This window comes from Panthera uncia (genome assembly GCF_023721935.1).
Source record: "Panthera uncia isolate 11264 chromosome B2 unlocalized genomic scaffold, Puncia_PCG_1.0 HiC_scaffold_24, whole genome shotgun sequence".
Lineage (NCBI taxonomy): Eukaryota > Metazoa > Chordata > Mammalia > Carnivora > Felidae > Panthera > Panthera uncia.
Window position 1 is genome coordinate 72038339 of NW_026057580.1, and position 72089 is coordinate 72110427.

Sequence of the window (72089 nt, forward strand, 5' to 3'; positions counted from 1 at the left end):
ACGTAGATAAAATATTCATTACTAGTAGTAATTACAAACTGGAATTAGGAAATAAAAGTTCCATGTGAGCAGAAGTGATTTTGTAGCCTCACTCATCTGTATGCCCCTCTAGGTATATCCCACATTTTCACTGCATAATTTGAAAGCAAGAGCCTTTCGTAGTCTTGGACCTTCAATTAAATGAACAACAACAAAATGCATTAAAAAAAAAAATCTGTGATCACAATTCATGTCGTAAGGGATTTTAGCTTATTTTAGCCTCTTAGCAGCTGCTTCTATCGCTGAGAAAATGATGGACAAGAAAAACTATTAGCACTTCTCCAGCTTAAGCAGTGGCAACGCGAACACCAACTACGATGACCAGAAGTGGCTTAGGGGCTGCGTTCAATGGCTTAGTGGAGAAAAACTGATGTTTCCTTACATTTCCAGAAGGCAAATGGACCCTCTGGTGTATTCCTAAGAAGATGAACCATGCTCCTTTAAGGCTTGAGCCATTTCTCAGATCTAGGTGTAGGAGGTACAAAAAACTGTGGCCCTTCAGAGAGACCAGGAGCCAAGATCACACAGGCCAGGCACATTTAGGAAGAGCTCCCTCGGCACTGGTGGCACGTCGATGGGCTTTGCCAGATCAGGGACAACTTGCCGCCTGTGGGCATCTCGGCCGTAATGACTCTACAATTTGCACATAAATTGAGACGCGGTTTACATACTTGTGTCGGCTACTCTTTTCCCCTTGTTCTGTCGTGTGCTTCTCCTCCGTGCTCCCCATGGCGGCCTGCCAATATTGAAGACGGTTTTCAGTCCTCTGCTATATTTCACTCTATCTTATTTTCTCCCAGTCAAACATTCTCATCCCTGCAGGGTGCTCCTTATTAGCCTTTTACAGTTGTAGGTGCCCTACTCCAAACACATATTGTCTCTGGTCCGGTTAGACTACACCTCTCACAGGATCCTGCGATATCTCAGCATGGCTGTGGGGATGCTCAACCTACAGCAGGAGAAACCGTCATCCTCTCTGCTCTGGAAATGTTCTTCCTACAAATTGAATCTAAGGTCCTCTCAGATCCTTGGGGCAGTGACGTCATCTCACTAACTCATACTGTTAATAATTGAATGAATGCTAGAATCTTTTTTTTTTTTTAATTTTTTTAATGTTTATTCGTTTTTTAGAGACAGGAAGAGACAGAGTGCAAGTGGGGGAGGGTCAGGAGAGAGGGAGACACAGAATCTGAAGCAGGCTCCAGGCTCTGATCTGTCAGCACAGAGCCCGACGCGGGGCTTGAACTCACGGACCGTGAGATCATGACCTGAGCCGAAGTCGGACGCTTAACCGACTGAGCCACCCAGGCGCCCCTAATGCTAGAATCTTTAATGTGTGGTTCTTCCAGGTTCTTCCCAATGCACTTTTTTTTTTCTTTTGACTGGAGGATGCAACTTTTCATTTATTCTCATTTCATTTTATTGCCCCAGATTTGGCTCAGCGTTGTAGCCAATGCAGATCTAAGTCTTGATGCTAGCTTCCACGGTATGTGGTATTCCTCAGATTTTCATAGCATCTGCAGATTTGATTTCCAGGATGTCACTGGTTTCTAAGACCAGTTGTAGAAGCAACTTTCACTATAATAAAATTACAGATAACATTTTACGAACATTTTATATGATGCCCATCTAAGTGAGCTTCCTTTCTATTAACTTTAGGAATTTTTTATGAGTCTCATGAATATATTTCTTAATATTATGCCACATTCCATGAAAATAGAGACTTCATTTTCCAAGACAAGTGTTTAACTTTATATATGTCAGGAGGAAACGTGTTAAAAACTAGCTTCATTTCTGGATTACACAGAAGGACCAAAAAGCTATTTCCATTTATGACACTGTAGTGGCACAGAAAATACTTGGCACAACAGGCCAAGCTAGAAGAATCAAATAGAATCCAAAATAGACTCGGAGTGCTCAGAGGCTTTGGGATTGTTGAAAGATCATGTAAGGTGATTGCTAATGTCTAAAACATAATGAATGGGAGGAAAAAGCACCCTCACGTGACACGTGCATAGGTTATATCCCCTGCACTGTTTTGCATCCTTAAGGGAAATACGTTAGAGAGATATACTGTCATGCTCGGGAGTGACTTGATGTGAGAACAGGCACCCGGAATTCTGTATTTCAGGCATGGCTGTGGGTATGGTCTGTAACTGCCTCTCACTGATCCCAGATCACACAGGTCTGTGTTGATGGAGCTTCAGCTTGCTAACAGGTGAGCTGTTTGCTTACCTGGGGCTCTGTACGAGTTAGACAGTAGGACTCTTGCCTCCAGGAACCACAGAGGTGATTTCAATGAGAGCAGGCCCGGCCTTCTGCAAAGTTGTGGTCACGGTCAGGGTGGATATTCCAAACCCCTACTGGCTCTTCCCTGTGGGGAGTCCTGGCATTGGGTTAGGATGTGCGGGGCTACGTGGTGATGTTGATGTTTTAAGGCTCTTTTCCCATTTATTGTACCAGAGCAATGAGCACTCCTCTCATCTACCACTCCTCCTCTTGAACCCTACAATCACAACACCAATATCTAAACGCTGTAAGTCCTGGTGGGAAAAACAAAAGCTGTGGTGGCACGTTAGGGTTTCCTATTAACAAGTATATTAACTGGATCAAAAATGCTTCCAAACATAGTTTCCAATATTATTCAACATTTCAGTAGACTTCTGATTAATTTAGACATGTTTACTTTTGCAATTCCATCAAAGAACTCTCAATTTTCTCTCTATCTGAGCATTTAAGCAACAGTCGTTAACTCTAAATATATTGCCTTGTGTTTTTAACTCCCTTCACTTGCCCACCGCAGTGGGTCGTAGAGCCTTCACGTTAGTTGTTATGCCCTCTTTGCTCTTCTCCCAGGCATTTGTCTTCTGGCCTGCAGGTTCAGGCTCTCTGGGCAGCTTCCTCCCTTTCCTTTGCAACATTCCAACCTAGAATATTTCCTCTATACACTTGTCCCCAGATATCCCAATATAAGACACAGTTCCAGTTGTAAAGTACTTACAGTCTCTGGGGAACAAGCTGACACATGCCCAGGGCTACTTTGTGGCATGGGAGAGGCAGGTCAATACCAATGCTTGGCATTCAAAATCTTTCCCAATTTTACCTTGACAACCTCCCAATCCCTCTCTGCCCCCCACTTCACATGTGATGAACTCAAGCAAATCAAGTTCCTTGCTAATCTTCCATGTTCCATTCACCTTCTTGCCTCTTTCTTTGCCTGTAACTATATCCCAAGCCTTCCACGTGGGCTATAATGCTTTCATTGTATATTGTTTTTTGTTTTTTTTTTTTTTTTTTCTTTCTCAGAAGAGCCCTCTCTTTTCCTGTTTTCATGCCTTGACCCATCCTGTTCTCTCCCTGGAAATGTCCTTTTCCTATCCTTGGATGTCCAGGTGCCCCTTCATGATCTTTTTATCTCATGTATGCATTTGCACCTTCCCTATAGGATGTATCAATTTTTAAACTTTTAATTTGAAATGAATCTAGGCTTATAGAAAAGTTGCAGCGAGTTGCCATTATATCCTTCAATCAGATTCCCCTAACATTACCACACTGGCAAAAGGAAGGAATTAGTCCTGGTACGATACTTAAAATTAAACTCTAGAGTTTATTTGGATGCCACCAGTTTTTCCAGGAATGTACTTTTTCTAGTCCAGAATCCAATTCGGGATCCCACACTGCATTGAGTTGTCATATGCCCTTAGCTTCCTCCAAACTGTGACTGTTCCTCAGCTTTCTCCTTCATGACCTTGACAACTTTTTACCATATAATAACATTACATTTGTACATGGGTATTTCCTCACTCGGACATAAGTTTTGTCAGTGGGACATGTTTTTATTCCCAGTAGCACGTGATAAGAACTCCATGATCATGACTTACCTGTATGTCAGAAACAATTAGAATAGTAACAACGTCTATATATCTACTTAGTGAACGGTCTGCCATGTCAACTTTAAGTTATTAGAAGGGCAAGACTGCAAAATTATAAGACACAAAGCTCTCTTTGCGGACACTGTATCCGAGCCCATTTTCTCCATGCCCCAAAGAACAGAAATCACTGGCGCTAATCAGGGCACGCGGATACTTGGTGGCCGGCAGGAAGGGCAGACACAGCCTCAGTCTCAGCATCTAGCATGACTGTTGTCGGATCTCACTAAAAATAGACTTCATCTGTCCTGTGCCCTGTGCACAGATCGCTGAGTGAAAGTAATTACTCCCTAGCTCTCTTCACACCAGGGTTTCTGTCTTGTAGTTTTCTGTTAAGAAACTCAGGACAGAGAAATCCAATCTTCTTGCCTGGAACCCTGAATCCCAGTTGGCTCCTTTTCTGGTTCTCCCTACAAGTGACTGATGGTATGTTCTGACGTTTCATAGTATGATACCAGAACTCACCTACTCTTTGGTATCTCCAGTTGCCTGGATTTCCCCAATGCTATAACCTATCTGGCTCTGTTGAAACAGCTGCTCCATGAAACCAGGACAAGGCTCAGCTGATAGACCCATGTTTTTGTTTTTTGTCTTTTGGCTTTTTTTGCTGTCATACCCTTCGGTTGTTCTCCTTGGCCCTAGCAGTAGGAGCTTTTTCTCCTTTCCCACCAGCAACTCCCGCAAAGTCCTAGCATAGTTTTAGAATTGTGCCCATTCCCCTTCTGGCTCAGACGTGCTTTGTTATTTCACTTTGTTACTAATCTCAAATTATTATGGTATCTGCCTAAATCCGTAGTTCCTCACTACTATTGTGGAGACTGAATCTGTGCTTCCCCCTCCTGCTGAACTTGTTAGCTTTGGCCTGCTAAAGAGTCCACTCGTTTCCTGGGGCCACAGAAGCTTTGCTTTGATTTGAAGGGATTCTAATGACTGACATTCTCTAATTTCAGTTCTCCTCTGCATTCGCTTCAGATCTTTCCCAAAGATTCAGAAATAGCATCTGACAGGTTCAAGAGAAATTGAACTGATATCTGTTGGGTTTTAACTGGCGCATTGCTGCATAATTTTTCATTTTCTTTGGAAGGTCTTTTCCACAAAGGGAAAACATGCCTGCTAGGGTCCCACGGAGGTGTTTTGACATTAGGCTTAATAAAGCATGAAGAACTCATTAATAAATAATGTTCTGCCAGGTTAACAAATAAAGCTGAATGCGCTGGCTAGACCCTGGAGTAAATGAAATCATGCATGCAGCCATGCAAGCGACTTGTTAACTTGCAGTGGTCTCTTCACAACGTCTGGCAAAGCTCGATGCAATGATGCACAAATAAAACCAGCATATCATAAACGCATGCACCTTCAGTTAGGATGCAGACTGTCAATTTTGTTTCACACTCTGCGGGTCCAAAACAGTAAACAAACCTTCAGTGATGCAGATCAGGAGACATTCCACCGATATGTTTAATCTTTGCTAAAAGGAAGATTCCACTCATCAGCATGTCTACCTAACAGTAGCCACAGGTATATCCTGTTGTCTCACATCCTTTGTCTCATTATCTACAAATAGATAGGGAACTAGAGAGCGAGCTAATGGGTGCAGGCGAGCCAGTCTGTTCAGCCACAATGGTTATTGATGGACTCTTTAGTCTGACCCAGAAAATCTTCACGAGCGCCCAGAAACAGAAAAGAATCATCATCCTCCCTTGAAAAACGAAAGAGAAAGTGCAGTGCTCCTAAAGAACTCTTTCCTGGATTCAGAGAAGGTCATGTTTTTAGCTGAGAGAGATTCCAGAGTCACTGGAAGGTCTGGGAGCCGGGGCGAGTGCCAGGGAAGCTTTGCTACTTCGGGCAGTTGCGTTTTCTCTTTGGGGGTCTCTGGTTGCCGAAGGCAGCTGCTGCGTCACGAAGCTCTTCTCATGATTAAAAGCTGATGGACAGCTGTCAAATGTCAGTTAAGCATGACTCCCTCCAGCTGCTCCCCAATCTGGAGGGACAGAGTGTCCTGCCCCACGCTATTCTGACTGCACACACTCACCACTCACTGACGGGTTTAGCTGGAAAGCCAACCACCGCGCCACAAAATGCAAACATTTCCAGGCACTGTTTTGATGAAACAACTTGTTGGGTGGGTTCGATTTCAACTCAGAGGGCTTGCCAACTGTGCCCATATGCACAGATTTACACATCTTGCCAGACCTTTTATGTGGTTATGATGACAAAGCCATTAAGGTGTCATTTAAATTCTGTTCCAAAGCTGCAGATTTAAAGCAACCACTATCCTGAGGACAAAAATATTCTATTAGACAATCTTACTTGAATCTTTTCACAATTCCTATATGGTTATATATATACGTACATAGTGTATACATGGTTGTAATTATACAATTACATAAAGTTATGTATTTATGGTTTCTTCATTTCCACGTTAATGGAAACAATGGAAATGAAGGAACAGTCAGGGTTCAAAGCGTTGCATGACAAGATTGCATTTTTGAGAAGAGAGAAGCCATGTGGAATAGTAGAAATGTGAGTGGTTTATATCTATTGAGCCCACAAAGTACTTTACGTGACTCATCTCCTTTAATCTCAACAGTCCTCTGATGTCGGCAACATTATCGTCTGCATTTTACGTATGAGGAAATTGAGACTTAGCAAGTTGAAGGTGTCCAAGGTCACACAGATAGTAAGTAGCAGAACTGGGGATTTGAATTTAGGTAATCTGACTCCAGAGGTCACGTTCTTAATTGCTATTCTCTAACACCTTGTTTAGTATCAGCAAATCCATTCACGGATGGCCCTCCCACTAACCAGGACAAAATGGGACTCCCCCCACATTTCCCATTAAAATGAGATGGTTTTCTATGCCAAGGTTAAACAAAACAAAAAAGCATATTTTCATTTTGTTATCTGAATAACTAAGCAGTTCAAGTTTCAGTGACAAATGTCCTTGACATTTACTCAAATATATATTGGTTTGAATAATTGTCTTTAGAAAATAAATAAGACTCAAAACCTCAGTGTTGAAAATTTTGATTCCTTTGGAAAGGAGGAAACTTGGTTGAAAGATACGGAGCCTTTCAATAGGTATGAAGGTTTGAAAGAGTAATGCCATTTCCTGATGAGCTGGGAGTGAGCTGGAATCCACACAGACCACGCCGACGAAGCAGGGAATGGGATGCCTTGATCTGGCTTAGGGTGAGATGGTATTATCTGATTCCTGTTAAGAATCAACTACTGAACTTTCTTAAAAAATTTTTTTTTAATGTTTATTTATTTTTGAGAGAGAAAGAGAGAGAGTGTGTGAGTGGGGAGGGGCAGAGAGAGAGGGAGACACTGAGTCTGAAGTAGGCTCCAGGCTCTGAGCTGTCTGTACAGAGCCCGACGCGGGGCTCAAACCCACAAACCGTGAGATCATGACCTGAGCTGAAGTTGGACGCTGAACCGACTGAGCCACCCAGGCGCCTCATGACTTTCTTATGTTGAGTCCAAATTATTAGGAAATGCACCTGAGTGCCACTTTTGGATTAAGCTTTTCTATGTATTGCATTTATTTACATATAAAATACAGAAAGAGAATTTATAATGTCCATGGCAATCCATATAGAATTGCTATTATTATTAACTCTGTGTATTTACAACCTGACTTCCGTCTTATGTCTCTGTGCGTTACTTCCCCAAATAGACTGAAAGCACTTTGCGGGAAGAAATGGCATTTGCTATTTCTTTGTTACCCTTTTGAAACCGGTTCTACTTTCTACAGTAAGTGATTTATTGTGCAAGTCTGAGCTCTAGACAAAAATGTATAAGTGCAAATGCTCATTCACAATAAATGTGGTGCCTCAAGGCACTATTTCTAGCTTATAAGTATTTGGATATTATATTACATGATATTGTCTGTCAAACCATACTTTCAATCACATTACTTTATTCTTACCAATTTACATAATGTGTGAAAAGACAATGAAAGGCAAAGGTATATTCAATTTTATTCAGCTCAAGTGGCAAACTAAGACACTCTGATCACCTAGATTTACATAAAAGGGAAGTCTGGCCCACTAATTCCCTTGGTTATCAGAGAGCAATTCACCTATGAAGTGATTAAAAATGGGGGAAAAATGTTCCTTTGGGAAAAGAATATGCAAAAAATGTGATGCCTTCTAAATCACATAAATATTCATGGAAGGGGGGAGAGGAAAAAAAGGGACAGAAATTTCCAAAGACATCACTAAGGGCTTCAGACAAAATGAATTCAATCAATCAAAAATAAGCATAAATCAGTTATTTTCAGTTTTCCTCCTCATTGGTAATCTGAAATATATTAGCCTTGTATTTTCTTAAACATCTTTTTTGTTATTGTTGAAAATAATAAACAATTAGCCTAAAATGCCTAATGTTAGAATGTTAATAATTAGTCATCACATAATAAGAACCAGATGTAGTTTTAAATTATAATTTTCAATTAACTTTACTTACTACAGAAGACTTTAATTGAACTGTGTTTCGAATATTGGAATAGATAGAACATCCAGTTTTTAGTGTCTTAGTCTTAGAGGATTTACAAGTGCACAATAGCAAGTAAAAATTGGTCAGACTGTACAGTGAACTTCATTCACTATCAGACAAAACCATCAAAACCTTGGTAAGTTCACAAGTACTCATTAAGTCGGCTGGACCCCAGGTATTTACAGCTGTTTTCCATAATCATCATCATCAATCACTTAGAGCCACATACCTAATGTTACACATACTTCTTAATTCACTTAAGATTTAAATTATATTAGTTCAATAAATAATATGCCTGGAAATACATATTAAAATTCTCTTCTGTCAATGAGAAAGCCCAATTTTGTCATTATAAAGCCATGGTTATATCGTTCATTGCAAGCGAATTTAGAATCCATTTCTAAGCACAGAATGTACAACATTTTAAGCTGTATTGTAATGCTTAAACTAGAAGCTGTCTTAGGAAATTAATTGATACTGATTTAATTGTTTTTTTCTTTGTTTTTTTTTTCTGGCATATAAAACTCCCTGGTCTTAGCAGTTTTTTACACTTTTCTTTTTGTGTTTTGAATATACTGCCTCTCTGCTCTATTACATCTACTAAAATTATTTTCCAATGAGTTACATAATTTTCCCTTCTGAGGATTCAGAGAGCTCTCACAGGAGCCTGTATCATTTCCTAAGGACGCCAAGGGACCCAGGGCCCAGATGTTACTTAAGCTGCTTTCTAAACTCAGCATTTTACTATTTATAACTTTCTCCTTCCACAATTCCTTGAAAACTAATACAGTTGCATTTCATTTGTGCTGTATCTACTGATGAATGGGTAAGTTAATTTCATGGCTTCATAAATAATTTCATTTATTTTTCAAAGAAAGAAATCTCAAAAGATCATTCTAATTTTTTTTTTTTTAAAGGTAATTCTGGTAGTGCTGAAGAGGTTATCAAATAAGCAAGACCATTCTGGGAGCGCAGACACACTATTAAGATTACTTTGTGGAATTCAAAGGTATCAGCAAAACTCCTTGTTTTAAAAGAAACATTATTTTAATAATAAGCAGTGGAAAATCTCAGATAGAGGGATGTACCTGGAAACATACTCTACTGGGATTTTAAAGGATGTATTCCTGTCCCAGTGTTACCACTAACTGGCCTCCTAGAACTGCACATACTATTTAACCTGCACAAATTAAGTACCCTCTGTGGGACTCAGTTTTCACACCTGCAAAATATGAGCAGTTGGAAGACAATTTCTGGGATCACTTCCAGTTCCAGGAGGCTGTGATGCTATAGCATTGGTAGCACATGATGATCAACATGAAAATAATTCTTTTTTTTAATGTTTATTTATTTTGAGAGAGAGAAAGACACGGTGTGAGCTGGGGAGGGGCAGAGAAGGAGGGAGATACAGAATTTGAAGCAGGCCCCAGGCTCTGAGCTGTCAGCACAGAGCCTGACACTGGGCTTGAACTCACGAACCGAACCTTGAGATCATGAGCCGAACTGAAGTCGAATGCTTTACCGACTGAGCCACCCAGGTGCCCCATAAAAATAGTTCTTAAAGTGGCATCACAATATGAATAAATTCAAAATGACTCTAGGTTGTTTAAAAAAAATTAAACAGGGGCGCCTGGGTGGCGCAGTCGGTTAAGCGTCCGACTTCAGCCAGGTCACAATCTCGTGGTCCGTGAGTTCGAGCCCTGCGTCAGGCTCTGGGCTGATGGCTCGGAGCCTGGAGCCTGTTTCTGATTCTGTGTCTCCCTCTCCCTCTGCCCCTCCCCCGTTCATGCTCTGTCTCTCTCTGTCCCAAAAATAAATAAAAAACGTTGAAAAAAAAATTAAAAAAAAAAATTAAACATTTATTTGTTTTTGAGAGACAGAGCATGAGTGGGGGAGGGGCAGAGAAGGGGGGGAGCACAGAATCCAAAGCAGGCTCCAGGCTCTGAGCTGTGAGCACAGAGCCTGACGCGGGGCTCGAATTCACCGACCGCAAGATCATGACCTGAGCCGAAGTTGAAGGCTTAACTGACTGAGCCACGCAGGCGCCCCAGGTTGTTGTTTTTTTTTCAATGCGTACTCAAATGTAGAGTTCAGTCTTCATTTTTCTGATAATCAAGAATCTTATCTCAAGGGTCCTAACTACTTTCAAAATCCAGATTAATTCTAAAAGTTAATATATTCTTATGGGATGTTTAGACCTTTTTGAACTAATTTGGCATCGCTTAACATCACTGACAAGGATTATGGCTATAGTCATGCCGTAATTTAAAACTACTCCATAAATTATAAAGTCTCAGGACAAAGGAAAACATTTAAATTTAAGATCATTTTTTATTCTTCACTGTTTGACCCCCCTGGAAATTCCACAGTACTACTTGGAGAGCACTTGTTAATTAGATCACCTGTAATAAAACCAAGCAAAGAACTCTAAAGCTAAAACTTAGAAAACACATGAAGTTGATTGCTTTAATTTGGGTAAACTCTAAGGTAATTATCTCAAGCATGAATGTCAATGTATGGGAGCTTGTCATTAAAATAAGAACATTTGGAAATGTCATGTAATAATGATTCCACCCTCCAAGTCCAATCCACATATTCTGATTTTAAGACAGCCAGACTGGGGGCTCCTGGGTGGCTCAGTGGGTTAAGCATCTGACTTTGGCTCAGATCATGATCTCATGGTTTGTGAGTTCAAGCCCTACATGGGGTGAGCTCGAGCCCCCCTTTGGTAAAACATGAGCCCCACCCCACCTGGGGTGAGCCCTGCTTCTCTCTCCTTCTCTCCATCTCTGCCCCCCACTCACTTGCACCCCACCCGCCCCCTCCCTCTCAAAATGAGCCAGACTGAACGTAGAAAAACATCTGCCAGAGGAGCGGGTCCTGGTACAACAGTATCAGATCGGCTCCTACTGCCCTGCATCCTATCACTCTCTCCCTGCCTGTCTTACTTCGTTCTCTTTCTTTCATGCCTTTTTGTTGTCTATAGCATTATGTAATTCACTTACTTGTTATGATTAATTTTTATTGTCTGCATGTCCCCCGCCAAATGGCCACGTTTTGTTCGCGGACACATCTCAAGTCCTAGAACATCCTGGCACTTAGTAGTTACTACCCGTATACTTGTTGAATGAATGAAGAAATGAAGTTTACACTGGGTTATCACGTATCCAGGTATGGGTCTTGATTCTCGGCTGGAATCACACTACTATGCATAAAAAACAAATACATTTCAAGCCAGTACAGTTTATAAATTACCTATCGGGCTTAGATAGACCTTTACTTCCCTTGTTGTACAAATCAATCCTTACATTTGGCAATATTGAGCAGGCACAATGAAAATGGAGCTGTCGTGGCCTGGCATACATACCTTACTCATGAACGAAGATCAGTTAATGGAAGAGCAAACAGAATTACCTGAGCCAGAGCAGCTCGCGGTTGTAAAACATCGGCTCAGGCGCCATCTCACCTGACTTGATAAATGAAACTACCATCTAGAATGTTCTTACTCAAAGGATAAGACCAAAACCTTAGTAACCTACTTTATGGTAATGTGTGATTTCTGTAGTTTAACTTGCATTTGTTACAGACTTGGTTTTTCTACCATCAGCAGACAAAGGATGAGATTTGAGCCATGTTTACTTTTTCTTTCTTTTTTTTTTTTAAAGAAGGGATTATCTGATATGCAGGTTTTTAATGTTTATTTATTTCTGCGACAGAGACAGGGCATGAGTGGGGGAGGGGCAGAGAGAGAGAGGGAGACACAGAATCGGAAGCAGGCTCCAGGCTCTATGCTGTCAGCACAGAGCCTGACGTGGGGCTCGAACTCACAGACCGTGAGATCATGGCCTGAGCTGAAGTCGGTTGCTCAACCGACTGAGCCACCCAGGCGCCCCTACTTTTTCAAACAAAAGTGAGGGGATTCTGGCCCATGTGGTTGAGGCCTAGTAGGACCGAAAGAAATTAAACTAGAGAGAATTTATGTAAATTAGAAAAACTGTGCTACCTAGGAATAAAATGCTATTCTGAAATATAATAGCTTCATTTAAATTTCTTTTTGCTGAAGTAATAGATCATAAAGGCCAATGTATTAAATTTTTAGTTTTGAATATTTTTCTCTTTTTATTTTAATAGGAGTGTCACCCACTAGCATACATGACATTTCTTCACAATTTTAGGTCAGAAAAAAAAAATAAGCTTTTTTCCCTCATAATTTCTCATGCTCTACCAAGTCTGCCATCATAAACCAATTTGCATTTATTATAAATAGGTATTACATTAGAAAAGCAATTCAACTGTATTCCATTTCACTTGTGAGGCTAAGCGGCTTTGCATGATAACTAAGTTGAGTTGATGGGACTATGCTTGAAGGGTGTGGTAACTTAGAACTAAAGTTACCTAGTTGTTCCTTACTGAACGTAGGAATCTGCAAAATGAGGGCAGCAACGATTACAATCTGCATTCCTAAGCAGAATGAAAATTTTGGCTCAGCAGAAACCTCTTAACTGCAAAACCTCTGAAATTATATCCTGCTGCTAAAAATACCTGTCAGTGGGGAGCACCTCGGTGGCTCAATTGGTTAAGAGTCCCACTTCAGTTCAGGTCATGGACTTAGGGTTCGTGGGTTCAAGCCCTGCGTCAGGCTCTGTGCTGACAGTTTGGAACCTGGAAGCCGCTTGGGATTCTGTGTCTCCTTCTGTCTCTGCCCTTTCCCGGCTCGCACTGTCTCTCCCTCTCTCTCAAAAATAAATAAATGTTTAAAAAAAACAAAAAAAACAACAGGGGCGTCTGGATAGCTCAGTTGGTTAAGCGTCCAATTCTTGATTTTGGCTCAGGTCATGATCTCAAGGTTCGTGAGTTTGAGCCCTGCATCAGGCTCTGCACTGACAGTGTGGAGCCTGCATGGTATTCTCTGTCTCTGTCTCTCTCTCTCTTGCCCCTCCCCTGCCGGTGCTGTCTCTCTCTCTCAAAATAAAAATAAACTTAAAAGAAAATAAATAAATAAACTTAAAAAAAAAAAAAAAAAAAGAATGCCTGTCGGGGTTGGGGGGGGGTAGTCTGAACGGTCCATTTTCTTTCAAATCAAATAAGTTTAATGTATATGTTTAGTGGAATCTATGGTTTGTGTTTTCTTCCTATGAGAAGCAACTTGTAACTCCTTTGTGCTGATAATGAAAAAAAAATCATCCTCAGTCAAGTACTTAATTTTTGGTTAATAGGTAGTTTTGTTTTGATACAGAAATATTTTCCCTTGAAAATAAATTTCAATATAAGTGTTTTGCTTTATAACAGAGAATATTACTTTTTGGACTAAAATATGGACTATGGCTATTTCTTGGGATGTTTTCAGAAGTTAGGTTTATTTGCCGAACAAACTTCTATGATAGCCCTTAAAGCTATTATTTATTTATGACTGTATACCTTCATTATATGAGTATCCACTATAAAGTCCCTCTTTTGCCTTAATTAATGTTTTTTGGCCCCAAATTTTACCTTTTCTGCTTTTTCTTTAAAATTTTTAAAGATTTTATTTTTAAGCCATCACTACACCCAACATGGGGTTCAAACCCACAACCCCAAGATCAAGAGCTGTGTGCTCCACCGACTGAACCAGCCAGGTGCCTCTAAATTTTACCTTTTCTGATGGTAAAATTCGAACTCCTAAAATATTTAGGCTGTATTCACCTACCCTTTCGTTTTTAAAATTTTTAATAACTTTGTTTTGGTCTCATCCTTGTATACAAGCTTATAATTTGCTTCTGCACTGTGATCTAATCGAAAAGAATTTCTTTCGGGGTGCCTGGGCGGCTCAGTTGGTCGAGTGTCCGACATCAGCTCAGATCATGATCTCACACTTTGTGAGCTCGAGCCCCGCATCGGGCTTGCTGCTGTGAGCACAGAGCTTGCTTTAGATCTTCTCTTCCCCTCTCTCTCTATCCCTCCCCAGCTCCCACTCATGCTCTCTCTCTCAAAAATAAATAAAACATTAAAAAATGTCTAAAAAGAATTTCTGTTAAACAAATCAATGCGTTTCTTTACATTTATTAATATGAAAGATATGACAGGGACATTATTCCATAATATTTTAAGTTTTCTGCTAAAGGTTTTGAAAATCAGTCATTATATGGTCTGTTCACCTTGTTTGATATTTATATGTAGCTTCTTAAGCATATTTAATAGGGTGCACATTTACTTCTAATTTATGACTTTGTTAAGTTCATGTAATAACATATATATGTGAAGTCAGTAACTTCATATAATAACTTTGATCTTCTGTATCTTTAGAATATTGACCATTTCTCTATTATGAGCACAGAAAAAGCATTTTTTCTCCTCTTTCTTCCCCCATTCTTTGTGACCTAATGTTGGACATCACTTTCTTAGTGCCTTTTTTTCCTACTCTGTAATACTTCTAGAACTTGCTTTGTCAGGTGGAAATGGTACCCACCAATCCCTAGATATTAAGAGTAAAGCCAATATACCACTTACTCCTGTCACATCCTCCTAATTCTTGTTGGTTGCTTTAGATCTATAGGGAGTTTTGCTGGTATGATCTGTCTGCCACCCTCATCTACATACGTATTTCAGATTTAGTTTTAGGGTTAAACTGGTCAATGCTCACAATCAGTTCTTTTGCAGTTGTTGCCATGGTCACTTCTAGGTTTGATGGAATTTGTCCTCCAACAGTGACCTCCAGGAGGGCTCATTGATAACAGCACTTCCTGAGTTCCTCTCTGCTCAGTATATTTGTTTTTAGCTTTTATACCATGAAAGGCAGTTGGCAGGTCATATAACCCTTGGGATCCACTTTCTTTCCTATGATGACAGCGAATTCATGATCTCCCAAGGCATCTTATTCCATTGTTAGATATCTCAACTGTTATTAGATGAGTTTTGTTTCCTTTTTTAACTTTTGCCAAAATTGGTCTCCTTGAATACTTCCGATGGAGCAAGGCTATAGTCTCTTCCACATAACCCCCCAGCGTAGGCCAAAAGTACCACATCGTTCATTGAAGGTGAGTTCTTAAGGCCAAAATGTCTCCAAAGTACCTTTTAGTAGACTTACTGATTTATTTACTTATTATTTTTTTAATGTTTTTTTGAAAGAGAGAGAGAGAGACAGAGCATGAGCGGGGGAGGAGCAGAGAGAGAGGGAGACACAGAATTCGAAGCAGGCTCCAGGCTCTATGCTGTCAGCACAGTGCCCAACGCCGGGCTCGAACTCACGAACCGCGAGATCATGACCTGAGCCGAAGTCGGATGCTCAACCGACTGGGCCACCCAGGCACCCCAAGACTTAATGATTTGTTATTCGTTAAGCTCAAGTCATTGCATATTCCTTGCCGTCCTGTGCCTTCCCCATAGTGTTTTTTAAAGCACTGTGAGTTATCATTTCAGAGCTGGAAGGGGACACTAGTATCATCAACAACAAGGCCTTATTTTAGGATGAAGAAACTGAAGCCCAAGGAGAGGAAAAGAGAGTTCTCCAAGGTCATGCCACTACTAGGAAGCTGAGTCCGATCTTGAACCCCAGCGATCCCAGGCAAAGGTTCTTTTCATTTCACTGAGTCCTTAAAAAAATACAATGATCATTTTTTTGTGTGTGGTGAGAACATTTAAGATCTACTCTCTTAATCATGGGAGCTGATGGATATGTTAACTAACCTTATTGTGGTAATCATTTTGCAATATATATGTGTATCAAATCATCATACTGTACACCTTAAATTTATATAATGTTATATGTCAATTATATCTCAATAAAGCTGAAAAAAATACAATGACCAAAAGCGTTTCATTGCACTTAAAGGACTCAACATGTGCCCCATGACATAAGAGAATCTACCTAACGTCTGCTTGAAAATTATCATTTCTTTTCTTATTCTAACTATGTACGGAATGACTCATGCAGGATAGCTGTATTAGAGAATTTTCAGTGGGTCTGTTTTTCGTTTACATAAATTGTCACTTTCATTTTCTGTTTCTTGAAACTGAGAAACTTCAGATAAATGTAGATTCAGTTTTCCTACCCCAAACTCTCTAAACCATCATTTTGAAATCAAATTACACAGCTTATGCTTAAAACATAAGGGCCAGATTCTATCTTCAAATATACCACCCACTCTCTAACAGCAGAATTTGGCCCTAAAAACCCATTAACAAATATTGTCATTAAACTAAAGAGCTAATTACTTTGGATTCAGACAGAATGAACAAAAATCATAGGCCAACCACAGCTGGTAGTAATAATGGTGAGACTAACCGTATGTTACGCTGGAGATTTAAAGAACAAAGACATATTAACACTAATGTAACCAAACATATAAAATTATCCTCCAAATGGAGCAAGCTATTATAGTTAGAAAATTCCTGAACCGCACATTGGAATTATCTGATTCAAGAAATAAAGGATATTTCTAAGGAATTAACTGTCATAATCTGAAGTTATCAGTGTTTAATGAAGAGGGAAAATTGAAAATTTTAGTTTAGTACAATATCCACAAATGAACATTTATATCTAAAAATCATTTTGCTCTAATTGTAAGTAATATTCTCATATTTAAATCAGTTTAATACTATAAGATCGAGAGCCTTCCTTTAAGACTATTTTATTTTATTTTTTTTCTTCTTTTTAAAAAAAAATTTTTTTTTAACGTTTATTTTATTTTTGAGACAGAGAGAGACAGAGCATGAACGGGGGAGGGTCAGAGAGAGAGGGAGACACAGAATCTGAAGCAGGCTCCAGGCTCTGAGCTGTCAGCACAGAGCCCGACACGGGGCTTGAACTCACGGACTGCGAGATCATGACCTGAGCCGAAGTCGGACGCTTAACCGACTGAGCCACCCAGGTGCCCCCCTTTAAGACTATTTTAAACAAACATTTTCAGGACTACCTTACAATTCTACAAAAGTAAATTTCCAGATAACTGAACATTTTCCCAGCCCTTGAAAAATATTTTTAAATTACATTAATAATCCATACTTAGAAACAGTTTTACATACCCTGAGAAGCAATAAAAATCAACCATAGTTTATCAGTTGAGCATAACCATTAAAAATATTTTGATATATATCATTCCAATTTTCTTCCTACGCATCTGTTGTTGTTTTTTTTTTTTTTTTTTTTTTAATTTTTTTTTTCAACGTTTTTTATTTATTTTTGGGACAGAGAGAGACAGAGCATGAACGGGGGAGGGGCAGAGAGAGAGGGAGACACAGGATCGGAAACAGGCTCCAGGCTCCGAGCCATCAGCCCAGAGCCTGACGCGGGGCTCGAACTCACGGACCGCGAGATCGTGACCTGGCTGAAGTCGGACGCTTAACCGACTGCGCCACCCAGGCGCCCCTGTTGTTTTTTTAATAAAAATGGGACCACATCATAATATGGTTTGTAACTTGTTGTTTTCATTTATAGCACATTATGAGCATTTCCCACACATCAAAAATTATACTTTACTACATAAATGTTCATGACTTTCCAATTTCTTAAATTGAGAATAATAAATACATTTTAATCTTTTTGGATATTTCACAAATATCATTATTATACTATTTCATAATAACACTAACACTCCCAGAGATTCTTACATAGCTAAATCTCCTTTCTCCTATATTGTGAATGGTCCCAGATGGCTCTACTATCCTAAGCTGTATCTTACTCTGAGCTCTTTTTCTCCTTCAACATCAGATTTCCATATAAAGCTGACCAAACCTGAGGTAGACCTCAATTGGCTGTTTTCATTTTTAAATGAATGACATGAAAGATAATCTACTGACAACTAAAAGAATTGATGACTTTAAGTTCAATGACATAAGTACTCAGGTATTGTCTTTACCTCTTCAACCTTCATCTTGGATGAAAATTTCCTTCTAGCCTTCCTTACCCAAGAAATCATTACTGAAAAACACTTGCTTAGTTTCGCTCGTTAAAAAATCATAGCTCTCCAGATTGATGATTCCTGCTCTTTGTACTAACCTTCTATGCAGCAAGTTTGGAAGAGAAAAAATGTTATTATACATGAGGGGCCAGACTAGAAGATCTTAATGGTCCATTTCTGTTCTAAAACTTTATGCTTCTATGCTTCAATAAAGTTTCTAGGGGCGCCTGGGTGGCTCAGTCAGTTGAGCGTCTGACTTCAGCTCAGGTCATGATCTTGTGGTTGACGAGTTCGAGCCTCACGTCGGGCTCTGTGCTGACTGCTCGGAGCCTGGAGCCTGCTTCGGATTCTGTGTCTCCCTCTCTCTCTCTGCCCCTTCCCCGCTCATGCTCTGTCTCTCTCTGTCTCAGAAATAAATAAACATTAAAAAAAAATTTAAAAAAAGTTTCTATGATTTATCCTTTTGTTGTTATATTTTACTTCCTGTGTCTGGAGGTTGTCTCACTCAGGTTCCCTGAAACTACATTGTAAGTTTTCTTTAGGGAGCCACAACTTAAGACAAATATGCCAATGATAATGAATGTGACTCACTCGAGGACACAATTTCATTCTCTCTCCATCTGCTCTTCTGAGAAGGAAAAAAAGGAAAAGAACACAAAAAAGAAAAAGCAGAAGCGTACTTTCTATATTTCTCTGAAATAAAAATATTACAGAAGATTGGCACTGAAAGCTTTATTAAATCTTATTTGAGAACTTCATTGAACTTGTATAGTACATATTTGAGGAGTTTACAATTTGGGGACTATAGGTTTTAGGATTTTATCATCAGATATGGCAATGAGAGCATTGCCTATTGAGAACAACACTGACAACAAATGTATGTAAAAATTCATGATTACAGTTGATCTAATTCTGTAAATCTTTAGATTACTTGAAAAAAGTGCTACCTTGTTTAACCACGTCTATATTCATTTTCTTTGTGTAATACTAATAGCTAATATGTATAGCTAATTGCCACTACAGGGATATACTTTTTTTTTTATTAAGGGTTTATTTTTGCCACTTGATATTTTACTGACAAGAAATTGTATACAATATGAACATGTGCACACAGAGACTTATAGGGTGAAAAAAATGAAATTCAATCAAAGAATTTTAATTAAAAACTTCACTCTTCACTGCGAAAATAATATCATGTTGTACCTTTAAGGAATCATCACACTTCCTGTTCTGAATATGTCTCTACTAATCACTTTTATCACCGGAGTAAGAAAACCAAACTTTTCATTAACTTAAAATTGCACACAGTAAAGATGAAGTTGCTAAATGAGATTAAGAAATATAATAAAATGATATTCAATAAATGTGTGTATAACCTGTGTTAAGGTAGCACATGACTTAGAAGTTTTTATGTGCAAAGGAAAATGAGTAGCTGATGATGTGTTAAGCAAATCTGTTCTTTTGAAAAATCTAAGGCTGAGTTTCCCAAGTTAAGAGGAAAAGAAAATAAACTTCAAAAATAAAGAAATGCTTAGCCAATCCTGGTAATAACTCATTATTCCTATCTTCTCAGATGGTTCTTAGAATTGATCCACTAAGCATAAACATCTGAATAAATTAAAACATTACAGAGAACGGAGAACCGGTTAAAAACCGCAAGCTTACTCTGAAAGCAAGATAGGGAGCCCTGGGACCTAGCCCATCATGCTGAACTTGAAAAAGAAGTATTAAAAGAGAACTAACAATTCAATTTGGGGGTGGGGGGGTCACAAAAAGAGCACTAATTGAGCACCTCTGTGCTAAATGTGCCTTCCTTATTTATTCTTGTAGCCAAAGGAAACGGCATAAAACCCAATTTAATATAAAGTTTGAAAATTAGAAGCATATGTATTTTTTTAATATTCATTTTTGAGAGAGAGACAGAGCGTGAGTGGGGGAGAGGCAGAGAGAGAGGGAGACACAGAAGCCCAAACAGGCTCCAGGCTCTGAGCTGTCAGCCCAGAGCCCGACATGAGGCTCAAACCCACGAACTGCAAGATCATGACCTGAGCCGAAGTCTGATGCAAAACAGACTGAGCCACCCAGGCGCCCAGAAGCATATTATTTTGAGTGCCAACTTCAGCATTTCCCAAAGGCCCAAGACCCACATTCATCAGGATCATTTTGACGTGAGTAAATAAAAATTCAGGTTGCTGGGTCACATCTGAGATCCAGTCAATCTAACTCTCTGTGAAGTATAACCAGGTATCAGAATTTTATAGACCCTCTCCCCACCCAGTGACTCTCACACACATTACAATTTGAGAACCACTGTGATTATCGTGATGTTTTTGTGTGAAACTGATTATCAGTTATCAAGAATACCACCCGTATTTACATTTACACGACATATACCAACTTTCAAACTTTGTATTTGATTTTCCTTTTTTTGCTATGGAATTGCACATAGACGGCTATTTTCCTAATATTCAATAACTGCTATTACTTTTATATATTTTGTTAAATATAGTAAATATTCACTTTTGACATAATTAAGAGCTACACAGCCATGTGAGTGACTTCCAAAATTCACTTACCTTCAAATCCTTATGCTTATTCAGAAAAGTCTGAGCACGTACGGTGGAAAGTTTCAAGAATATATGCAGCGGACTCTCTAATCTCCACGTATTTCAAAGCTGGCCAGGGAGACTCCGGAAGTGGACACCAGAAACGCCATTGACAAGGTTAGGTACCAGTGCTGGAGCCTCCGGGTACCTGATTATCTCTGAACAGGACAGAAAAACAAGTAGTCGGTCACCTGAAATTCATAGAGAATCTGCTACGGAGAAGGTTATTTTCAGTAAACTGGCAGTGTTACTAAATTTAAACTTGGCCTGGGTTTGCGGCTCCCTGATTTAGCACAGTTGTCATTTAAAATTTCATGTCATTGTGAAGTCAGGATTGCATGATGCTGCTGTCTGCAGAGGATTCTGCTGGAATTCATACTGCTTTCATTGACTATTTCGTCTAAACGCTGCATCAAGTGGTATTACTAATTTTATCTTTGATGTGCAGATGCCAGATTTTGGCACTGGATTTCTTTCTAAGTCAAGGTTGATGAGTTCTGTTGGAAATATATCCTTACATGAGACTCTATCACACCCCACAAAAGATAAAATGTGATACTTATACAAAATCCCAATGGAATCATCTGGTGCTTCTGCTATATTTTCTTTCACATGGTAATGCTTGCCAAGATAACTAGACATAAACAAAAATAATATCCTTTCTAGTCAATCTGTGTTGCCTACTTAGGGAAACCAAAATTCTAGCATCTTTGCTGAGTAAGTTAAGCAGACATTGGTAGTGGCTAATGGAAAAAGGGAATAAAACATCTATTTTTAAAACTGGTAACAGATCATGAAAATATTCTCCTCAAGGGTAGAGAAAGCAACACACACAGAAATATACAAAGTCAAATACAAAATGACAAGAGTGTAATACACACGTAAGCACGGACTACACTGTAAAACAACAGTTTTTCATGGAAGATTCTAATGCTTGGCCACCCCAAAACCATGCTCAACTTTCTTCTTCCTTTCTATGTCTCATACATAGAGAACAGAAAATCAAATCAAATGTTCACTTTCCCAGTCTTCCAACTGCTAAGAATGGTTACGTGATTCCATTCTGGCCCATTAGCTATAAGAAGCATGCTGGGCAAGAAATGCAGGCAATATTTTATTGTATTGATGAATAGAAAGATTCCTGTCCCTCTTCTCTATTCCACACCACTGCCTGCCTGGAATGAGGATGTGCTACTTGGAGGTAAAGCAGTCATCTTGTCACCACGATGTAAAACACAACGAAAATCTAGAAAATCACAAAGATGTGGGTCCTGCTACTGATAAGCAGCTGAATCAACACTACCAACTGCTTCCTCTGGAATTCTACTTGTTTAACTCATTGGGTTTTCTGGTGCTTGCTAACGGAATCACTGCAGGTTGACAAAGTATTCAAAAAACGTTTGCTAGAAAGTAAATGCCACAGATGTAACTGTAGGGATATCTATCTTTTTTACATTATAATCCGCAAGTTCTTATTCTGTGGAGTCAAAGACAGGCTTCATTCTGACAGAGGTTGGAACTTGGCTTCTTTTTCACTTCTAGGAAAGCTGTGCATGTGGGGAATAATGGGTCACAGGATGACGGTAACTAATTAAAACAAAATGAAATGGAAAGGCTCGTTTAGAAATGGGTTTGGAAGAAGAGGGTGCAGTATCATGGTTTAAAAAAGGATCTCATCTTTGCTATAAGCCAAAGCTATCACATTGGTTGAAATCTCAGTGTAAGAGTCTGAAATTCCATAGCAAAATTCATTATTATCTTGTGAACTGTGGATTCTTTGAAATATTGTTCCATCCATCACTTCATGATATCTTCTCTATCAACATGTTTTTTTAATGTTTATCTATTTTTGAGAGAAAGAGACATCACGCCAGCCAGGATTGGCAGAGAGAGAGAAGGACAGAGGATCCAAAGTGAACTCCGTGCTAACAAGCAGAGAGCCCTATGAGGGTCTCGAACTCACAAACTGTGAGATCGTGACCTGAGCTGAAGTTGGACGCTTAACCAACTGAGCCACCCAGGTGCCCCTTTATCAACATTTCTTACTCGATCGCAGTTTAGGCTTTCACTATCTCTTTCCTAGACTGTTGTCGTAGACTTTTAACAGATTCTTATTTTCCTTTTTCTTAAACATTCCAGTATGTCCTATAGTTGCTTTAAGACTTAACTTCTTAAAACATTTCATTAGATCCCTTTTCTGTTCAAAATATAAGAGCTCTTTTTGGTCTATTGGATTAAGTCCAAGGTCCTTAACTTGGCATTTCAGTCTCCCTATATACGTTCTTCTAGCCTATCCCCCTTCCCTAACACTCTACATGGCTTGGTGGGAGGATTTGTCTCCAGTCCAGAGATGCACCTTAAGTAGCTTAAGATAACCTATGTATCTCAATTTTTACCTACAATATTAAGGATAAGCACATGGCCTTAAGACGTTAATGATCTCCATTCTGGGGTTTTCTTTGACCTTTATATGTAAAGGTTGTATGTAAAAGAACAACTTGTTTTTCTTGCTGGACATTGGCATGTGAACATATAACGTTTGGAACTACTGGCAACCATCTTGAGATCATGAGAGAACTTGCCAGAGCTTAAGTCAACACCAAGGAAGTAGCTGAGAAATAGAAAAAGAGGAGCTGGGTCCTGACCATGTTGTTTCATCCCTGGGCAGAGTTTTGCTTGTAGGTGGAATACCCTGGGCTTTTCAGTTATGTGTGAATTTACAGACTTTTTTTTTTTTTTTTAATTAAGTCAATCTGGGTTGGTATCCTCTGTTATTTGCAACCAAAAAGAACTTTGCAATTTATTTACGTTTTAATGTGTCTGCCATTTCATTCATTTCTACTTCTCTCCTCTTACTTATATTCTTTTTATCCAAAATTTTTTTTTAATGTTTATTTATTCTTGAGGAAAGAGCATGAGCAGGGGAGGGGCAGAGAGGGAGGAGACACAGAATCCGAAGCAGGCTCCAGGCTCCAAGCTGGAAGCACAGAGCCTGATGTGGGGCTCAAACCCACAAACCATGAGACCATGACCTGAGCCGAAGTCCAATGCTTAGCCCCTGTATTCTTTTTTTTTTTTTTAGATCAAGTCCCCTTCCCCCATGATACATTTCCAGACCCTTCTAATTTATAATGAAAGAACCCTAAATTAAGCATCTTTATTTTTCATTGTACATACTAATAAAAGAGCTCACCAAGGTATATCATGCTATCATTTCATTATGACTCTCAAATCTTCAGTTTAACATTTTCTTCTTTTATCTCCAGGCTTTTATTTCTAACTGAACAGTTGGTATCTCAACTTGGATATAATGAAGGCTCTGCAACCTGAATTCGTCCATAACCAAACTCATAAAGACTCATGTGTCTCAAACATAGCTTTCCCCTAATGTTTCCGGTTTTTAAAAACAGCACCATTGATATCAGTTGGAGAAGCCAGAAACCAAGATTTTCAACATCTTAAAACAAAGGAATCAGAGTGGATTTCATCCTTCTTTTCTCTTTCAGCCCCAGTACCTGATCACCAAATTCTTTAGATTTTATTTCCTAAATAATTTGTAAATCTATCTGCTTTGTCCATCTTGTCTCCACTTCCTCCTTTTCCTTCTCCTGCTCCACTACCATTGCTACCACCCCTAAGACCTTGTCTGTTACTTGGAACGCTGTTTGGATTTTTTCTGTCTCCCATTTCACATTTTGTTTCTCTCCAGTATTTGCCTCATGGCATGTAGAGTGATCTTTTAAAACTACACAGTGGATCGTGTCGATCCTTGTTTAAAAACCTTCAATGCCTTCCCGTTGTCGTAAGGGTAAAGAACAAGGCCTCACATCACCCAATCCCTGCCTGACTCACCAGCCTCATCTCTCTGGAGGACAATGATCTTTCTGTTTTTAAATACACTCATGTTTTAAAAACTCAGCATGCAGAAGAGTGCTTAGCACATAGTAGGCACTCAGTAAATATTTGTTGAATGAGTAATTGCCTTGCAATAACTCTTGAACCATGAGCCACATTGTGTTATTATTTTTTTTTTTGTATGCTTTATTTTCTGAGTTACTTATAAGTACATTGCAGATAAAGAAAAGTCATATTTCTCTGTAACCTGTAGCAGAATGCTATGTGAGTAGGAGGGGTTCAGAAGGTATTCAATTATATTACTATTGATATTTCTAGTCTGATTCCTTTTTAAAAGGTTGAAGTTCATTCTAACACAATGGATAGTTATCACTTGTCTACAGGTTAAAAATGAATAAGGGGAAATTTATTATGTCAAAATAATGGAAGTACAAAAAAATAGAAAATTTGTCTCTGATTACAATTCTACGGAATTTGCAGGTTAATTATACAGGAGTTGTTCTTCTGCATGACATGGAAAAACTTCAGATAAGCCCTGAATTATGTGGACAGACACTGAAACATCATGTTGGCAATTTTCACTGCCATTTTTTTTTCAAACATACACAAGTTTTCTTTAGAAATCTTTACCTTTGAAACATGTAAGTAAGAATTTAATACTTTAAATAACTGACAGCTAAAGTCTTTTTGGGTAGAGACTGATTATTTTGGAAAATAGTTACCCCAAGTGCAAATTAATTCTTAGTTATTGGATATTCACCTGAAAGTGTAAAAAGAATTTCAGAGATTCAAAGGTAGGTATGAAATTTTAGCCTATGTTGTAAACTGACATTACCCAAAATAAGAAAAGTATTTCTTAGGGTAGCCTAAAATGAAAACACACATGAGCAGCCCCAAAGCAATGAAACAGTGGGGCTAGGGCACATTCTCTAAACTGGAGGACAAGGGAAGCAAGCTTCTCGAGGGCTTCTGACTGTTAACTGTGGCCAGATAAAGTTTTCCAAGTTGGGGAATGGGAAACAAAAGTAGGATTGAGGGGATCAAGAAGGAGGAGAGGCCAAGAAATACAAGAGTAGATAATGCAAATTTCCTGTCTGAATAAAATTCTTGAGCAGGCTTAACCTTCTGCTTCATATATATTAGTTGAAGTTTGCCTAAGGGATATTTATACAAGAGATAATTGCCTTTAGGTTTCTATAGGCCTGTTGTTCAGTTATAAATATCTTCTAGTTTTTTTCAGGGTATTGGCTCTATTAGGGAGTTTGTAAAAATTAAAAAAAAAAAGGAAAGAAATAAAAAGAAAGGAACATTTCTTCAAGAAATGCATTTTGAGAATCACTACAAGTAGTTGTTCTCAAAATCAGAGAGAAGGCTATTTTACAATTTTCTCCCGGGGTATTGAAAGATATTTTAGGAAACCAGTGATTCATGATTTAATATTCAACTGCTTTTCAAGCAAAATAAGAAATTCTACCAGGGTATAGTCATGATTTCCTTTAACTTAAATTCCAAGGGGTAGGTTGAAGTGACGCTGTTCATTTTGCTCCTCTTTATATAAAATAAAAGATAAGTTTAACTACATGAAGGAAGGACAGATTCTTATGCTCCTCCTCTTTACACATGCTTCTTTCCTGTATGAGGGAAAAAAAATGATTTTCAACTGTAAAGTACTTCACTTGTAAAACATTTCTGTTTTATTTGTTAATTTCTTGATCTGTGGATAAGATTAGGTTGGTCCTTTGGCATGAAAATTCATACATGTCCTATAATTATAGGACAACCATTTTGTATTTCTTTAAAAATTGACTCTTTTGTTAAGAGTGTGAGATTGCCGATGGATGTCACTGCCATTCTGTAATGCTCTAGTACAGGTTTTTTAAAAACACATGGAATAAAGACATTTACAAGAGTGCTTAAAAAAAAAAAGAATAGGAGATTGCCCATTTATGTATGCCTTATGTAGATTTTCCTCTCAATCGTGCATAAAAAACACAAAAGGTTTTATATACCTACCTCTAGCTCAAAGATTAGAACACCCTATAACAGCAATAAAAATTAAACAAGTAAAAGCCAAGTCCCACAAGACGTCTATGGCCATCTGAAGATGATCAACCTTCTGCAACGTTCTCAATAAAAGAGTGTCTGAAGAGTTTGGGAACTCCCCATTCTCCATTAAGGAGATCTGGAAATAATGTCATTACTAAGAGACAGGACTGGAATGTGATTAGAGAAGCTAAAATTGTACTATAATATGGAGAGGATGGTTAGATGACAGCAGTAGTTTACAATGTTGTTTTCCTTTTGAGAAGATCCATCTCCCAAAAAACAATTCTTACAAAGCACCCTAGAGTTCTGTGGAACATGCTTTCCGCACCTCTAGCTTTGAGAGTGAAGGACAGAAAATCCAGGAAACAGAAGTTGCCAGTGTTGATCAAGACCTCACCTCCTGATCTCCCTTGTAACTGCAGAAGTCACTTATTTAGAAGATTCCTCAGAGTTCCCTTTGGTCTGGATTGCACATCTCTCCCAACCCCCCATGTTTACTGGTCAGCTCCCCCAGTGACTTCCAGGTCAGAAAGAGGCACTCTAGGTAAAGGTCACAAAGGACACTGATGCTTTGGACACAGTAGTGGAGTGGTCCTCATTCATTGATCACCTAATTCAGGTAGTTCAGTCCTTTCTAAGTCTGACCATAATGATGTCATCTCCTTGAATCTAACTCTCAGGCTGATAATACAGAAATTCAGATTCTGAGTAGTAGTAAATTCCACCAGTGCATTATGGGGTTCATAACAGGCTGCCATCTGTCCTGTTCCTTCTAACACACTTTCCTTCTTTACTTGGTAGTTCTACCATGGACAGTTTTTCAGGTCTTTTTAAAAAGTTATCATTAAAATACCTGCTATTCATGAATTCCTCTACTCTTTGCACTATAGTGATAGTTGGCACAAATCATACACAATTCAGATAAGACACTTACAGACATAAATGTTCAGTCCAACAATCTAATTAGGTAAAGACTGGACACTTATAAGAGGTTGAAAATTGTGTGAGCATATATAGCTCTATTCATAATTCATAGAATGTCTTTGTACTTAATGAGCTTTTTTCTGAGCTAAATGTTTGTTCTTTATGCCCTCCTATTTTTAACTGTATTTGTTTATTTATTTGCTTTTGATTAGTAAGAGTCGAGGGTACAGACTATGCCATCAACATTCCTCTGCCCATATAGTAGAATGTCTGGCTTACAGCAGATGCTTAATGCCTGATGATGATCACTGCATGCAAGATTTTGCATGAGTGCAAGGGAGAAAAATGTTTCTAGCCTTTATCTACTATCATTTTCATTTATTTCTGGAAGTGGCAAGACAGAAGATTTGCATTACTTCGGAGCATAGGCATGATGTATTTAGATATGCTTTTCCATCTCTCCACAAGATAAAATATATGCTATATAACAATTGGTACTGCAATCTTATGCTGAATTGAAATATTTTAGACTTTGATGGGCTCAACAGATATATACATACAGAAAGATAGATGTCAAAGAACAGGAAAATGTTTAACTATCTCTATCTTAACACTGCTAACTATGAGCCATGTTATCAGTGCTGTTTTCTTAGAATGTTTCTTAGGAAGTGAGTTAAACATACTTCATATGATAAATTTAAAAATGGTTTGATATATCTTCTGGACTTGTGCAAAATGAAAGTTATAAATGTGTTCCAAAACGCTTCACAACAATCAAAGACTAACTTATTTTTTTTTAATTTTTTTAATGTTTATTTTATTTTTGAGACAGAGACAGAGCATGAGCAGGACAGGCGCAGAGGGAGAGGGAGACACAGAATCTGAAGCAGGTTCCAGGCTCTGAGCTGTCAGCATAGAGCCCGATGCAGGGCTCAAACTCACAAACGATGAGATCATGACCTGAGCCGAAGTCGGATGCTTAACGGGCTAAGCCACCCAGGTGCCCCAAAGACTAACTTATTTTTGGTGGAAGGCAAGGTCAACGACACTGAGAAATGTAGGAAACTCACGCATTAATTTATACTATTGCACGGTATGGTGGGCTTTTTCAAGTCTATTCGACCAAAAAAAAAAGAAAAAAAAAAAAAAAGAAATTAAGGAGCTTGATTCTTTCTGTTAATGTTCTCAAGGGAAAGTTCAAACAAGTCCAAACTAACAAAAGATATTAGTGCTGGATTGTTGTGGAAATCACTCTGAAATTCGGGCTAGGTAATGTGGCTTCTAATTCAGACTCTAAAGGCCTGAGATACACAGTTTCTATCCAAAGGTTATTTTGTCTACCCAAGTGAAAAGAGGCCCGCCCAAACCGGAGATGTTTAAACACTGGCTGCATATTAGAATATACATGGATTTAAAAAAATACTCATGCTCAGGCCTCATCCTCAAAGATGCTGGTTCAATTGGTCTGAAGTGGGAAAAAGGAGTCTTGTGGGTTCCCCAAGTGATTGTAATATGCAATTACAATTGCATATTATTGCATATATTATTGCATACAATTGAATATTACAATTGCATATTATTACATATACAATTGCATATTACAATGGCATATATTCAGTGATTCTCCACTGAATATATTGAGAATCAATGAATATGTCTTCTAAGCACTTCCAGTGCCCCAAAGTCTATCATCTGCAATTTCTGGGAAGGTCCCTTTCATATGCACACAGGCATACACACACACTTGGAATTTTGTTCATTAATCTGGACTCCTATTTGTAGTCTGATGGTAGTTTTCTATATCAGTGAGCTCCAGATTTTCAACTAACACCCTGCATGCAAATCAGACAAAGTATTAATTAACAGGGAGGGTAGTTAGAGGAAAGAGAAGCAGAAAAACAAAATATAAGTGCTGTCAGAATATAAATGTTCTAAAATTGTACCTGCTTATCATAGAATAAATATGCATATAGAATTACGTATAGACTTTTAGAATTCTAAGCTTTTTCCAATTCTTCTACTTTCAACATATCTTAGCAACTACAAAAACATAATCATGATAGAGGAAACAAAGTTCACTACTACAGAAATACTGAGGACTGGTTTAATTACAGGAGACAAATCTATTTCAAGGAAGAGATGCTTGATGATTGTTTACTGAATGAGTAAAACTCTCCCGGTCCTAAAAGTAGACCTTATATTTATCCAATGATTGGAAAAGATCTTTCCTAGGAAAATGTTAACGCCTTTGCTTTGCTAAAGGAAGATCCAGAATGTCTCTAAACCTAATCTTAAAATTGGCATGGAGTTTTCTTAGGGAGGGAGAGATATATAGTATAATTAATAAGGATAGTTGGATTCGACCTCCATTTCCTCTCTTTTGTATTTGTCTGTTTGGGCCACAGTTAAGGAGCTGGAGTTAGGGTTTGGAACCAGACGAGAATCGTGGCCCTATTTTGTCACCTACATTTAGCTCTGACCTGTATTTCTGCAGTTGATGGGATTCCTCTGGTCTTTGAGAAATGGCACCAGGGACAGGGTACTAATGGCTGTATCTGAAAGACTGCCCAATTCTTAGATCCTCCTTTCTGTGCATAGGGGCTTAATATCTAGAAAAAAGTAAGGCCATAATCGCTAAAATTTAAGTAGATAACATTCATTCATTTGTTCATGCAATAGTTATGGTGTGCCTTCTTTGTTTTAAGCCATGGGACTACAAAGATTCTTAGATAATTTGCAAGCACACAACTTATTCATTGACTTTATTAAACTCTTTGAAGTCAATTCTCAAGCTTTTATATACACAGGCGCGCACACACACACACACACACACACACACACACACTCCTCTCGTACTCTCCATTCCACCAGCAACTCTTTTTATTCTTTACTATATAGTGACTTTAGGAGCTGTTTAGGAGAACCTTTTCCATCTTCTGTGATTGAATTAATGAAGATGTCTCTGATGCCAACCTTCTTAGCCCTTCACTCTAATCCAAGCCCCCATACACTTCCTGACCCAGGGGAGGAGAGGCTTTCCACCTCATGATGTCCATCCCATTACAGCTGACTTTTTTTTTTTTCATTCATAAACCACCAATTCATAAATCACTAATTTGCCATCTAAATTTACGAGGATTGACTCTTTTCAATTTATTTTAAATTCCCATCTGAAAATATCATAATGAAAGGAAATGACCCCAAATATTTCAATGCTAAAAGCAAGAATATTAGATGTGGGGGGAGGGGAAGGGAGAGGGTATAGCTGGTGGACATCCATTGGTGGTGAAAAATAATTCTTGGAATTATTGAAATGATCCTTTGTCACTTATACATAAGACAATGTAGTTGTTCTGATTTAAATGCTTCATGAAAACCTGGTGTACGTGTACAAGTATATATTTGTAATTTCAAGTGTAACAAAGCCCACCATGTAATCTGGACTCCCTTTTCTATGTAATTATCGTCATTTTCTAAAGTGTCGAGTACGGAAACATGGACCACACTGTAGTTTTCAGTACTATCGTGTAAGCTTAAAATCTTGTGTACTATCTTGTGTACTATCTCAGACCTTAAAACCCAGTATGTCGTTCTCTGCACTGCATCATCCCAAACTATCGAAGATGTTTGCTATTTGGATGCAATGAGTGATGAAAGTCAAGGGTGCTCTGGGTTCCTCAAGGGGATGATTCCGAGGACCATCACCAGGACCTGTCATGTTGCCAGAGGAACAAAGAAGCATGAGGGCACATCTGCCCAAAGTGGTTTTGCTATCAATGGGTTACACAATCAAAGCAATGAATCACCACTGAGAAGAGAACAGGATTAAAAAATAAGCAGAACAGGATTAACAAGCAGAACAGGATTAAAAAAGAGAGAAGAAATCATGAGGTGATTCGTAGCATTTAAAAGAGACCTCTTTCAGTTCTTTAAGCTATGCCTAAATATTTAAAGAAACATGAGATTTTTTTTTAGACTACAAAGAAAATAGCTTATCTCCCTATTCTTGCCAGACCCTTTATCTGTAACTTCAAAAGACAATAATTGCTTTCTAAAAATTACCTTTTTTGATAAACCTTGCTTGGGCAGTTTAGTGTGGAAAAGTCAAAATGTTCTTTTAGGCAGTTATAAGCTTAATCAGGTCAAGAATAGATAAACACTGTCAATATTTCCTTTTTTTTTTTCTTCCCATTTTCTCCATTCTTTGCCTCTTATGTCTTGTACTGCTTCTGAAGCAGTATTTTCCTTTTTATCTACTTTTATTATACATTCTCTCTACAACCACCCAGTTTTTTTATTAATTTTTTTTTTTTAAGAGCAGATAGCCACTGAGAAAGATAACTTTTGCATTCAACTTTTCTAACATGAAGGATTCTCAGCTCTTATCAGGGCAAATCATAATGTGGAAACTTATCCACCTAGTAATAAGATCTCAGGTAATATCCCTTTACTGTATTGATTTTGCAAAAAGCCACATCTCTTTTTTTTTTTTTTTTTTTTTTGCTGGCCTTTGAAGTGCAGGGATGGCTCTCCACAAGAGATTTTGTAAAGGCATGTTGAAATGTCTCCAACTAAACCAGGCTAGGGAGATTGTACGGGGATGCAGAATAGAAAACTATTAGAATAGGGAAAGAACTGCCACACAATGGCATGACCAGATCCCAGGGGTATAAATATAGTAATTTTCCCAAAAACGTCAAATATGAACTTCTCAGAAAGACATAAAGTGACCACATCATTTAAATGAATTCTTTCTAGATTGTTAAGATCCATGGGGCGGGCATTTTGTATTGTCAGCACCAAGTTCAATACACAGTCTGTAACTTTACTACTCACTTGTGCTGTTTTGTACTTGAAATGTGACTCGTCCAAACTGAACTGCGCTGTTAAGTGAAGAATACACACTGGATTTTGAAGATTTAGTGCAAAAGGAAAAGAATATAAAATATCTTAATAACTTCAATGTTGATTACATGTCAAAATGATCATCTTTTAGATATATTTGATTAAAATATATTATTAAACATAATTTTGCCTGTTTATTCTTAGCTTCTTTTTTAAAAAAATTTTTTTAAGGTTTATTTATTTTTGAGAGAGAGAGACACACAGAGAGAAACAGAATGCGAGCGGGGGAGGGGCAGAGAGAGACGGAGAGAGAGAGAGAGAGAGACAGAAAGAGAGTGACAGAGAGAGGGAGACACAGAATCTGAAGCAGGCTCCAGGCTCTAGGCTGTGAACACAGAGCCCGACATGGGGCTCAAACTCACGGACCACAAAATCATGACCTCCGCTGAAGTCATCCCCTTAACCTACTGAGTCACCCAGACAACCCTATTCTTACTTTCTTTAAATGTAGCTACTAGAAAATTGACTTGCAGTATATTTCTATTAAATAGTACTTGTTAAAGAACTCAATATTGTGTGTTAAATGCACAATGAGTGAATGCAGGCTTGAGTGAATGAAAGATAGCTTTGTCTGGAGCTAATACTACCAGAATGAACAAATCTAACTTTTGTTAGGAGGATAGAACTGTAGTAGACCTTATCGATGTCACCAACTCTTCACTTCTTCCAGCATCCATGCTCATTGCTATATGTCTCCATGCTCATTGCTACATGTCTCCGTAATCTTTCCTGATAAGGAAGTAGAATGTCTTTCCCTCCTCCTTTGCTTTGGGTTGGGTCATGTGACTTGTTTTGGTCAATGAAACATTAGAGAGCACGATGTGATCAAAGGCTTGAATAATGCTTGCCCTATTGAGTTTGCTCTCTGGTGCTTCTGCTATTGTTGCGAGAACTGGCCCAGGCAGGAAGAGGATGGAAGACATATAGGACAGAAATCAGCTGCCCCAGTTGAGCCCAGGCTAATCCCCGGCTGGTTCCCAGCCACAGGAGCAAACAGCTGAGATCATCACAGCTACCCAACCCCGCCAACTGCAAAGGACACGGAGACCCATGATCTGGGTACATGCTTAGTTTTGCACGCTGCCAAGATTCTGTGGTTATTACCTGGTCTCTTCTGAAATACCTACCTGATACAGAAGTGTAATTTTCATAACTGAGTGTTCATTTTTTAATGTGACAATTCACACTGGGAACCTTAAGGTCATACTTGAAAATCCCGCTCTCTCTAACCTCTCAGACAAAATACTTTGGGCCATGATGACAAGCATGAGAACTATAGAAGATATCCTAGCAGAAGCCAGACAAATTCATCCCAAAGGTATAACCTAGTGGTTATCATGGGGAGTTTTAAGACAAGCATCAGCAGGAATGTTAAAACTTAAATGGCGTGGAATAAGTAGCACAATACGATTCTTACTTTTCCAAGCAAGTGGTGGACTGTTAAAAAGGCCCTTTCCTATGGTTGTTCTTAGGTTTATTTGTTGTTGTAGAAAAGCTGTTAATATGTGAGTACTTCCCGGGTGCTTGAGTGGCTCAGTGAGTTGTGCGCCTGACTCTCGATTTTGGCTCAGGTCATGATCCCAGGGTGGGGGTATTTAGCCCTGCTTCAGGCTCCATGCTGAGCATAGAGCCTGCTTAAGATTCTCCCTCCTCCCTCTCCCTCTACCGTTCTCCCCTGCTCGCACACACACTCTTTGTCTAAAATTAAAAAAAAAAAAAAAATGAAAATATGAGTACTCCCAGCTTTGTTTTATCTCACTGCTTGTTGAAACTGGTACCGGCTATGCACTCGAGTCCCTCCATACCCTCCCCTCAGCATGCTCCTGGGAAGGTCCTTCTAGCGCCTATGGGTTCTTTGGGCTTTTGTGACGCTCCATAAGAATGCTGAGAATGAGAGAAAACTGGAGTCATGGGCAGAAAAGTAGAAGGGCAGGATGAGGAGAATAGTGTCTTTTTTTTTTTTTTTAAAGATAAAAAGCTATAGAAATGGCAGAGGGTTTTGTGAGGAGGTTTTCAATGAGAGGACTCAGAGCAAGTGAGGTGGTAAGGGACCACGGTTACAAAAGGAAAGGAGGTTTTTAACAAATGCTCCTACAGGTGTTGTTGCTTAAATTCTCTTTAAGTGATTTGAACACGTAAGTAGAAAACTTGTGTTGATTAATTAATTACTTCTTAAAAACAATACCTCTTCTCTGAGGCTGGCTTCTGAGGGTCACGGCTTCTGCCAGTGATGATCCTGTACAGAAAGTTGAACAAGGAATGGGGGAATAACATCGTGGCGAGAGTAGAAGAACACACAGGGCCCTATAAGTAGTATTCACTTTCCATGTCACTTACTGGCTGCCTACCTGGGCAGGTACTAAGCCATTCCAAAACTCATTTAACTTGATTGATACCATAGAGAAAATAATATATTCCATAGGTTGCCTTCAAGATTAAATAAGACAGTGAATATAAAATGTCTATCACGTTGCACAGACATAAACGTCAGTCGAAATGTTGGAGCACGGTATTTTCTTTGTGAAAATTCCAAGTTCGGCCTAAAGGCACTGTAAAAGTTGGCCTGTATACCCAAGCCTCGCTCCTAAGTCAGTAGCAGCAGCTGACATCTTAACAGTTGCTAAGTGACCAAGACGCCTCTGTTTTCTTTACAGGTACTTCTGTGGAAGGCCAAAGAAACTATGCTTCTTTACCTGCCATAACTTGATGAGGGGCTTCCAAGGTAGAGCCGACTCAAATGCTTAGGAAGCTCAACAAACAACGTGAGCACTTTAGGGGGATTTTGGGGATTGAATTTTTGGAAGATCCCCTGAAATGCTATTCCATTCCTACCCTAAGCGACTCTACGGAGAAGAAAACAGAGGCGCACTCTCTGCTTTCAGTGGTGAAATGTGAAACTATGGTGTTACTGGATGGGCACCGAGTCCGGTTTGACAGAATTCTAGTTTTCATTAGCAATACAACCGGCGAATCACCAGGTGGCACGTAGGTTTTAGATACTGCTCAGCGTAGAACTCCACAGAGCTGCATAGAAAAGGCGCCGGCAATCTATGGTTTCAAGTTACAACACAAAATTGATAGCTGATGCTGGGTAGGCAAAGCGTCTTGCCTGAGGTTGCAAGGAAGGAGGATAAGAATAAAATTAGATTACGGAGATAAATATGCTTTCCTGGAAACTGGAAGACATGAAGACAGCATCACGCCTCCGAGTTTACAAAATGAGGGTTTAGAGAGAACAGAAGTACTAATGTGCAGCCTCGTCCACAGCTGCGAGATGGGGATGAATTACAAAACCCCACCTGGTTCTTCTCGTGTACTTGGGAATAACGCTGAACAGTAAACGGCAAGTCAGGATCATCGGCAACAATAACGTGTTGGTATGAGGCCAGCCTCCTAGCGCAGATTGCCGCACCAGAGCCCCTCCCCCCGCAGGTGAGAAGGACAGATGACAACAGGATTACTGAGCAGATGTGGTCTGGCGAGCTGCTGTGGGGACAGCCACAAGCTGTGAGGCCAGATACAGTCCTGCAAGGACACTGAAGCACAATGTTAAGGTACGCTGCGGAGAGCAGTGGACTGCTGGGAAGGAAGAGCGCCTGATAGATTGCTCTGGCACATAGCAATCAGGGAGAGTGGCCCTGTTTCTGAGACAAAACACCAAGCCAACCTGGCAGGAAGGATAGACCTTCCGAGCCCTAGGCTCTGCCCGTACCAGCAGAAGCCACAAACAAGAAATCATTTGCACGTACAGTTGGAAAAGGAAAGCTGCATATATGTGATGTGCAAACCTGGCCAGTTATGCTAGAGCTAAATCTCCTGGAAAATACTCTGCGCTTTGTAGTAATGCAAAGGTCAACGCTTTGGGGAAAGGGCCCAGGAAAGATTTACCCGGCAAGTCTCAGGACCCCCCTGAAGCTGCGGCTTAACTGACAGAGCAGCATGAACCTTTTTATGCAGGCAGACAGAATACGAATTTTTACAAACTGGCCTCGCCTGGGAATTCTCGGAGGCCATAACCGTACGCAGCAGTCTACACACATAATGCTTGAATATAGGTGTTGTATTATATTCTCTGTTAATAAAATGTCTTCATATAAATTTGTAGGAAAAGGCTTGCCCGGCCTTCGATTACTCTCACGATTACTGGCAAAGGGAAACGTGTCACCCAGCAATATTCCATGAACTAAATGACCAGCAGGGGGATTACTGAAAACTGGCAGGCGTGGCCGAGCCAGGTGAGTTTTGTAATTTGTCCGATAGCATCTCTGCTTAGGTCACGGTGTTTTTTGTGTGGATCGAAAGTGACAGTAGATACAGACATGATGTGTAATCCATCGAGTACCATATACACATATTGCAGGCCTTAAAGCGTAATCAAGAGGGCTTCAACAACAGTGTTCAAAGCAGACCTACTATAATTTGCTCTTCTACTCATCTCTGGTTTAACAGACAATAATATAGTTTGCCTGCCAGTCACTTACACTAAGGCAAACAACAAGTAGCTTTAATGACAGCTGCAGCGGCATTTATACGGCACTGCTCCTATTAAGAGAGAAAACGAACAAACTCTCCTCCTCATGTTGCCTTAATAGTTCTGGGAAAGCCATCTTCCCACTCAAAATCAAGTTTGCTTTTTTTCATATATTTTTTTAATGTTTATTTATTTTTGAGAGAGAGACAGAGTGCAACTGGGGGAGGGGCAGAGGGCGAGAGGGAGACACAGAATCCGAAGGAGGCTCCAGGCTCCGAGCTGTCAGCACAGAGCTTGACGTGGGGCTCGAACCCACAAGCCAGGAGATCATGACCTGAGCTGAAGTCGGATGCTTAATGACTGAGTCACCCAGGCACCCTTCAAAATCAAATTTTATATGGGCTGGTTTGTTTAGACTTTCCACACGCACTGAATGTAAGGCTCACGTTGTCTACCAATTTATAGTCATTGAAAGGCACATAGGTTTTTAACTTTTTTGTATCCTTTGGATAAATTCCTAGTAGTGCAATTGCTGGGTTGTAGGGTAGTTCTATTTTTAATTTTTGAGGAATCTCCATACTATTTTCCAGAGTGGCTGTACCAGTTTGCCTGATTCGAAGGGGCACATGCCCTCCAATGTTTATAGCAACATTATCAACAATAGCCAAAGTACGCAAAGAGCCCAAATGTCCATTGATGGATGAATGGATGAAGAAGATGTGGTATAGATATACAATGGAATATTACTCAGTGATCAAAAAGAATGAAATCTTGCCATTTGCAACAACATGGTTGGAACCAGAAGGTATTATGTGAAGCGAAATAAGTCAGTCAGAGAAAGACAGATATCATATGGTTTCACTTATATGTGGAATTTGAGAAACTCAACAGGCGAACATAGGGGAGGGGAAGCAAAAATAAGATAACAACAGAGAGGGAGGAAAACCGTTAGGGACCCTTAAATACAGAGAACAAACTGAGGGTTGAGGTGAGGTGGGTGGGCAGATGGTTTAAATGGGTGATGGGCATTAAGGAGGGCACTTTTCCAGATGAGCACTGGGTGTTATATGTAAGAGATGATTCACTGGGTTCTACTCCTGAAGCTGATTACACTGTATGTTAACTAACTTGAATTTAAATTTAAAAACACACACACACACACACACACACACATTAGGCTGAATGAAAAAAGCCAGTCATAAAAGGCCATGTATTGTATGGTTTTATTTTTACGAGATGTGTAGAATAGGGAAATCTACAGAGAATAAAAATGGAGGAGTGGAGGAAAACAGAATGACTGCTAAAGGGTACATGGTTTCTTTTAGGGGTAATGAAAATATTGTTAAATTGATTACGGTGATGGCAGAACTCTGTGGATGTACTAAAAACATTTGTGCTATTCACTTTAAATAAATGGCTTAGTTGTATGGTTAAAAAAAAGAAGAAGGAAGAAAGAAAGAAAAGCACATAGGTTGTATTCTGTTCTACTCACCTAATAAAGGCACCTTCAAAGAGAAAGATTTCTTTTTTTAGCCTGACTATTAACATAGACAAAAACCCCCAAAGAAAACAAAAACAAAAGACTAACAAACGACTCTGCAGGAAAAACTAAACTCTAATCTACTACAACCTGCTTTCATTTATTGGGGTGATGGGAATAAGTGGTTAAGAACAGATTCGACAACAATCTCTTTTCTTTCTTTTTCTTCAGGGTTCTTAACTAAAATCAAGTCATTTTCATCTATGTGTTCTCTTGTCTTGCTTCCTCTGCTTCCACTGTAGAATTGGCTATGCTGGCAACTGTGGATTCTTGTTCCTCATCTTTCCAAATGCCATCCTATGGTTAACCCTCTACTACTGCTAGTCTTGTTGCCAACACAGTAGCTCTTCAGCGTTCGTGAATTTATGACATGGGTCCTTGGGGGAGAATGCTCTGTCATTTTGTAATCGTGTCAGTTTGAATTGGGAGTACCACCCACTCTGACACTGAGGGAGTTAGCCCAGGGGCCACCAATAGATTAGGCTGTTTCCTACTTGTACCCTAGTGATGAAAACAAGGAAACTGAGTATTTTCATGAGAAATGAGAGGGAGATAAACCAAGAGCGAGGGATAAATTTAAGAAAAGTGGAAAATGAGCGTGAGGGCTATTTGAGAAATAGGGGTGACTGACAGAAGTACAATATTGAAGAAAGTACTGAAGATTCTATCATTTGTAATACACAAATTTGGCGATCCCAAAATATCGGAACATATTTTGTGAAGAAACCGCTGTCTCAGATTTAAAAGTTTGATAGTTAGGGGTGCCTGGGTGGCTCAGTCGGTTAAGCATCTGACTCTTGGTTTTGGATTAGGTCATGATCTCCTAGTTTGTGAGTTCGAGCCCGGCGTGCAGTGCAGAGCCTGCCTGGGATTCTCTCTCTCTCTCTCTGTCTCTCTCTTCCCCTCCCCTGCTCATGCTCTCTCTCTCTCTCAAAATCAATAAGTAAACTTAAAAAGAAGTTTGAGAGCTAAAAATAAATTTAAGAAACTCCTTGGGGTTAAGCACTTTGTTTTCTAGTCATTATTCAGCTTTCCCAGTGCCCTTGAACATCGCTCGCTCCATCCCCTATTTGAATTTCTATCCTTTATTTAATATCTGTGGTTTTTTTTCTATTTTGTATACTAGATTGCTTAGTCTGTGAACATGAAGCAGAGTTAGAAACTTTAATTTTAATTATTTGTTTTTGAAGTCAACAGAAAAATTATTTTTCTAACTGAATTTATTATTTTTTTTAACTTTTTTTTTAATGTTTATTTTTGAGACAGAGAGAGAGTGAGCAGGGGAGGGGCAGAAAGTGAGGGAGACACAGAATCAAGAGCAGGCTCTAGGCTCTGAGCTGATGGCACAGAGCCTGATGCAGGGCTCAAACCCATGATCTGTGAGATCATGACCTGAGCTGAAGTCAGACGCCTAACCCACTGAGTCACCCAGGCGCCCCTCTAACTGAATTTAAAAGCCTAACCTTGGGGCTCCCGGTTGGCTCAGCTCAGGGACCATGTAACTCTTGACCTTGGGGTTGTGAGTTCAAGCTCCACTTTGAGTGTAGAGTTTACTTAAAAACAACAACAACAACAACAACAACAACAACAACAGCAAAAACCCAAAACAGCCTAAAACAAAACTAGAAGCCTAAACTTGTTTCATTAACAAGAAATAATATATGAAATAGTCATTATGGGTTTCACCAATTATATACTTACATAGATAGTGATTTTTTTGGGGGGAACCAGATTTATAGTGAATAGTTGAAAAGGAAAGAGCAACTAATCTTTGATTAGAACACAACAGTATGAAAGACTGTTATAAAAACTGCATCTCTAAATAAGAAAGCAAGCACTAACAGGTTACTATAGAAAGTTCTGTTAGCTTTTCAAGATTCACCCAGCAAATAATTCAGATATTTTCTAGACAGTTTTAGAAAAGACTGTATGGTCACTAGATTGCTAAGCACTACTTCATTTGGTTGATGGTTCATGCATTCATTAAATATTTACTGAATGCCTGCTATGGGGCCAGAAACTGTATTAGGTTGTAGGGATTAAATTAAAAAAAAAAAAAAAAATTTAACATTGATTCATTTTTGAGTGACAGAGAGAGACAGAGCATGAGTGGGGAAGGGGCAGAGAGAGAAGGAGACACAGAATCTAAAGCAGGCTCCAGGCTCCGAGCTGTCAGCACAGAGCCCGACGCGGGGCTCGAACTCACGAACTTGCGAGATCATGACCGGAGCCGAAGTCGGACACTCAGCCAACTGAGCCACCCAGGCGCCCCTGTAGGGATTAAATATTAAGGGAAACTAGACAGTCCCTTCTTTCATGAGGCTAATGTCTAACAATTCAGGCAATTTAAAATGTTTTGGGGCGCCTGGCTGGCTTAGTCGGAAGAGGATGCAAGTCTTGATCTCAGGGTTGTGGGTTCAAGCCCCACATTGGGTGTAGGGATGACTTAAATAAATACATAAACTTAAAAAAAAAGTTTTAAAAAGAGGCAAATTTGTAGGATAATTGTAATAACTGAAGTGAAAGGAATGACAATCGTCACTTTCCATGATTCCAATATGCACAAATATCAGTTAATATGGTACTGTGCAAAGATTGCCTGTAGCATATTATCAGCTGTTTTAGTCCAAAAGCAGAATTTTTAGGCTGAAGGTATTGTTTATTCAATCTTCTATCTACTCTGATTTGTTTTTGAATGTTTTTTTGTGTATTTGTCCCTGCTGATACCAAGAGTGTTGCCCAGCTTGGCGTCTGGTCAAGATTAAAAGCCTAAACTTGTTTCATTAACAAGCAATAATATATGAAATAGTCATTATGGGTTTCACCAATCAGATATTTATATAGATGGTGATCTTTTTTGGAGCATCACTCGACTAGCCCACGGAAGCAGGGAAATACATGATATATTTTCCTTGTGATTTCTTCTCTTTTCTTCCTGCTTAAGAAATACCAAAAAAGTCAACTTCTGGAAATTCACTGCCTTGTATCTCTGGTTTTTTTTATTAATATTCTTTCAGCACATACATGCTAATCAATAATTAACCTGTTAGGCCCAAGCGAACCTCTTACAAGTTTTTCTTTTCTTATCAACCATCTATTACTTACACTTTCACTGTATCAACAAATGTCTTTCACTTGAACCAATCGTGCATTCGAAGTTACAAGGAACAATTTGTTTGAGTGGCAAATGAGGTATAAAACAGAAACAGAAGTCCTCCTTAAATACGTTCCTGTCGTTCTACCCCTTAAACCTCCTTTCTGGTGGTGAGAGTGGGGGTGCCGTAAAGTAAGTGAATGCCCCCTTCAGAACTAAGGTATGCATTCCCCCAACTTCTAAGGGTGTTGATGCAGGCAGCTGACAGCTGCACTCCTCTCCTGGCATTGCCCTTGGCTGAAGATGCGAATGCCCTACCCAAGATGCCTCCTCCCCAGGGGTCAGTTTATATCCAGTGACTGGTCAACATGGGATGCCAGGACCCTTGCCTCAATGTAGGGCAACCCTAATTTGGGACCCATCTAGGTTAAGAGCTCTCATGATAACGTGGGGTCTGTGTTCTAACCCTCTGTCTAATCCTGCTTCTCTCAATTCCTTATTGCTGTTGTTTCCAAACACTTCCCCAAGTTCCATGTATACAAATTGCCTATGGCGTGTGTTTCCAGGAAATTCAAAGGAGGATAGTGCGCCGAATAAAAAGCAAAGATAACTAATATAAAAATGTATCAATATGAATCTGAAATATGTGTCTATCCTCACCTATTTTCATGATTCTTATTCAATTTTTAGGTGAGGAAATAATATTATTTATATAGTGGCACCTTCCACAAAAACTTATGATATGAATATTGCTCATTGTGTAAGACTAAAATTTAGGAAATATTTTGAATTCCCTAAGTGCTCCTCAGAAAATATTTTTTAGGGATAAAATTGTTTATAATTCAAATACATCATTAAGATGAAATGGACAGAAGTAAAGCGAATACAAATACATACAATGTTAAGATGTGAATCCTTTCAAAGCTAACAATGAATGTGATATGTTTTCAAATTTTACATTTCACGGACTAGACTAGGAAGGAGATAGCAATTTAGCAAAGAAAGAGAAGAATTCGCCAAGCACATGACCATAACAAACTTATTGTCAACTTTGACATGAAGGTAAGGGGCATTTTGTCTTCTCTCGGGTTAAAGTTTGGCTTGTTTTTACTTTCAGTGTTAATTTTCAAACTACACGGTATAAGAACTTCACTCCAGGTAAACAAGTGGATTATTGGAAGGACAGCCATATAATACTCGCTTAGTGTCTACATTAGTGGAACTCATTGGCAGATTATCTTATCTGTTAAGAACTTCACTTGCTTACTCATGACCTTAAAGTTGAGTATTTAGAAGTATTAGAGATTTAGAAATCTGTCTCAAGTGTTTTGAGTGAGTAAATGGAACAGGGAATGGAAAGAATGTCTATGAAACGACTACTATCAGCAAAATATCAGAAGCATGAGATGAGAGCCTGTGAAATGGAATTTTCAGCATTAAGACCTAAGTTCCAAGAAGTGCCTTCATGACATTCTGATTCCATTCTGTTAGCATTAGCAGAGGAATATGGCAATAGGGATAAGTCTTTGGATCAGAAAAAAAGTAATGTATAAAAAGTATAAAATGTAGATAACTTTGCCACTGCCGTAGCATTGATGTGGGAGAGTGGTTTTAAAACTGCATTTCATCGGGGCACCTGAGTGACTGACTCGGTTGAGCTTCCGACTTCGGCTCGGGTCATGATCTCATAGTTCGTGGGTTTGATCCCCATGTGGTGGGGCTTTGTGCTGGCAGCTCAGAGCCTGGAGCCTGCTTCAGATTCTGTGTCTCCCTCTCTCTCTGCCCCTCCCCTGCTTGTGCTCTGTCTCTCTCTGTCTCTCAAAAATAAACGTTTAAAAAAAATTTTAAACTGCATTTCATCAGTGAAGCACTTTCTTCAAATTAAATCTTATATGTGAGCCCAATATGTACACCAAGCAACAAGAGGACTAGCTCTGATTGAAGTCTGAGGGAAGGGGCTGGGGATGACAGTCAGGGGGAAGGGGCTGGGGATAACAGTCAGAGGGAAGGGGCTGGGGATGACAGAGAGAAGGGGCTGGGGATGATAATCAGAGGGAAGGGGCTGGGATGATACTCAGAGGGAAGGGGCTGGGGATGACAGTCAGAGGGAAGGGGCTGTGGATGAAAGTCAGAGGGAAGGGGCTGGGGAGGACAGTCAGAGGGAAGGGGCTGGGGATGATAGAAGGAAGGGGCTGGGGAGGACAGTCAGAGGAAAGGGGCTAGGGAGGACAGTCAGAGGGAAGGGGCTGGGGATGATAGTAACACAGACTGCCTCACACCCTGAGATCCAACTAAAGAACTCCTAGGACTCCAGTGAGCAGAGTGTACAAACCAACTGGGGTACTGGAAACCTCTCAGCTGTGAGACCTTGAGGGAACAGATTATTTACATTTTTTCATTGTCCCGTTCCCCCTGCCTAACAGCACCTCAAAATTCTCAGCATGTATTTTGGATGGATTTGACACTGCTCTTGACTCAGGAAGTGGCCCCTGTGTGGCCTAAGTCAGTCCACACCACACTAATTGGTTCAGGGTTGAGTACACGATCCAACTTGGTTAATCAGAGATGAGAGAATCAATTCCATGCGGTAGGTCTTCAGTTTTTGGCTGTTTTGTTTTTTAATCCTAAAAGCAAAGTGGACTCTCTTTTGTGCTAGATTTGTGCCTGAAAGCACTAACCCCAGAGGCTGCCAAATTATTATATGGTGACAATAATGGAAAAGACGCCCCAGATGGAACAAACAATGAAGTGGCACTAAGAACTGGAGACAGTCACCCTCGTGAAATTCATCTGAGCTGCTGGTCAAGAGCCTCCTGAACTCGGCCTGACTTCTCCGTTCCATGACAATAAGTTTCCTCTCGTTTAAGATTTTACTTTTAAGGAATCTTTACACCCAATGTGGGGCTTGAACCTACAACCCCGAGCTCAAGAGTCGCACACTCCACTGACTGAGCCAGTGGGGCGCCTTTCCTTTATTCTTTGAACCAACATTTGATTGGGTTTCCTGTTATAACAGGAAAACACTGTAACTGATCTCTGTTGTATCCCAGCACCTAGAGGAGTAGCTGGCAGGGAGTGAGCAGCTTGGCAAATATTTGTTGATTGACTGAGTTAAGAGCCATGGGTTCTGATCCCAGGTTTGCCCCTAACTGAGGCTTCATTTACTTGTATCCTTTATTTGTAAAACAAAAGGGTTGCTCAGATTGTTCCGGGGAAATCCATTCCTGCTCCAACACTATGAATCTCTCTGTGCCTTTGTGCAGATTACTTCTTATGGGTTTGCTTCTCCACCAACTTGCAGAGGTTTGAGAGTTAATGCATTGATTCAATTTTGTGCAAGTTGAGCCCTGAGGATTTTTTATTAGCTGTGGGTTAAGGTGGCCCTGGTTCCTCCCTCAGCTGACTGCCTGAGTGTGAAATTACGGTGACCCACAGAAAGGAAGCTGTACATCTGAGACTGGGAATGTAGAATTCATGGCAGTCAAAGCTGGGTTATTACTATTTGTTTAAGAGTTTCTTGAACATGTGTGGAAGGGGATGAGTGTACATTCTAGATGATTGTAAGAGAAAACTATATTAATTGAGGATAATTGCAGGGATAAGTAGAATTCTTGATCAAAATTTTAGAATGCTGTGAGTCTGTGAGGGGAATGTATTTAGAAATGGAAAGGAGGGTTTTCTTTTAGAAAAAATGCAATCCACCTATAAAGTCATTCCAACTTAAGGCTGACCCTGTCTGAAGCTATGTCAAAGCACCATCACCTTTGGATTTTCAGTGGATAAGATGGGAGCAGAATCTCTGCCTTTTCTTTATAAGCTTCCATATTTTAAGTTGTTCTCCAAAATGTCACAAACTAGAGCAATTCAATATAAATATAATGCAAGTGCACCATATGCAAATTTAAATTTTCCAATAGCCACATTAAAAACAAGTAAAAAGATGGGCGCCTGGGTGGCCCCGTCAGTTGAGCATCTGACTCTTGATTTCAGCTCAGATTGTGATCCCAGGGTTGTGGGATCAAACTTCGTATCAGCCTCCGTGTTGAGCATGGAAACTGCTTGGGATTTTTTCTCCCTTCCTCTTCCCCTCTCCCCAACTCATGTTCTCCCTCTCTCTCTAAACAAACAAACAAACAAACAAACAAAAACAAGTAAAAAGAAACAGGTAAAATTAATAATCTATTTTATTTAACCCAACATACCCAAGATATTATCATTTCAACACGTGCTCAATATAAAAAGTTATTAATGAGATATTTTGTATTTTTTGTGGTACAATATCTTAAGAATATGAAATTAGAGCACATTTCAATTCAGACTATAGCATGCTTAAGTGCGTAATAGCCACATATGCTTGTTATCAGTCAACAAAGATCTAGAGAACAGTTGCTTCCTCCTGAGTTTTGTTTGGGGTGGGGGGGCTTTTTGTTTTTTTTATTTATTTTTATTTTTTACATTTATTTATTTATTTTTGAGAGACAGAGAGAGAGAGACAGAGCACAAGCGGGGGATAGGCAGAGAGAGAGAGGGACTGAACCACCCAGGCGGCCTGGGGTGGGTGGACTTTTTAAGCATCAACACAAACACTGCAGTTTAAACCTCAGGTGCCAGCATATCTCTTCTTACAAGGAACAGAAGTTTAATATGGGCTGACATTGGTGAAGAGGGAGGGAGTGACAGGAAAGGAAAAGTGGAGAAGGCTTGTGCTAATGTGTCCAAGCTGGAAAGCCAGGTCTGTAAGTTTAGAAGAAACACTCCACACAATTAGAAACCACTGGACATGTTCACACAGGGTAATGACATGACTGAATTGGTGCGTTAGCTCTTGCAGATAGTCCACTTGGCTTCTGTATGTTCAAAGTGTGGTGAGAGAATATTTCAAATCTTCGTCCATTTTCTCTCCCTGTTCTTTCCCCGTCTCCGTTTAAGCAGACAGCAGACCCTCTGCTCATTGCCTCAAGGAAGGAACATGGCAAGGTGAAAATGAGCAATGTTCTCCTTGGCTTTTCTCATCCAAAATCGCGTTGGGGTAATTAAGAGAGGGTGTCATGGAGGCGCCTGGGTGGCTCAGTTGGTTAAGCATCTGACTTCGGCTCGGGTCATGATCTCACGGTTTGTGAGTTCGAGCCCCACGTCAGGCTCTGTGCTGACAGCTCAGAGCCTGGAGCCTGCTTTGGATGCTATGTCTCCCTCTCTCCATTCCCCCCCCCCACCCTCTCTCTCTCTCTCTCTCTCAAAATAAAGATTCAATTTTTTTTTAAAGTGTGTGATGTAGGTCACAGGAAGAGAATGTGGAGGCCTAGGGAAAATGTTTTGGATAAAAATGTGAGGAAGGGCCATCCTGTGGGCAAGAGAGAGAGAAGCACAAGAGAACAAGGTGAACGGAAGACGGCTTTGAGCTCCGCTTCATGGAAGACAGGTCCTCCTCACAAGACTAATGAGGGAAGGGGCAGCAGCTCAGGAAGAGAAAGTCTGCTTCAAGGAGGTGGATGGGCAAGACAGGCAGGCTGGGAAAGATTTCTATGCCCAGGCAGGGTGAGAACGAAGCAGAACAATGCGGGCCACCATGGTGGATGCCTCACAGACCCCAGGATGGGCCAAGGACACAATCCTTATTTGCCTCCGCCCCGTCAGATGGTATGACACTGTGGAAGACCCTGAACCTCCCCAACGAGTGTGTTTCAATTTCTTACCCTCCTGGCAGGTTCCATATGGTTTCAGAATGGTAATTAGACCGGGCTGTGGAAAACTGTGCAATCGTTACTGCGCGCCTGAGTTTGTGGACTGGGATGCATGCAGGCAGGGGGGGCCGGGCTGAGGGAACAGAGCCCAGGGAGAAAGCTACTGCAAGACAAGAGATGTTGAGCGGGATAGAAGCTCTTCCAGAGAGAGAAGTAGACAGTGTCAGGTTCTGCTGAGGAGGTAATTGGCAGGGTTTGTTGAATGGTGGCATTGGGCTGGGGAAAGAGAGGAGGCAGGGCATATAACAGGTTTCTGACTCAGGAAAAGAGAGAAATTTTGGCGGGGGCGGGGGGAAGCCTTTCACCAAGTGCTAGCTATTATTCTAAGTTCTTGACAAATAACTCATTTACGCAATATAAGGTAGGTAGTATTAATATCATCTCAATTGACAGATGATGACCCTGAGTCTTAAAGAGGGTAAGTAACTTACCCAGAGTCATAGCTTGTAAAGGGTAGAGGCAGGATTTGAACTCAGGCAGTCTGGGTTTACAGTCTGGCTCATACACCTCTACTCCTGTCAGGTTAACGGGCTACCCAAAACTCAGAAACTGACTAAAACTAACAGGTAACTTACAGGAATACCCTGGTTGAGGCAACCTAAAAGTCCTGGATGCGAAGTAATGTGTCCACACTCGGGGCTGGTCTTTAATCCCTTTATTTGCGTATGTTTTGTATATGAATCTCTTTCTGATTAGGTATTAAGGACTTCAAATCCAAACACAATGCTCTTGAGTCTGTCTTCCAATGAATTTAACAACTGAGCCATTAAATGCAGAGGCTCCCAACTGCCTTTCCTTAGTCACAAATAAAAGATGGTGCCTTCATCGACTTGCACCCCCTCCCCTTTGGAGAGTTGATTTGACCCTAGGGGAATACATGATGATTCCTCTCCTGATTCAGATCTTGAAGACTCAAGATTCCTTGCTGAAATCCTGGGTCCTAACCAGTTCTCACAAAAATTTGATTGTAGATTTAAAAAAAAAAAAAAAAAAGATTCCATTTGAAGTACCAATCCCATCATCAACAGCATGATTAACAGCGTGGGACAAATACTAGCAGCCCAGCCCAAAGCTATACAAAGATTTTGAGGGGTGGCAGAGGTCAAAGGCAAGAAAGGAAAATGAGGGAGGTGTTGGAGCTGTGGCCATGGGCATGGGGGTGAGCTACAGTGTTTTGTCTTCAAGCTGTGGCATTATGGAGACATCTGGGGACAGGGAACCCTTTGGCAGTGCCCCCATGACTATAATTGAAGTTCCATTAGCCCAGTCTCCTTGCTCTGGCTCCCAATCCTTGCTGGGAGGCAATGTCCCCTAACTTGAAAACTGTTGGCTCTCCTGACCTTTTCCTATATTCCTCTAACTGCCTGGAGTCCCTAGTTTTGATCTTCCTAGCTCTGATCTATTCTACCCATGTTGATTTCTATTTGATAAGGCTCTAACTGAACTGCCAGATCCTTGCTATTTGAAATCATAGTGACAATAAAAAGTAATAAAGACTTAAGGTCTGGGGGCATCTGGGTGACTCAGTCAGTTAAGCGTCCTACTTCAGCTCCGGTCATAATCTCATGGCTCGTGGGTTCGAGCCCCACATTGGGCTCTGTGCTGCCAGCTCAGAGCCTGGAGCCTGCTTCAGATTCTGTATCTCCCTCTCTCTCTCCCCTTCCCCTGCTTGTGCTCTGTCTCTCTCTGTCTCTCAAAAATAAATAAACGTTAAATTTTTTTTTAATAAAAAAAATAAAGACATAAGGTCTGAAGGAGAGATGATATGGGCAACCAGTATTCACAGTGAGGCTTTGGGCAAGAAACTTTATTACTCAATGGCTCAGATTCTCATCTGGAGATAATAAAAGTCTGTTCTCATTGTATAATCCATGCATGGGCCACACCACACTGTCTGACCAGGAGTTAGGTTAATGTTAACTATTAATATTATTGTTGCTATTGTTATTATTGCTTTGAACCTTCAAATTAGCCTCTGTCTTCTCAGATTCTCTTCCATATCCTTCACAAATTAACCACTACACGTTATCGACCGATTAGCAACCAGTTCTAGGTAACATGGGGATCATTTCCTATAGCCAGTAGAAACATGTGCATTAGTCATTTCACGTAACATTTTTGGGAAGATGTTTTTGTATCTATAATTGACAATATGGTTGCTTTCCCATCAATATCTACTTCTATACAGTAAATTTAATGACTGTTTATATAATTCTTTTAACGCTCACATGGCATCATTGTGATGCTGGCTTTTTATGAATATGCATGTGTTTCCCACAGACTGTAACTACATGGGGCAGAATTGTATATCTTGGTGTTTTGTGCTCTCACAGATCATCCTGTTTTACACATGGTAGGAATTCAATTAAAATCTGTTGACTGACTGGTCCTTTCACATAAGGGAGAAGATGAAGCTTCTCTCTCCCCTTCCCAGTGTCCCTAACCTTGTCCAAACCCTTCAGGAAAGTGTTTCTGCCTCCACATGTATTCACTGGACCTGTAGCTAGAGAGAACTTCAGTGTTGGCAGGATGTTAAAATGAGAAAACACTTTCTGTCCTCATAGAACTTACTATTACTGTATATTCTCTCCTCAGTAGTGCCTCTCCTCATATGCTTTCTCTACTAGAAATTTCTTTCTCTAGATAATGAATATTGCATCCAGTAAAATTCCATTAAATGAATATCATGCATTACTGATTGCTGTAAGAAAACAAAGCCTTAAAATCGCTGTTTTGCACCATCGTATTTTGCAGATTATTTCTAAGAATATGAGGCCACCGATCACCTACAGCATCTTTCCATGAGATGTGACCTATGAATCAAACTACAGAACTCTTCTCTAAGACTCAATAACTGTCTCTTGTCTCTGGAGCAGTTTACTATCATGTACTCTAAAAATATTTCATAACATGGGGCTCCTGGGTGGCTCAGTCGGTTAAGTATCTGACTTCGGTTCAGGTCATGGTCTCACAGTTCGTGGGTTCGAGCCCTGCATCGGGCTCTGGGCTGACAGCTCAGAGCCTGGAGCCTGCTTCGGATTCTGTGTCTCCCCCTCTCTCTGCCCCTCCCATGCTCACGCTCTGTCTCTCTCTCTCTGTCTCTCAATAATAAATAAATGTTAAAAAAAAATACCTCATAACACATATTTTTTAAAGTTTATTTATCTATTTTGAGGAGGGGGGAGGGGCAGGGGGAGATGGAGAGAGACAATCCCAAGCAGGTTCTGAACTGTCAGAGCAGAGTCTGATGCGGGACTCAATCTCACCAACTGTGAGATCATGACCTGAGCTGAAATCAAGAATCGGACAATTAACGACTGAGTCACCCAGGTGCCCCCATAAAACATACTTTTGATTAAGTTGCTCCAACATATTTCCTCTGAGTTTTAAAATGAAATGGAAAGGTATTTGAATGTTGCAAATATGTTTCATTTTTTCATAACATTATATATATATTCACCTTAAGAAGGACAGAAATAGCAAAACAGCAGTTACTTAACAATGAAGATGGAAGTCAAAGGAATATAAAAAACTCCATTACTTGGAATGCATAGGAGACTGCGAAGTATTACATTTTCAGGTTTCTTAATAGTGATTCAGGAATCTCTTTTGGTTGAGTAAGCTTTCGTTGGAGAAATGCTACCAAAAATACCTTTTTGCCTTGAAAATATACTAAATATAAGTGAATCTTTCTTCGATAATTAAAGATTTTGCTCTGCTTATGAATATAAACAGAATACTTCTAGTAGCATTCTTGAAAATGTAGACAGTGTAGGAGATCAAATAAACATATATTGGTATCAGGCTGCTGTTGTATCCAGTCAATGCCTTATGTAAGTTTGCTTTCTTTCAATGATCACCAGTGGAAGTCTAGAAATAATGGTTTAAAGAATGGATATCTTTGTTGGGCTCTAGGTAACTCAGATTTTTAAAAAATATTCAAACAACTTTTTTTCTAGTAGACAAGCATTAAAAAAAATTTTTTTTTGTTAATTTTATTTATTTTTGACAGAGAGTGCGAGCATGAGCTGAGGAGGGGCAGAGAGAGAGGGAGACACAGAATCCGAAGCAGGCTCCAGGCTGTCAGCACAGAGCCTGACATGGGGCTCAAACTCACAAACCATGAGATCATGACCTGAGCTGAAGTCAGACGCTTAACCGACTGAGCCACCCAGGCGCCTCAGATAAGCATTTAATAATTCTCTAAATTAGAATCTTTTTTCAGGACTCTGGGCCTATTAGACATACTTCTTAGTAAAATACTTCAAGATCTTTATTAACCACTTTAATGCAGACAATTATAACCTCCATCTTAATATTCTAAAACAGAGAAAAAAGACTTGGAAAGAAAAAGATTTTCAGTATGCTCTGAACTGTTATATACTCTCCTTTGTCATTAAATCTAGTTAAAAACAACAACAACAACAACAACAACAAAACGAAAAAACAAAACTCTTCTTAGCTAGTTAAACAGTGAATTATCCAATTCTCCAGATAAGAAAAAAGCTATTTGAACTTCTAACTTATCTCCTAATCTTCAAAGCTTTGGATTGTGTTATTTTCAGGTAGCTTTCTGCCAACCTTGTTTTAGATGGAATCTCATCTCTTTGAAAGTTTCTACCACAGGTTTCTAACAGAAAAAGAAAAGCTAAACAAACTTGCTGATAACCAAAGTCTCAAAATGAAGTCATGTGTAGTCGTGTTTTGTTTTGTTTTGTTCCCCTAAAGTGTTTATGGGCCACAATACTGACAGCACCCTGGGCATGTCAGGGAAGGACTAAAGGAGTGGGGCACCAGTCTCCTTGCAAAACTGGTCATAGGAGAACATGGATAATGAAGACATATTCTCCCCCTCGCCAACTCCATAGTCGTCAAGTGTCAGCAGTAATTAACTAAATGAAATAAGCCAGATGAGAAAGCCACATACTGCACAGTGTCACTTACATGTGGACCTAAAAAAAAAAAAAAAATCAAACCCATAGAAACAGAGAGTAGAAAACCAGCGTCTGCAGAGTAGAGAAAATATGGAGAAGCTGGTAAAAGGGTACAAGCTTTCCTCAGTAAGATAAATAAGGTCTGAGGATGTAATATAAAATGTGGTGACTACAGCTAATAACTCTGTATTGCATAATTGAAATTTGCTAAGAGAGTAGAATTAAATATATATATATGTAACACATTAGATTAAATATATATATATATTTAACACATACTACACACATATATTAGTGATGGACGTATTAATTAAATAGATGGGGGAATTCTTTCATAATATATACACATAACAAATCACAGTGATATGCATTTTAAATATCTGACAATTTTGTATGTTAGTTCTACCTCAATAAAGCTGAAATTTAAAAACCAGTAATTAAGAAAGATAACACACATATTCATTTCCAGGGAGATAGACCTTTTATAATTAAGGAGGTAAAAGTTAATAACATGGTTATAGTTAGCAATTTCTAGAGTATAGAAAAAAATCTGAAACACGTAAAGAAGACTATGAAGAGTTCTGTTAATAACACAACACAAATAGACTATCAACTCTTTCCAGACTCTTCTAGGAATGTCTAAGCAAATACTTTCTTTAAAGGATTCATAATATGAATATTATTTTGAAAACTGCTTTTTACTTAATATAGTATTGCTCTTGTTCTAAAAATAAAAATAGAGCCACATTATTATATGCATGATAACCTCATATATAGATAATACATAATTTATTTAACTCATTCTTTATTGATTGGCATTTAGATTGCTTCCAGACCTTTGCTCTTATAAACTCTATGATGAAGAACACTGTCTGTACATCATGCATTTGTGGAATTATTTCAGGATGCATTTCTGGAAGTGGTCACGTATCAAAAAACATGTATAATCTGCATTTTGATACATATTTATAAACTGCACTTCTAAATGTACCATGTTATTCCCCACCAATGATATAAGAAAATGTCCATTTCACCAACATAACTCATTATAATAACTATTATAACTCACTCTGATTTGCCCAATGAAGGTTAGTTTTAACTTGATTTTTATTACTTGCAAAGTTGATGAACATGTTTCCATGTGTTTCTTGGACATTTTAACCTTTTTCTGTCTCTCAGTTTTCTAATGTGGTAATTCTTTTTCGTCCTTCCTTTTACTACAGATCTGTAAGAGTTTTTCATGGTTTTCATTCCATTGAGTAGGTGTGTGTGTGTGTGTGTGTGTGTGTGTGTGTGTGTGTGTGTTATCAGATGCTTAGTGACAAGCATGGGCTGGTGATGTAAATCTGAGAGTCACAGCCTATGGGAGGCATTTAAAGTCCAGTAGCAAAGGTGAGCAACTATGAGGAGAGTTTAGAAAACAAGGAGAAATGGGTCCAGGACAGAATCTGGGGAAAATGTAATATTGGAAACTTGGGTAGAGCAAGAGAGGTCAGCAAAAGAAACATGGCAAGAACTGTTAATAAGGTGGAAAGAATGCCAAAAGAATGTGGTGTCACAGTAAGAGAAGATAATGTATCAAAATGGAGAAAACGGTTGATGACGTGTAATTCTGCTGAGAGGACTAAAAAAATGTCTATAGGATCTGGCTTTCTTAAGATCACTGGTGAACTCAATCGAAGTAGTTCTTTCTAGTGGGAAGCTGGGGTGGTAATGTTGCCAAAGCCAACCTGGAGTGGGCTAATCAGTGAACTGGATTTTAAATGGCAGATGTAGCACATGTGGACACTTTTTTCAAGTACGACTGTGAGAGTGAAACAGGGAGACTGGGCAGTTGCTGGAGGGAGAGTCTGGGTGAAGTTTGGGGATATCAGCTCACTTTGATGGAGATGATCCAGTAGAAGAGAAGCTGAATTGCAGGAGAATGATGAGAAAGCCTAAGGAGGTAACTTTTTAAGGAAGTAGAAGGCAATGAGTTCTAGCAAAAGGATTGACTCTTCTGAATATCTCTGGCCAAGGTTCACCAATGTCCTTCAGACCAATTCTCATCATACTAGACACAGTTAACACAATCGACCATTTATTCCCTCTGCTCCTCAACTTTCATGACACCTGTTTCTCCTGGTTCTTATCTATCCTTTCTGAGTGTATCTTCTAACCTCTTCCCTGCTCACCTATTTTTAGGATTACATCTCTGGTTCATATTCCTTCTCATTTTACATGCTCTCCCTAGGTGATCTCTTTTATTCTCATGGGCAAACTATTATTCACAAGTCAATGGCACCTGCGTTGCAACCTAATTCTAAGCTTGGCAAACAGACTTTATATCTAGTCACTTGATGGATACCTTCACCTACATATCCCATGGGTACTTAAGATTCAAGGATCCCAATCTGAACTCAACATACTTCACTTTAAGATTTGCTTTTTATCTTCTATTCTTTCAGTTAATGACATTGTCAACTACCAGCTGCCATATCCACATATCTTGGTCATATCCTACTCCTTCCTCTCCCTCCCTACTCACATATAAGGCTTAGCCATATTTAATTGTTGATTTGGAGGAATCATTACTGAGGAAAGGATTGCAGATAAAGGAGAATTTAACTTTCTTCTTGAAGGGAGAGGTAAGGTTGTCCACATAGTGGACAGTGATAGTCCACTGGATAGACAGTGGATAGTGATGAAAAACATGTGTGGCATGTGATGGCTGGAGGTAAGTCAAGGAGACTGAAAAGAGAGCTGTGTAGGAAAATATAATAGAACTGACAATGTTGATATTATGTTGGGACCAATATGTAAAGAGACTACTTACTGATATTATTGTGATATTAGTAACAAAATTAAAAATGTGGGGCGCCTGGGTGGTTCATCCGTTGAGCATCCAACTTCGGCTCAGGTCATGATCTCGCGGTTGACGAGTTCAAGCCCAGCATCGGGCTCTGTGCTGACAGCTCAGAGCCTGGAGCCTGCTTCGGATTCTGTGTCTCCCTCTCTTGCCCCTCCCCCATTCATGCTCTGTCCCTTGCTGTCTCAAAAATAAAATAAACATTGAAAAAAAATAAAAAATAAAAAAATGAGTATTCTCTTCCGCTAGTTTTGAAGCTCATTGGAAAACCTTCTGAGGATGGATTACGGGCGAAACCAATTATAGTTTTTGAACTCTGCCTTATTATGTAGGTTGTCAATGTCAAACGCAGAAGGCAAGCTCAGAGGTGGCATCAGTGTTATCTATTGGAATGGCAACGAGTTTAATTTCTCAGGTATCCTGTGAGTTTACCTGCCTGACACATCCCTTCTCTCATGTTTGTTGATGCCCTCAATTTGCCTAAAGGAAAAATGCCTGAATTCAGAGATAGGGTTTACAAATTAGAGAGCGTTAGCAAGAGTTTGAACTTACAAAAGTGTAAAAGTTGTTTTTTGAAAACAATTGGAGTCAAATGTTTCCTAACTTTTAACTTGTTAAGTTAAATGGAGAAGCATTAGCTAGCTGTATCCAAATCAAGTCTGTTCAGGAGGGAGGCAAGAAAAACAGTTACTGGTTGTCATTTTCACTTAACAATGCAATGTGTGGGTTCCCTTTCCAAAAATTCTCAGAAGTGCAACAAATTATGAGGAATAGAAAACAACATTAATACTTCCCCTGCAGGTTTGAGAACAATAAAGAACATTGAGAACAATAAAGAACACTGAGAACCTTATTCATGTTAGCATCTTCTGCGTCGCAGACCTGTCACCAAGAACCTTTTGATAGGTCACAAGTACCAGCTTTTTTCAAAGAAAATGTTTGCTCCAATCTTTTTGATCAAAAGGTAGCAAAAGGATATACAAAACATCTATGTTTGAAATTATTAAAGTATTTGGTCAAGCTAAGTCTTTTGTCCATACTCAGTACTCAAATATCAGTTCAAAGTTCAAATATACTAGGGAAAATTTAGTTTCAGTTGCAAAAGATCATGTCTATTGCCTACTAGATGCACTTTTTGGTACCTGTTGTTGTCACGCCTACAGAAAATAGTGCCTCCCATAGTTTACTGCATTTTCATTGTCTTGCCTCTACATAAAAGTGCCAGCCTGGGTCCAGAGCATAATCAGGTGTATCTTGACAGAAAATCTCAAAACTGGCAAATGTGATGCAGAATGAAAATAAATTAAGTAACTAAAGATTTGTTGGTGGATAATTTAATAATTATAAGACGCAAGTAATAAAAATGAGTAGGTATGATGAAATTATTCTTGCAATAATGATCCAGCTATCCACCTCAGTAAGAAAGGCACTGGCACGGTTTTTATTTTTACTTATCTATCTATCTATCTATCTATCTATCTATCTATCTACTGTGCTATTTTTAAAGGGGATACATTTGCACTTCAGCTGGAAGCTTTGTTAGGAAGTTTAAAAACTTCAGACGTTGTCTGTAAAAAGTACAGTTGTCTGTACTTTTCCATGACAATAAGCACCAAAAAACACAGGCTAATGTAGAAATAAGATGTATTTACCACCTACTCTTTCCCACCAGTATGCAGGATATTGAGAAGAGAGTGTCTGGAATGCTCTGGGTTCAGGGAGGGGGCCTGGGCCTTGAGGTGAGAGAGAGTGAAGCAGACACCAGATCCCAAAGGACAGAGAGAGATTCAGCCCTACAGAAGACAAGGGACAGACCCTCTTCCTAGAAACAAGGCAACAGATGTACTTCTAGCTTCTGGAGCTGGGATATTTACTTATTTAATTTTTTTTTTTTTTTTCTTATACTGCGGGCATTTGATCAAAGCAACAAATTGCTGAATCCAGGGGGCAAACAGAACCAACCAAACAGCCAGTTGAGCTGAGCCACCATTAGACCTGAGAATTCCCAAGGACCTGGGAGACAAGATGGTGGGGAGCAGAAGCCAGGTAAAACAAGCAATTTCTTTTCTGGTCGGTGTCCATGTCAGTGTATTCCTTCACGAGTTCCAGGTCACCAGTTTCAGAAAATGTGGTTCCTTGAACATCTTTTCTGAAAATATGTCTGTTACCACCCTCCCCTTCTCCAGCTTTCATGATCCAGGTCTCTACTCACACGTTTATTTAATGGACAGGGGAAAAAATGTCTATTTCTAAAACTTCATCATCTCTCCTTGTGTAGACATACACAGCATTGAGTTTGTATACCACATGGGGGGGCCTGAGCTTTCTACCGGACAATCAATCATGAATGTCCACTTTCCTCAATCAGTCACTGGTTTTGGAGGCGCGAACCTTCCTCTCCTGGTTCTTTGACCTTGTGTGCTGTCTGTGGCAGATACTCATCCCACCTCCAAGTTCTCAGGTAGCCTCTGGTGTCGTTGTGTGCAGCTTTCCACTCCTTCACAATCCAGATGGGTGGGCTCGCTCAACTCTCTAGGCAAGGATTTGACATAGGATGTATTCTTATTCTTGGGGTGAGAAGTCCTCATAGAGAAAAGGATGAGAGGGAAGCCTGCTCAGACCGGCCTCGGTTTCCCTCCGTCCTTGCTGCTTACTCCTCCTCGATGCTCCAGGGAATAGAAAATAAATAGGAAGGATGCAGGCAGTATACATTCCCTAACATTTTTTAAAAAAACATTTTTAAAAATTTTTCATCCTAGCCCAACAACAAGACGGAACATGTCTGAAACAACATAAGCTTTGCTCTGACCGATTATTTTCCTTTTCCCAAAGTATAAACTAAGGGATGCCCACAGGTAGTTGTTTGCCAAGTGACGATTCAGAAATGAGGGATCGGGCCATTTTATGCAATTATGGTTGACCCTTGGACAACATGGGTTTGAACTGCACAGATCTATTTATATGCAAATTCTTTTCAATACAGTACGGTACTGTAACTGGATTTTCCTTATGATTTTCTCAATATTTTCTTTTCTCTAGCTTACTTTATTGTAAGAACACAGTTCATAATACATGTAATATACAGAATATACAGTTAACCAACTGTTTATGTTTTAGGTAAGGCTTCTGGTCATCAGCAGGCTATTAGTAGTTAAATGTCTAGAAAGTCAAGAGTTATGAGTGGATTTTTGACTGCACGGGAGTCAATGCCCTAAACCCCTGCATTGTTTAATGGTCAACTGTAGTCATTTCTTTGGGTAACAAGTACTGAAGGCAGTATTTAAAAAGTTATTAGTGAGGTAAGGATTATTTTATTCTCCACTATTAACACTTGAGCTCATATAAGGAGAGAGTAAGGCATTGAGGGTAGGAACACAGGCCAGATGGGTTTTGATGAGAAACAGTGATGATGTTGGTGCTCCAGGCAGTTCCTGGTCTGGATGAAGCCTACACTGGACAAAAACTGACCACAGAAGGTCCCTGAATATGCCAAAGAGGAGGTGTAGGGCTCTGAAGATGCCCCCCAGGCCTCATTCGAGTTCTCCAGTATCCTGAGTTGCAAAATTTATAGCCTGAGGATTAAGAATTTTATGGGTTATTAGATTGCTACCTTCCAACCCTTAACGTTATATGATTCTAAAATTTCACTAGCTGCTTTCGAAAACTTTACCTAAATCATATAAATTAGTTATACTTTAGAAAGGAAACAGGAAATCAGTTTGTTGAAAGCTTATGCATCAAGCATGGTGTTAGTTAATGTTATTATTATCTTATATGACTCAAATCCTGTAAAGGAATTATCTTCCTATTTTATAGGTGAAAATAGACCCACTGTAATTAACCATCTTGCCTAATATCTCACAGCCCTGTATAACAAAGCATGGAGGTCTAACTCCAAAGCTCATCCTCTTCCTATCACATGATACTGCTCTAAAAAGCCCATTATTTATATATCACCCATCAAAACAGGGACATATCAAAGGAAACAGAGATGGCTCTAGAGAGGTCCATGAGCTCTCTAAGATTAAAGCAAAATTTGAATGATTATATGATTTCTTGGAAGGGACAGTTTAGAATTTTCATCAAATTCCCAAAGGTTAAGCCATAAAATTAGAAAAACCATTGCACTCAATGTATTTAGAAAGTAATAGCCATATTCCCCTTCAGTTCCACCATATGGCATCCTGAGCTTATACCCAGCACACTCAATTTTCTCCAGTGATTACAGCAAGGCTGGAAACCTTAGAAAGAAGAAGATTAAATAATAATGAAATACATGAGAATCCATTTAGCTATGTGTGCTGTTTGGCGGTTCTCCATATAATTTCTGGTTATCAGTACACCCGGGGGGGCTACTATAGGTTCATTAATATAATTTTAGACTTGGAGATCCTTGGAGATCACAGAGTCCGATGCCCTCAGTTTACAGATGACAAAACCAAGACCCAGAGGGCTAGAGTGACTCATACATTGTCATATAACCTTTCATTGGCTTGATAATGAACTAAATATGTATTTACCTGGCAACCAGTCACTTTGGGCCATCATCTGTACCTCCGTGGTCAGTCAAGGGAAGGAGAAAACATTGGGCTCGTGCTCAAATTGCCCCTTCCAGTTCTAATGTTGATCTAGCATAACCAAATACTGTTTAGTTTTTGAGTTCTAATCAGATTTGCTATGGTGGCACCACAGCCGTCTGGCACCAGTGTGGTCTGCAGACAATGTCAGGAAAAGTTGATGTGACGCTGAAGATTCTTGTATTCTGAATTAGTAAACCAAAAAAAAAAAAAAAAAGATGCACTTCTCAAATGCAACTTGATGAGGCAGACTGTGCCAATTTTGCTAATATAAGCCAAGTTGTAACGATAAAATCAGTAATTTAATTAGTCTGTTGCAAATGAAGACATTTTATCTACACCATTATTTGAAAGCATTGTGATTCTATTGATTACTTTCTCGGTGAAAATGTTTGAAGGAACGTTTCTTAAATCTATTTAAAAATCTTTAGACTTTGTATTAAGAAGAAACTGCTGAAATAAATTGCATTTCTAGACTGCATTCCAAAATTTCGTTTTGGGTCAATTTGATGCATGTTCTTGGTCATTTAACATGATCCTTTACTGAAATAAATCAGATATTTGAAATAAACACATGCAGAAAAATTCACTGAAATTAAAAAAAAAAAAGCAGGCAAGAGACCACATGTACAGCAGATGTGGGGTCCAAGAAATTCTACACACTATGAGCTTGGCCAAACCACTTAGCTTCTCTGTGCCTTAGTTTTCCTTCCTGCAAAATATTGACGTCTGTGTGATTTTTAAGGCTAGTCCCTGCTCGCAGATTTTAAGTCTAGGATCCTATCATAACATTTTTATCCTTAAGTACGAAGTTAAGGAGCTTATACTCTTTATAAGGGAGGAAAAAAAGTTAATCATGTAAATGACATTTAAACTAGATTAACAAGAATGAGTTGTTAGGAATTAATGATCACAAAGAAAGTGAGGATTAAAAAAGTTAAATATATTTTAGTTGAAGTCTTACATTGAAAGAAAAAAGCTCCAAGTAGCCTTATTAATTTATCACAGAATCTTAGAATCAGAAGGGAATCTTAGAGGTCATCACTCAATACAATTCACAGTGGAAATTTCCTCACCAGTGCCTGTCAGTTCCTGGTCCCCTTCTCCTATGATTTCTGGAGTTCTTGAAACAAAATAGGTGAGATGTATATAGAGAATAAATTAGTAGCTAAACTGGTAAAAAGCTATAGAGTAGAAGCCAAATAGCTCTTAATATAATTTACCTGGATGAACAGATAATCTAAATTATAAATATAATGAATCAAGGTCATGGGGAGGCTTAACTTTAACATGCATATATGTTCCATCTAAAAAAAACAACACTAACTTCAAATTAAAGCAAAAATTTAATTAACATATTGCTGATTCAGGATCTCTGTTCCTACAGTTGGATTCTAATTTTCTTTTTCAGTTTCACTAAATCTTGCACCCTCACGGTCTCCAAATAATATCCTCCTATATAAAAGGAGGCAATGTACACATTCAGTATGAGGTCCCTATTAGTCTTCTTTCTGCCTTAAGCCGAACATGTATCTTAAGATAACCCTTTCTTCATTTTTCTCCTTTTCTCCTACTTCAGGGGAAGAATCCTCTCAACTTTCTAAAGTGAATCCTACACTTTCCACTCTCCATCTGATGCCCACCTGCCCACAGGAAGACCTTGCTCTGTTAAGTTCTCTCTCTTTTTTTTCAAATCTCCCACCTTTCCTATAAATACGTCCTCAACATATGAAAAAAGCAGGAAAATGTGAGTGTTAGAAAGCTCACGGATGACACTGGTGAGTCACTGAACCAACCGTATTTGGAATGAATACTAACGCTACATTTCTCTGAATATATTTCTGATTTTTTGAACATATTTATCACAGGTTCTTTATAGTCTTTGCCTGCTACAGTTTACATCTAGGTCATCTAGGAGTTAGTTTCTGTGGACTCTTTTTTTCTTTACCACAGGCCACATTCTCCTGTTTCTGTACACACACAGGAATTTTGAATGAATACTAAATGTGGTATGTGATATACGACAGAGGTTCTGGAGGCTGTTTTCTCCCTCTGAGGAGTGTTGAGCTTGTTCTAGCAGGCAGTTCAATTACTGGCCGGTCACCTTGACACTGGGTAGGCTTGGTTTATACTTTTAGGACAGTACAGAAAGCTCAAGGTGTTTCTCTATGCCCTCCAAGCAGCCAGGACTTAACTTTGAAGCGTCTTCCTTTTGAATCTCATCACATCTGCTTTTAAGCTTTGAAGGGCAGGGTATGATCCTAACTCCAAAGGCATGGCTTTTCTAGTCTTGCTTCAGAAGTTGAGGATGATAACAGGATGTGAAGAAGGTGTTAACATGGCCAGAATGGAAAATCAAAGTCTCCACTGCTGTTACAGTCTCAACCCCACAGTGGTCACTCATGGCTAAACCTCAAGGGGGGTCTTGCCCTGAGCCCAGCTCTCAGCCAAGGATCCACGTGGGACTTTCACAGGGACCTCTGAGACTCCTTCTGGGAGCATGCGTAGGGCAGTGCAATTACTGAAATGACATTCGATCAATGAGATGAATAAAGTGAAGGAGACAGGCATGTAGATATCTACGCAAACAACAGTCCAGGTATAGGAAACAGCACGTGCAAAAGCCTTACGGAATTTTAGGACTCGTAGGGTGGTATGAACTAAGAGTTGGAGAAGATACAGACTTACCAGGAGTTGGGGAGGGGTGAGAGAAGCCTTGCAGGGCTCAGCAAGGATGTGATATTTACTCTGAGCAAAATGGCCAGCCACCGGAGGATTTCAAGTAGAGTAGTGACACGGCCAAACTTAAGTTTTAAAGGGCTGCTGCACTGAGAATTAACTGTAGTGGAATAAGGGCCAAGGAAAGGAAAGAGTAGGAAAGATATTGAAATAGTGCAGGTGAGAGAATATCGTGGCAAGGGAAAGGGTAATAATGGCAGAGAAGGTGGGGAGTGGTTAAATGTACTTCGAAGACGGAGTCGACAAGTAATCCTGATGGATTACGTGTTGAGTGTGAGAGAAAGAAGGTTCTGTCCTGAGCAGCTGGAAGGATGACAACAACCACCTACTAAAAAGGGAAAAAGGGGTGAAAAGAGAATTAAAGGGAAAATCAGGATTGGTTTTGGATCTTTAAATCTGAGATGCTTATTAGCAGCTAAGTGATAGAATCTATTGTACCTGAGCCTGGAGCTCCAGGGCTAGGTTTGGGTGGGGATGATCAGCCTATTGATGGTATGTAAAGCCATAAGACTGCAATAAATCATCAAAGAAGTGAGAAAGGACTCGAGGTCTGATGTCTAAGCCCTTCAAAAGGAAGGGGTTGGAGACACAAAGGGGAATAAGCAAGACTGAGAAAGAGTGGAAACCTAGGCGGGTATGGTCTCCAGAAAGCCAAGCACAAACAAACAGTGTTTCAGATAAAAATGGAATAATTAGCTGTGTCAAATGCCAAAAGGTCAAATTGGATGAAGAATGAGAATTGACCACTGTATGTGCAACAGGGGGTTACTGGTGACCCTGAAAGAGCAGTTTCAGGAGAACGATGGGGCAAAAGCTTGATTGGAGGGGGTCCAAGATGGGAGAGAAGAGCTGGAGACAGAGTTCTGACAACTGTTTAGAGAAGTTCTGCTCTCAAGGGGAGCAGAAAAACTAGAATGGAGCCGGAGGGGAAGGTAGGGCAAAGAAAACATGAATTAAATATGGGAGAAATAACGTGTTTACATGCTGTGGCAATGATCTAGTAGAGGACATTCTCATGGTGCTGGATGAGGAGGGGAGAAGTGGTAAAGTGGTACTCCTGAGGGAGTACGAGGGAATGGGATCTAGTGACCAAAAAGTGGCCTCCGGATCATAGGGGTTCATCCAGAGTAATGGGAGGGACAGAGAAATGTGGGCATCGAGGCCGAGGCCAGATGGTTCTGTTGGTGGACTCTTTACAAGTCCTCTTCTGATTGCTACTATTTTTAATGAAATAGGAAGCAAGGAGAGCAGCTGAGAGACAATGTAGAGGAGATGTGGAGGTTTCAAAAGAGAGGGTGATGGATGGACCAGAAAAACACAGCACAGCTGCTGGGCAGTGCTAATGACCCCGGGAGGTTAATGACCATGAATTAAAAGAGACCCGTCAGCATGGCTGTGTGTTTGTCTCTAGAAATACTGGGCTGCAAGGGGGCAGTCCCTGCAAAGATGGAGAGTTGGGTTCAGTTACTGCCAGAATTGAGGGTATAAGCAAGGGAGTCATTTTAATGAAGAACTACATAATTTAGCTGGTGGGAGGAAAGTAAAGCTGTGATAAGGGTGAAGTGCAGTGAGAAGGTAGTGGGATCAATGGATTGTAGACCCTGTGAATTGCCGGAAATGGAGCACTGAAGGAGGCAAGGTGGAAAGACAAGCCGTAGTTGCAAATGCAATGCTTGAAAACAGGATTGTGAAGGAGGTACAGCAATTGGCAATGAGAAGGTTTAGACTATGGTCTTGGGAGTGGTTGCAGCAAGGCAAAGGACAGGATCAGCGTAAATAGTTCCCTTTATGGATACCTTCCCTGACCTCACCTTTCCTCTCTTCTTGCCTTCTAGGTCTTACAACTCTTTATCTGCAATCCTTTATGACTCTCTTCTACTTTCTATCTATTGTTATTCGATAGCCATGTTTGAGAGTATAAGCTCCTGGAAAGTGTCGCACCTAGTGGCCCCCTGCCTACAGAACGACACATGGTGTATACATACACAATATACATATAAATAATTATAGAAATAAACCAACATTAGCAGCTTAAGCTGTCTCTTTGTGCCTAGCGTTCTCTCGAATGCTTTATATAATGTTACTAAACTTTACATTGACACCCTCTTGCAGGTACTTGATGCTTATAAGAACAGCAACAAAAACTGTGATGAGAGAATTTCACCGACTCCCATGGAGGATAAGGCTTTAGTCAGCAGATGTGTAGGGGGAGCACGTGACAACCAGGTAGGTCCCAACGGAAGCAGGGCCAGGGTTTTTACAAAGTAGGGTAGGCATCAGCAAACATTTTCTGTAAAAGGCCAGATAGTAAATATTTTAGGTTTCTGTGGCCTGAAGGTCTCTGTAGCAATTAGTCACCTCTGCCATAGCATAGCATGAAAGCAGCCCCAGCCACTACATCGACAACCAAGTATGGTTGTGTTCCAATAAAACTTGACTTATGGACACTAAAATTTGAATTTCATATAGTTTTCACATGTCACGATATGTTCCTTTTCTTTTGATTTTTTTTTTTTTCAGCCATTTAAAAGTGTAAATGGCTCCAGGTTATTCAAAACCTGGTGCCAGGTCTTTGACTCAAAGGCTATATAGTTTGCTGACTTGTCGGATAGAGAAGAGTCCTTGTGGTTTTGGGTTAGGCATCAGTTTTTGACTTTAGTGGGAGCTCAGGCTGGGCATCCTTCTTGTTTTCATGGCCCTTGCCTCGGGGTCCATGGTATGATCCCCAAACCATATGAAAAATATTTTCTGTGAATTGTTTACTGACTAATCAGAAACTCACAGGGTTAAGAAGGTAGGTCACCAAAGAGAAAGACAACGTAGCAAACAGAGAAGGCCGCATTGGGGAACTGGCGACCCTCTATTATGGTTTCTTTAGTACTTTTACAAAAGCTATAAAAGCAAAAATTAGAGAAATTAAGTGATTTTCCAAAGACTACACATCTCAAAAGTGACAGAGCTGGGATTAGAACTGTAGACCTACTGGGTCCTCATTTCCTTGCCAATCCTACGTGATGCAAGTCACGCTAATAATTAATGCTTCGCACAGAGTGTTCTGTGTGTATTTATTACCTGAATGAATTGACTACTATTTAAATATTGGCATGGTGACAAAGTAAGTGTTAGTACCATCTTAACCAATGGGTAACACATGCTTTTTACACAAGAAGAGTACTCTTCTGACCAGCCACTAAAGAGCAAAAAGCACCCTTTCTGCACCAGCACCAACTCCATTTGGGTAAATGAGCCCATGATCTGCCACAGCTAAATCTCCAAAGGCTGTGAAAGTAGAGAGGGGGAAAAAATCTCTCAGAGTGGTGTAAGTTTCCAGGTGAAATACACCAAATGACCTCAGCACTGCTTTTTCAAGTTTCTTCTATATAGCCCAAATTTCCTAAGATACAGGGCGATTTCTACAGCTAAGATTGGGGTCTAATGGGCACAAAATGACCTATTTTCTAGGCACATGCATTTGTTCCCTCCTTCTGACTTGATCCACTTAGTTCACTTTTGAGGAAGCACTTGCTCTTTCTATATCCCTCTATTTATGTAAGGAAGTGATGGCATGGATTGATGTTCAGTATGGGATTAGTTTAGATATTGCTGGAAGACATTATGAGCCTTTGACTGCATTAGGACAGATCTCCAGTTAAAGGAGCTACCCTATAACAAGCAGGGTCCATTTGGCAAAGAATGAACATCACTGAGACCTATTTCAGCTTTACCTTTTCCCCAGTTCGATTTTCCTTCACATTGGGGAAAGTACATAGTCAGAATGTTTTTGGTATTTTGCTTGTTTTCAGACCAAGTGAAGAAATCCACAAGAGTCACAGTTACTCAACTTGAAGTTGCAAATATTTGCAGCTTCCCTTCCACCTCTAGAAAGGATGATACCTTACTAATTTTTAATTCTTGATTTAATTCTTTCTAAAATTCTGTAATCAAGTGACTTGGTTAAAGCCAGTCGGTGGCTCGGTTGCTTAAGCATCCGACTCCTCATTTTGGGGCAGGTGGTGACCTCACGGTTGTCAGACAGTGAGAGGAAGCCTGGTGGCGGCAAGGTCCATGCTCAGCATCGAACCTGCTTGAGATTCTCTCCCTCCCTCCCCTTCTACCCCTCCCCCTCTCGCACACATGCACACACACACTCTCTCTCTCTCTCTCTCTCTCTCTCGCTCTCTCGATCAAAAAATAATAAAAAAAATAAAATACAAAAACATAAAATTCTGTAATGCAGGGGTGACTCTCCTCGGTTATGGTTTCAATGGCGTATTGACTGTCAATAGTAGATAAGTAATAAGCAGGACCAGAAAAAAGGGGAAATGAATCATGTTTCTTTTGTTTCATTCCAATTGGAAATACGGGCTGCTTACACCAGCAGTTACACAAACAGTAACAGTAATTAGAATAATAATAAAACCCAATTTGTATAAATGCAAATCTTAGGGGTTTTTTTTTTTTTTACCCCCCCTTTCCTTTTTGGTGTTGCAATTTTATCATTTCTATCTGCTGAATAAACAGATACGTTCCTGGATTATGATGTTTGCTGCACAAAATGTTTCACAGGCAACGGAAACATTGCCCTGTTCTTGATAAGGGAATTCATTCTAGACTGCTCCATGCTTGAGTACATATGTGGAAATTTTACTGACTTTAGGAAAAGCGATATGCAGATATGACTCAAGAATCTCTTAAAAGGGTTAGTTCCGGAAGTTTATTGAGCAAAGATACCCTCATTAAAGGCTGCCTCGTCCAGGTAGCAGTTTTAATTACAAAAGAACATAAAGATGACTTTTTTTTTTTTAATTCTCCTGTTTGAAAATATATTTTTAAATCCCCCAACCATAAAAAGGTCACCCTAATTATCAGTGACGAGAAAGCATCGTGGCTCCCATTTCTCACTTTCGGTCAAGGCCACCTGGGATGGGCTTCCAGGCAGGCAGGTTAGCAGGAGAAACAAAAGATGATCAAACACAGCCACCCATGACTGACAGCTGCTTCCCGACACTGGGGTTAAGTCATGTGGGAGGAGACCCAGACGGGCAAGGGGGCAGGTCTACATGTACTCCTCAATTATTCTTATAAGATTTATATAGCTCCATAAATGCACACCACGCTGTAATAAAAAAAAAAATACATCAAAATCAATAGCAATCCTTGCTGTTCAGTTCTACTTCTTGAATTTGAACGTAGGCAGTTTACAGCATTATTCTTTTTCTTGTCATTCGTACTAATTTTCTCTGCCTAAGGGTTGCATTTTCTATATTAATTTTGCTTACAAATTCCACAGCCTTACAAAGTTTGAGCCAAAATGAACAGAAAAATTTCTCCCCGATATACAGTAAAATAAAACAAACTAAAATGAAAACTGAGACGAACTTAGGAATTTGGGAGGAATGTGAGGCCTTTTTTGTATTCATTTAAAAAGTACTGCTATTTCAGTATTCTTCAAAAATCCCGCAAAGAGTGAGACCATACACTCTTACAACAAACGGCCGACATTTTAATTGTTCATCAGCTGTATTCAGATTCCTGAATACCAGTTTCCACTAGAAGGCTAAAGGGTGTTGGCAGGGAGAGCAGAAAAAAAAACCCACACAGATGACGTGGAAATGAAATGGACAGGGAGTGATAAGAACCTCTGAGTGAATCTACATTTTAAAGGGTGAAGGCTAGAAAAACACACTTTTTCCCTTTGCATAAAATTTCATGCACACATGCAGATCTCAAAGGATTCCCTTTGAAAACCAGATGGAAATGAGTTCTCCACATCAAATGACAGAATGCAGCTAACAAGATCAGTGTATCAGTAATTCACCACTCAGGAAAGCCTCCAAAGCTCAATAAAGACTCAGGCCCTACAACAAGAATAACCTCTTTTTATTGTTTCTACTTTACCGCATCAATTCCTTTTAGAGAACGAGGCAGCGCACCATAGCATTGCTAATCAATACCAGACGAATTCTAATGACAAGAAATCATCTATTTCTTTAGTTGCATAATTAGACAAAGAAATCTGGAGCTACGGAAGTACGTGAAAACTTCAGGATTATTCCAAGTCCATATTTCTTTACAAGAAAAATCAGCTCCTATGCCAATATTTAGATGTGTGTGCTGCGTTTATCAGCGCTGAATTGGAAATGGGAATGCATAGACAACGATACCGAAATGTGCAAGTACTGCTTCAGGAAAGGCCCAGTAAGTTGTGCTTGTTCTTCGCACGGAAGAATAAGTAATGAGCAGCAAATCGCGCAAGGAGGTTCTGCAATGGAAGCATCATTTCATCTTTAACTATAACCTGTTCTTTCTATTTAGGGAAAAATAGGTGGAATCTGTGCCTGTGTGTTATACAAGTTTCTAAATGTAGACTACACGGTGATGGGAGTGTAACAAAGCTGTCCCAGATTTTTGGTGCAATTGCAGTGAGATTTAAATGATAGAAACATCAAAAAGGGACGATCTCCATTCTGGGCGGCTTCCACGTTTCTACTCACTCCTGAAGACTGTCCTCGTTTCATTGCTTTCTGAGAACCTCATTATGATCCAGACATGGCCTAGTGTGGCACAATTTACCTTGAAGGGATGGGACAGAGTAGGACTCAGAAATAGGAAATGTCTCCTCTGGTGGGGCAGTGGTCTGGTGGTAGGGGGAAGGCCACCTTGCGGAAGTTGGGAGACAGTTTGAACAAGCTGGCTCCAAACAGTTTGCGCAATTATTCAACAAATATTTACGGAGAAGTTACTCTGGGGCAAGTGGTAGGAAGATCACAGTGAATAAATCCTGGTCCTTAGCCTCAGATAGCTTAGGGAATAGCTAGGGAGTAGCTAGGGAAGAGTTCCCACACAGTACAAGAGACGGCAGGAAACTGTCATTCAGAATGATACACAGGACCAACGTAGAAGTACATGGTCCTGAAAATAGGAAAGGATATAGAAGGGCAACAAAACTGGTCCAGGAAGGCTTGTCAGAGAAATCCTAACTGTGAGCCCAGAGGAGAGTGGAAATTTTCTAGGGGGGAAAAATGTGTGTGTGAGAGAGAGAGACAGACACAGAGACAGAAAGAGAACTAGAACGAGTTGTATAGTTGATTATCATGGAGTGTTCTGAATGTTAAATTACTAAATTATTTCTGACTACCTTTTCTGTCTTCCACATAGTAAATGGCGCATTTTTTTTCAGTAATTTTCAGGAGTTTCAGAAGTATGATATTCTTGAAGGCAGTAAATATTACACTCCACCTCTTGCCTTTTGGATGAGCCTTCAGAGATCTGATTTCGATTCGTATGTCTTTGAAGACAATCTGACCTGCTTATTCACAATTCAGCATCAAAACCAAAGTAGGACACTTCCGGCTGTAAACAGAGCCTTTAGGAATCATAAAAACTGGTAAGCAATAAAATCAGAAAACCTCTAATCATCATCAGACTAACAATGCAATCTGTAAATGTGAGAGTTTCAGGTCAGTGGGTTTGTGGTCACACAAGAGGCCATTTCTGTTTCTTAAAGTAAGGCAGTAGCCTTATAAGTTTAGCAAAGTTTTTATTAGGAACAGACTTTCAGCATGAAAATGAGAGTTCAGATATCATTTAATTTGGAAATTCAGAGTAAGAAATGTATTCTAAGATAAGGCAGACCATTTTGCAAGTAACAAATCACATCTTTGTCTCAGTGGTCCCTTCCAATGCAACTCTGTTTCACTTAGAGGGTAACATAGTCCCTTAATTAGAATATGAGCTATACTTGGGGCGCCTGGGTGGCTCAGTCGGTTAAGCGTCCGACTTCAGCTCAGGTCACGATCTCGCAGTCTGTGAGTTCGGGCCCCGCGTCAGGCTCTGGGCTGATGGCTCAGAGCCTGGAGCCTGCTTCCGATTCTGTGTCTCCCTCTCTCTCTGCCCCTCCCCCGTTCATGCTCTGTCTCTCTCTGTCTCAAAAATAAATAAAATGTTAAAAAAAAATTAAAAAAAAAAAAAAGAATATGAGCTATACTTTACAAAGCATGCCAATACAGTCCTACAGGGTTGGACGCAATTCTTGCAATGACAGTCCTGTATAATGCAGTTTTATCATGAAGTTTTCAAAGTTGTCCAGAAAGTAATGAAGAGTTTCTTTGAAAGGCCACAGAAGCTTTCTGGCCAGCTTTTAAATTGCTTGATATAAATAAACTTCTTTTCTCCCTGGAGCAGTGGACTTTGGATTCCTTGCTTTTCATTTCTATTTTCCAATCCCCTGTGGCCACCTGGAAAACAGTTCACTGTTGTACTGACGTTCGGGATAGCGGGGGAGTGGGAAATCAAATGTGAAGAAAGAGGTAGGCTTTTAACTGGGCTGTCAGCAAAGGCAAGAGGAAATAGAAGATATTGCTGTTCCCCTCTTTTTTCCACCTTCTTCAGCCGAGACACGGTGTGAAGTCCCCAAGGGAATGCCACAATATGTTAGCTTTTCTCAGTCTGGCAAGGCCTCCAGGATTACACTGAATTGTTTATTTCAACCCCCAGAACACAAGCATGACAATTAGCCTCCTTTGCTGAAGACACTGGAAGACGACAGGAAATTACAAACAGGAAGTTCACTAGAGGGGAAAAATAAGCACCTTCCAAAAAACAAACAAACAAACAAAAACCAACAACAACAACAAAAAAAACAAAGGTGCCGATGAAGCTTCTGGGCCTTTGAATAAATTAAAACCAAGTGAGACTTTTGAAAGCTTTAAATGAATAAGCTGAGGTAGAGGTTCAGATGTGTTATGGAAAGGAATGTATATAATAGAAACAATCTTTATTTTTAAAACAACATATTCAGAAACTGTATGAGTGTGTGTATGTACATGTGTGTACAAAATATTTTGAAACCCTTAAGCACCTTATGTGAAGACATTAAGCGGGGAAATACTCTTCCTAAAATAAATTGCATATTGATGTAAAAACTCCCATCTTCTTGTTTATTTTTCAAAGCTAGCTTTCGAAAACGTAATATGCAGCCACTGGCATCTTTGAACTCCCCTTCCTTTCTCAAGCAGTCTCCAGAGTTGAATCCTGCATTCTTGCCATATGCCAAGGGTTAGGCCATTAATATGTAAAAGAAGCTGGTATCCAGAGAATTGACTTTATAATTGGAGAACACCAAAATAAACCCAACACTTCTCAAACAACGCCTGCACCACAGCATCCCTGTTCTTAGGCTATTAGGCCTTGTCCAATTTTCTCAGTCTGTCGGAACATACAGCTGCCTCCATGTGCCAGGGAAGCTTTAATTATGGTGACTTTTCCTCCCACTGGAAAGCCTCTTCCTGTGGTTTGAAAGTCTGAATTATTCAAGCCCATGTTAATACACTGTACTGAATGCTCCGTTTGGCCCACTGAGGCGCACCTGGAACTCTTCTCTTTTTGCAGATTTGATTTCTTTCTTTCCCTCTCTCTCCTCTCCTCCCTCCTTTTCTTATCCTTTCTCTTTCCCGTTGCCCCCATT